General features: G+C 40.7%; 3 protein-coding genes across 3 annotated transcripts in view; 2 read left to right on the top strand and 1 right to left on the bottom strand.

Annotated features, from left to right (window-relative positions):
- Positions 1-7,740: 7,740 nt before the first annotated feature.
- On the top strand, positions 7,741-27,670 carry LOC308371247 (inter-alpha-trypsin inhibitor heavy chain H3-like; the record flags this gene model as incomplete). The annotated part of the gene is made up of 20 exons (XM_080846093.1): positions 7,741-7,812; positions 8,403-8,566; positions 8,720-8,824; positions 14,646-14,808; positions 15,082-15,192; positions 15,376-15,504; positions 15,813-15,929; positions 16,012-16,180; positions 16,371-16,481; positions 16,582-16,763; positions 18,190-18,369; positions 18,561-18,694; positions 18,781-19,004; positions 19,868-19,921; positions 21,659-21,745; positions 21,885-21,989; positions 26,278-26,455; positions 26,525-26,673; positions 27,379-27,454; positions 27,556-27,670. 20 exons carry the CDS (start codon positions 7,741-7,743, stop codon positions 27,668-27,670), a joined length of 2,625 nt encoding a protein of 874 aa, XP_080702219.1.
- An 11,241-nt stretch (positions 27,671-38,911) lies between these two features.
- creld1a (cysteine-rich with EGF-like domains 1a) lies at positions 38,912-47,660 on the top strand. The gene is made up of 6 exons (XM_080846599.1): positions 38,912-39,047; positions 45,492-45,676; positions 45,780-45,863; positions 45,979-46,074; positions 46,480-46,617; positions 46,846-47,660. Exons 2-6 carry the CDS (start codon positions 45,508-45,510, stop codon positions 47,064-47,066), a joined length of 708 nt encoding a protein of 235 aa, XP_080702725.1. The 5' UTR covers positions 38,912-39,047; positions 45,492-45,507; the 3' UTR covers positions 47,067-47,660.
- A 5,442-nt stretch (positions 47,661-53,102) lies between these two features.
- The window catches only part of erc2 (ELKS/RAB6-interacting/CAST family member 2), a gene marked incomplete at both ends in the record, with an annotated part of 35,695 nt that continues 27,849 nt past the window's right edge, over positions 53,103-60,948 (bottom strand). The window contains 7 exons of the mRNA XM_080846092.1: positions 53,103-53,129; positions 54,370-55,197; positions 55,591-55,738; positions 56,146-56,306; positions 56,994-57,093; positions 57,786-57,797; positions 59,756-59,845. Of these exons, the coding sequence (XP_080702218.1) occupies positions 53,103-53,129; positions 54,370-55,197; positions 55,591-55,738; positions 56,146-56,306; positions 56,994-57,093; positions 57,786-57,797; positions 59,756-59,845 (1,366 nt within the window). The remainder of the gene's footprint in view (positions 53,130-54,369; positions 55,198-55,590; positions 55,739-56,145; positions 56,307-56,993; positions 57,094-57,785; positions 57,798-59,755; positions 59,846-60,948) is intronic.

Here is a 60,948-nt window from a genome sequence, read left to right as displayed (position 1 = left end):
AGAAAGAAGAGTGAAGAAAGGAAAGAAGAGTGGAAGAAGAAAAGAAAGAAGAGTGAAGAAAGGAAAGAAGAGTGAAAGAATGAAATAATAGTTGAAGAAGGAAAGAAGAAAGGAAAGAAGAAAGGAGAGTGAAGAAAGGAAAGAAAAGTGAAAGAAGGAAAGAAGAGTGGAAGAAGGAAAGAAGAGTGAAAGAGAAAAAGAGAGTGAAAATATTGAAAAAAGGAGATAAAAATGGAGTGAAGAAGAGAGATTGAGTGTGAGAGAAAGTAGACTGAGAGAGATAGAGAGAAAGATGGAGAGATGGAGAGAAAAAAGTAGAGAATGGAAGGTGTCTTAATGTTCCTAGTTACAGTTAAATTGAGAGGGACAGAGAAGAGGTTCCTTTGATTTGGCGCAGCTGTCAGTGAAGCACAGGTGCAAGCCAGTTTAAAGACCCTATTATGATGTCATAATGGCCCAATGTAAGTCAATGGGAAAATTTCGATTCGTTTTTATTTAATATCTTAAAAAGTATAAAGTTTAGAAAAGTGAAAAATATATAGCATAAGTGTCCTTTACAAGACCTACGCGACAAAGTTTGAATGAAGTTTCTACGTTAAGCGGTTCGGGCTGAATTAATCGCAGAAAAAGGTGAGAAGAAGAAGAAGAAGAAGAAGAAGAAGAAGCCTAGGAATAACAATACAGGGCATTTCATGCACTGTAATTAAAGAAGCCTGACTTAATGAATGGTGTTTGTTCGTAATAAATTAGGAAGAATCTGTAAAATAACAGCATTTTCTGCTAAACTTGTAGTACTGTCACTTTATTGAAAGTGTTCGATATTAATAATAGATACAAAAATCTGTAAAATAACAGTTTTTCTCTGCTGAACTGTTAGGGCTGCCACTTTATTGAAGGTTTTTAATCTTAAATATCGAGGAAAACATTGTAAAATAACAGTGTTTCTCTGCTATACTTTAAGTACCCTAACTTAATAAAAGGTGTTTGCTCGTAATAAATTAGGAAGAATCTGTAAAAGAACAGTTTTTCTCTGCTAAACTGTTAGGGCTGTCACTTTATTAATGGTGTTTGATTGTATTAATTGAGGAAAAATCTATAAAAAAAAAACAGTTTTTCTCTGCAAATCCTTAAATGGAAATATCTGTAAATATAGGGTTTTTGCACTTTATTTGAATTAGGATGTTTTACTTAAATTTTACGGTTTTTGTTTGGCAGCCATAGCTGCCAGTAATTTACTGTTTTTTTTACAGATTTTTTTTTTTTACAGTGTAGAGTACCAGTCTGCTCAATACCAAAAATGAGTTGGCATCTGACCTTGTCCAGATCCTGGGAAGAGGTGGATGATACATTCAGAAATGCACTGATAAGATAAGATAAGATAAAACTTTTTGATGTGAGCCAATATGTGATTGATGGGTGTTACCTGAATTAAAGTGCTGAAAGGATATATTTCTGGCACAGGGAATCATTGTTCATAAGCTGTATTTTCTAAATGTACTGTATGAAGGTGTTAGGATGAACCAGATTATAGACATAAATTGCATCTTCTGGAAAAGAAGTTACATACATTTAAATCATAAGAGATTCCTGATGTAAATACATTCAATAAAACAGAAATGACACTTGCTTCACCTCATAATTTAAGATAATTTTCTATGCCACAGGCAGACATTATAAACAAAGAGTACAAAACTAGTCTTTGTCATGAATGTCTTCTAGAAGTCCTATCTTTATTATTGTACCAACTAGTACTTACTGGTTTATTGTTGTATTATGAGTACCTGACCAGTCGAGCGCTTTGGCCTTGTGATTATGCCTTATGATGCACTGTTGGACCTTCTGCCCATTGCCAGACCACTCCTTCATATATTTGTTCATCAATAGTCCTGACTCCTGACAGAGAGGGGAATAATGAAGAAGAAGCGAGTAATGCACAAACATATCAGATGCGTTAGTATGTGTTTGAATGTTTCAAAGTTAGTAAAACACATCCTAAATAAGCTACCTATGTATTTGTGTGTGGGAAGACAGTATAGAACAACCTGCTTCAGTTTAGAATATCGATATTCTGATTTTGTTGATAGAGTCAGTTTAGGGGATATTCTAATTAAACTTAATTTCAATGGAGTCGTCATGATAATTGATCAATATGTGTAATAATAAATATGTGTATAGGAATTTTAACCTATCACGCATCTCCCTATTTGACTACTTCCTGTTTCAAGAAATTGTTGACAGTATGTTCAGCTATGCAGTGTTTGCTGACTGTGTGGACTTTTGCCCATATGTATGCCTGCTATTTATCTTGTTGAACGATTTACAAACAGTGCATTGCAGGTTAAGTATTACAATGTTGTATCACTGATGAAAATCATTGTGAAAATCAGTTACAGTCCTCATCTGTTATGTTTCAGTACAGTTTATATGAGAACATCAACATGAGAGTATTGTCATTGTTTTATACTTTAATTAGCTTAACAGCTGTTTCATGTACAAATAGGTCCTTGTTAAACACATGTTTAATGTCAAAATGAGCTCATGCCTTGAAATACCACAGTATTCGTACCACAAACTGATCACTGTTCCTTTACTCCATCAAGCACACATATTTCATTAAGTGTTATAACACATTCCTAAAAACTTGTGTTTCATGGACACAAGTGTCTAGCTTTCAAGCAGTGCCCAGTCGTTATCAAGATTGCAAACTTGCATGTCATAGGCACAGGTTACTGGCAAACTGCAACAGAGTAACATTATACATGTTAACTATTCTCTGGCTTCAGAAGGCATCTTTAGTCCTACCTTTAAATAGGGAGCTGTTGATGAACAGCACAGCTGCTGTTTTGTGGATGATCGATGCAGTCCTTTCCATATGTGATTGGAGGCTTCATTGGCCATTATGACCTTGGCGTACACACCCCAAATGTAATTATTGACTACTTATGATGAATGGCATTAGTCTCTCCGCAAGATGGCAGACTTACAGACTATATGTAAGGGATTAAGTATGATGAGTCTGATATGACTTGTGTAATCTCAAAGCTGTTATACTGCTTATATCACTGTTACCACATGCAAGCCTCTTGAGCAAGGGCGTAGGTTTGCATAGGGTTGGTAGGGACTAGTCACGACCAAAGTTTGGGAAAGACAAAAAAGTCCCTACCAATATTTTGTTAATTTGAGAAAAAAATATTTTGCACAATATATTTGCAAACTCATTCGTATTATTATCAATACAATGTTTGTCGCCCAGAAGAGATAGAAATACATTTCTAAATTTTCCAATGCGCCCACGAGCCTGTGGGACAAGATGCTGTCATTTAATTGGCTGAAGTGGCAGTCAGAAACCTACGTGAATCCTGAAACTGAGAGTGCTGCTAGTAGTCTGATACGGTAAGCTACTAAATTCGCCAGGAAATAATAACGCATATCAGTATTTCGTTTGGTCTCAGCATTGATATTTTGTCCCTTTTGTGCTCTGAAAAGCCACCTAAAAAGAAAAGAGATGCCAGTAGTTTTTTCCACCCATAGAGCTATCAAAAAGCCCAGGTCGCTGTTAGTTAGCTAGTCGGAAAACTACCCACATTGCGAAGCTGCTAACCCTAAATCGCCACCCATTGTACAATGGAAACATGTTTTGAAAGTTGTTAGTGTGTAGGGCATGTAACTTTAGCTTGCATTACGTCTCGTCTTGTTGAAGCCAGAAGGATAACCCTACCCTGTTTAGACAATTTTACCCATGAATGTAATCAATCACAATGGCTATTTTGAGAATACATGTTATACTTGAAGGTAGTAAAAAGGTGCAATAGATTGGGATGCCCAAATGTATGTAGCATATAATTCATGAATACATTATTTCATAGCACTGCAATCCAGATGATGTAGGCTTAGTACAGCTCCATAAAACCTGGTGCATTTACCTACATATTACAAATGAATTTCAGAACAAACTAATGCACTGCATTGTATCACAAAATAACGTAGTGATAACCATTGTTTACAGCAGTGGTTCTCAACCTTTTTTCAGTATTGTACCCCCTGTGAAATATTTTTTCAGCCAAGTACCCCCTAACCAGCGCAAATCATTTTTGATTGAAAAAAATATGTTATACACAGCGCTATGCCATCATTGTCTGATTTATTAAACTGTCAGCACTGAAGATTGAACATTGAATATTGTTGCATTGAACTGAGTGCGTTTGCAATTACATTTTAGTAAGAAAATTGTGCTTGTGCTTCACTGAAAATCTTTGTCAGTCTTGGTGGCAAGGAGGCAACTGCTGTGATCAAGCTCTTCTCCTGGCACAGTCTGTTTCTCTGCTTTGTTTTGATCACAGTCATTGCAGAGAAGGAGGCCTCACATAAATATGTGGAGGCATAGGGTAGTAGCTGCTCCAAAGCTTTCTCTCCCAGGTCAGGGTGTTCCTGCTTCACACAAATCCAAACTGTGTGAGTGTGGATGTGGCAAACTTCATCTGGAGCCCACGGTCAGATGACACTTCCATGAGTGTTTCCTGATTAGTGACAGAGCTTCCACATGCTTCGGACAAGAGAAATGGGTTTTTCACCCAATCCAGCTGTGTAGATTTCTCCTCCATGTCAGGAAAGTAGGAAATTGAGAATTAAAATGTTGAATCAAATTGGTATAATGTCCCACGATGACCAACTGGACTGGAGCTCTGTCCACATCCTCACTAGAGAGAAAATCATCCATCTGAGGAAAGCAGGTGAAATCCCCCTGTGCAGAGGCTCTTCTCCACAGGCAGCTCTGCTTTCTTCGGGAAGCCTCCCACCTTGTCATACAGGTTTAAAATGCTGGTGTCCTTTCCCTGCAGACATATTCAGTTCGTTCAGTTTGCTGATATATATCTGCCAGATAGCACATATTTGCAAGCCAGTCTGTGTGGCATTGGGGGATCTGTGCTCAATCAGAAAGGTACTTCAGATCGTAAATCCAACAGCCGTTTGAGTATTCTCCCTCGGGAGAGCAACGCACTTCTGTGTTCAGCTCCCATGTTTTCGCGAAAAAAATCGCGCTTATTATACAGTTACTTGCCAAAACGATAGAAGACATTCCTCCAGAATACCTCTTTTGAATGAGTTTGTTGCCATTTCGTGATTTCCGCTAAGAAAAAAACAGTTCTGCACGCAAATGCTGAGCAATCCACCTTCAAGTTTCAATGACCTTCCGTTACGTTAACTAACCGGACTACTTAAGAATGATAAGAAAGATGTGAATTAGAAGCAAACAACCCGTTGCCAATGACAGCGGTGATAAACTTTCCGCAGCAGTGAATATCAAGGAATTACAAACCTGCGAACGCAGACATTTAACCCACATATGGCCCATACAAATCAACGTACATTTTGGAACATTCTGAAGAGCCGTATAATAACTATTATATTAAATGATTTTTGAATGGAGGCTTATTTTAAATATATCTTTTAAAAATCTCACGTACCCCCTGGACTACCTTCACGTACCCCCAGGGGTACGCGGACCCCCGGTTGAGAACCACTGGTTTACAGTATTGATAAATTAAACGGTTGACTAGTGGTACCTGTAGAATGTCCTAGCATATCAAAATACTGGGAGAACTGTCAGTGAATCTGTTTAAGTGGAATATTTGGACATTTTGGTTCATTTGCTATAAAAGCCAGGCCAAAAAAGTGATTTGTCTATAAATATATATGTTTTTTGGAATAGCTGTCAACTCTGCATGACCTGCCAACATGTACGCATTTTGCGTACCTGGCACGCATTTTGTCATCAAAGTACGCTGGTACGAGTCTAAAAGTACGCATAACCAAAAATATATATATATATCTTTTTTTTAAAGAACGCGCTCAATAATGCATTGCCGGTTTTCAACGGGTTCAAACTTCACAGTCTGTCTCGAGTCACCAATGCGTACGTAGGCAGCTGCAGCAGAGCAAGAAGCAGAAGAGGAGTTTGACCAATCACAGACCCCCTGCCGTTACTATCCCCTGTATGACCATCGAAATCAGAGAATACCGCTGTTTACGTGTCAGTTAGCGATTTTTCATTCATGAATACTAACCTAACTCTCCCTTCCCGACCACATCTGGCCAATTCTTCAAGTGAGGACATTAAAAAAATCACTTAAAGGTAAACTAACGAGTAATGTAGAGATAAGACGTTAAAAATGTATTTAATTTTAGCCCAACGATGAAACCATGTGGTTTTCGTGTTCGCCTTCGATTTAAAATGGCAAATAAATCTAAGTGTCTTGGCTGTGTTAGAAATGGTTTGACTTTACGCTTTTTGGGGGTTTTCAAACTACTTATTTTAGACAAACTGTAGTATGTTACCATGGCAGAACCACCGGATAAAATAAAAAGATCGCAAAAAATCATTGATAGTTACCGGGAGAGATGGCCATGCCTCCGTTCTTTTCAGACATCCCCACCATGCTTTCTGCACAGTGTGCAATGTCATTATTGACATAAGTCACCAAGGAGCAGGTAACGAACACCGTAAGATGCATATTATCAGAAAATCATAGGCCTATCTGTCAAGTTCATGCTACAGGTCCGCGGCAGCCTTCTACGTACAGTGTCCACACATGCTTACGCACAGTTGTTGTCATGTCACAGTGGAAAAGGCTATATGTTTCTAATAATAATAATAGGTTAATGATAATAGCAGACATCCAAAGTCCCGCAGATTGATAACCACTCCCTGATGCCCGCAAATGACTTAAAATCTACCGGAATCTAGAGCGAGCGACGTGCTCCAAACCGTGTTAGCATCTGTGTAGCGCGCGCACGACAGAGAGGGAGAGGGACCTAGAGACTGTGCGTGTGTGAGGCAGTGTGCGGGTGTGCCTCAGGAGCATCCTGATTGGCCTGTTTCGGCAAGTCAACCAGTCAATTTTCAGTGTGGGCAGCCTTTTATCTCTTCTCCCGAACCGAATTAATCAGTTCAGTGTATCTAGGAACAGGGGCACCATGGCACAGGGAGAGTGCCCCCAAAAAAGTTTCATTTCATGTGCATTATTTCATGCCGGCTAGAATGATATTATGCTTTTATAACTTTTAGGGACCACAACAGTAATACGTAGGCCTAGGGGGGGATACCTCCCTGAAATGACTTTTTGCAGGTTGGGATGTCTGTAATAGCCTAAAAAACTCTTCCACTGACTAGAATTTAATTAAATAATAAAGAAGCAAACACAGCGCCATCATTTGGTCTTAGAAGTTGTGTAGTCCTTGTATCACATGTAATTGGGCTTGCATTCGAACATCAGACGTGGGGAGAAAAAAGAATGATGAATCATGACACTTGATAGGTATGAGGTAGGGAAAAAATACAACATGACCATTGTGTGAGAAGTTCCTAAGGAGCCTAGAGTGAAATAACATCCCAGGCTACAAATTTGTTCAAATTTGTTCAAATTTGTTTGTGGTTCAGAACTGCATTATTTATTAGCTCAGAATGTCGTCGATTGGTTCAATCATGCAACAACAGCATTATAACTAATAAAATGAAGGCCACAAAATCTTGCCGCGCCGCACCGGGGTGGTACTCAAACACATTTTCCAATGTAGGCAGGTCTGTGCATCAGTAAGTATCTGTGGCTTCCATTAGTCTAGCTTACCACATACAGTCAATAGTTAAAAGAACAGCACACCCACTCAGCTTGCAGCGGCCAATAGAAGCCTCTGCTCTCTTGTGAAAAAGCCAGTGTGAGAGACCTGGACTGCATTGCCATAATGGATCAAGCAGCAGTCGTGATTATCTTCAGCATTCTACTAATTGGCTTGGATTCCGCCCCCTCTGTGGAGGTAGGACTTATGGTTCACTATGTTGTAAAATAATAATGGCAAACTCATGTTCTTAATCCAAGTCTTTAATTTTGTACTATGGGAGTGCTGCTGTAAATTCCTAGAAGTTGAAATAATTCCAACTGCCCATGCACTGATAGTGATGAATAGCAGAGAGGTGAAGGGGAGAGGAAGCTTTCATAATGCATTTAAGTTGTCTGCTTTTGTTGTGAATGCATTTATTAAACATGTATTGTGCACGCATGTCAACTGTCATCGAAAAGCATTATAAGGGAATGCTATTGAAAAAAGCTCCCCTTGTAGAACAACCATTTCAAGTGTTCCAAGGTCGGGCCTGGGTCTTAAAACATGTAGAGTACCATCACTGCAATTCAGTGAAAGACATTAGTTCCTTATAAAAACATGGTTTTCTATTAAGTAAAAATACATTTTCTTTTTAATTTTATACATTTAATGCCAGGTATTCGTTCATACCTAATGGTTTTGCAAGCAACAGCCCACAAAAAAGTGGTGTTTTGGGGTCAACAATTTCAGTGTGTAAGTCATTATGCACTTCTTTCTAACCTTGAAATATTGTGTTATCTGTACAGTCAAACAACTGGGATATTTACAGCTTTCACATCAACACCACAGTAACCAGTCGCTATGCCATCACAGTTGTCACAAGTCGTGTGGCTAACAGCCGTGACAACGCAACTGAGATTGACTTCCATGTTAAAATACCCAAAACTGCCTTCATCAGCAAATTCAGAATGTTCGTACTCCAGTTCACTCTTTCTACAAGCAAGCGTTTTATTTAAAGTGCTGGTCATTAAAGACCTAGACATTCATATTACACTAAGACAAACTGGTACAATATAATCTAACTCCGTGATTGTTCACGTCTCTTCCCTGCATTTTACTACAGGACTATTGGTGAGCAAACATACGATGGGGTTGTGAAAGAGAAGGAGAAGGCCCAGCAACAGTACACTCAGGCCGTCTCACAAGGCCAAAGTGCTGGACTGGTCAGGTACCCAATCAAACAACAAAATATATTTGCTGTTTCAGTGACACTGGCATAAATAGTGTCTACTGTTTGCACATATTTAGTTTGTTTCATGCTGGCCAACCTCAAAACCTCAATACTCTCAGGGCAAAGTACACTAAACAGTTGTAAATGTTTGACACGTACATCCAAAAAAATTCTATTTTCAGGTGCTCTACCAAGGATAGTCACTAGAAAAGAACATAAAATCTGTCTGATGTTAGTACCAAAGTACATTTAATTTAATGTTCACAAATACGGTATATATCATGATGAATTATTATGTAATGATAAAGAGCATATGAATGCGAATGCAATGATAAAGAGGAAGGTAGCCTACTAACAAGACCAAAATGTGGGTATCAATTCCCAGGAAGTATGGCTGTTTATCCGGTTTGGATCAAAGTGTCTACTAAATTATTAAAACATGGATTACATCATGGCCTGGTTGAATTCTGTGTTCTGTTGAGCTACAGAAAAACATGTTCTGATTGCTTAAAAAAACGGAAATGGGTTTACTTATCAAGTGATAAGTCAGATGTGTCCTGGATGTTTGGGTGTCATATCTGTTCATAGGTGAAATCCAAAGCTTACAGGGTTCAGGGGCAAACATAAAGTCACAACTAGAATAGAAAGGTTTATATGTATTTATTTATCTAATTGTAGCATGGTTTGGTTAGTTTAGCTAAGCTAACCAGCTAGCTTCACACACATGCAGCCATGCAGGCTGTTCATTTGGTCATTGGGGTGGCTCTTAATAGGGCCATTGTGTTGCTCATAGAACTAATTTGAGGTGGCCAGTGATGTTTGTCATGAGCCCGGTGTTGCCCGCCGAGTTTAGATGGTTTTCATCCCTCCAGTAAACAGGCTGAGGTTATAGCGTTAGCGTTAGCGACACACTACTCATCACCACTTCTTTCACTTGCTCTGGAGGTCCAACTATCAGTGGAGAGAGTTAGATAGGGTGTCTGTGTCATTTTGTTTTTAATTTCTTCCTGTGATGGTACTGTGATTGTAACTCGGAGACAGTAACCACCGAATAGAGCTGCAGAGCTTTGGCTATTAATATTCACACTGCTTTCGTTATTACCTCCACCAAGGAGGTTATGTTTTCAGTGCAATTAGTGTGTTGGGTGTTGTTTAAGACAGGTGAGGCATGGGCCTTAACTCGTTGAGCGGACTTGACTCACAAATGTAGTTTTTTAGTTGCTAAAAATTCAACATTAGGCCTTGGCGGAGGTCTAGCTCTCCGAGTTACCTTCCAGTTTCATTTTTCCATTTTTTTTTTTTTTACAATTTTCACAAATGTTTCACAAGTTCAGATCATACAGGTTCTGATCACTGAGAATCCTCTTCTTCAAGTGATAACAGAATTCCGTAACTATTATAGGGCTACAGAATTAACATATTAACACAATGCATAAAAGATTATCCACAGGTGTTTGTCAGGGGCAATGCTTTTGGGGGATATACAAGGTGTGGCCTACTCTGGACCTTTTGGCAGGAAAGAATAACTTGGGTGAGGGGAAACTAAATGCGTCCCTTTCTAGTGTTGTAAGTAATATATGAAGTTTGCCTATTTCAAGGAGCCTCCGATTAAAGCCACTGTTTTCTGGCCAGTAGGTTATGTAGGGGGTGTGTAGCGTTGTCCATTATGTTGAGCAGCTTATGCAACATGCTTCTCTCGATGACCAGCTCTGCATAGTGCTAGCCTTCTTTAAGAGTTGGCGGCTGTGATGCTACTACTCCAACAGCCATAACAAACTGGTATTATGCAACTCCTTGCTGCACACATTAAAAGACCTAAGAGTCTGCTCTGTCCCTTCCTATAGACAGTCTCAGTGTTACATTTCCAGTCCGGTGTATTGTCCAGGTGAACGCCCAGGTATTTGCAGCCCTCCACCTCTTCTCCCAAGATGGAAATAGTGTTCAGCTTTCAGCCTCAGATTTAAACCTCCACTCTCCATGGTTAGGCTACTGGATACTGTCATGATGAAGCTGTCAGTGGTATGGTATTGCTTTTAAAGACTACGCAACAATTTGCCATTTTTGAAGGTGTTTTATATGCAGCTATAGGGAAAATGTGGATGCTATATGGTCATGTGATGGACAGATAAAAACATGTGTCGCTAACGCTGGCCTATTAGGATATACAGTGCCCTCCTCAATTATTGGCACCCTAAGTGAATGTGCCCAAAACAGGCTATGAAAAAATATTTGTTTGCTGTTTATCCTCTTGGTCTTTCACTCAAAATATTTACAAAAATCTTACCTTTTCATTGAAAGAAAATTATTGAAAGAAAACTTAGATTTTTTCATTAAATAAATACTATTCTCCTAAACAGGTGTGCCACACTTATTGGCACCCCTTAATTTAATGTTTTGAGCAGCCTCCCTTTACCAAGATAACAGCTCCAAGTCTTCTCCTATAATGTGTGATGAGGTTGGTGAACACATGGTACAGACCTGAGACAATTCCTACATACAGTATCTCTGCAGATCCTTCAGATTCTGAGGTCAACACATTTGCAGATTCGGTTTCAGCTCTTCCCACAGATTTTCTATGGGGTTTAGGTCTGGGGACTTTGATGGCCATGGCAAAACCTTTATTCTGCTGTCGGTGAACCATTTTTGTGTTGATTTTGAGGTGTGCTTCGGATCATTGTCCTGCTGGGAGGTCCAACCATGGCCCATTTTAAGCTTCCTAGAGGGGGGCTGTTAGGTTTTTATTTAATATCTGCTGGTATTTGATTGAGTACATGATACCATGTATCCTAACAAGATGTCCAGGGCCTTTGGAAGAAAAACAGCCCAACAACATCAGAGATCCGCCACCATACTTCAATGTGGGTATGGGGTGCTCTTCTGTATGGCTATCTTTCTGTCTACGCCAAACCCACCTTTGATGTTTGTTGCCAAGAAGCCTTATTTTGGTCTCATCTGACCATATAACACTAATATAAAAGTCTGACTTACATTTGGGAAACTGTAGGCACTTTAGTTTGTTGTTGATTGACAGCAGAGGCTTTTTTCTGATAACCCTCAAAAACAACTTGTGGTGATGTAGGTGCAGTCTGATGGTAGTTTGGAGACTTTCTGACCCCAGGACTTAACTAACCTCTGCAATTATATAGCTGTGATCCTTGGAGATTCTTTTACCAGTCGAACCATCCTCCTCACGGTGCGTGGGGTTAATGGTCCTCTTCCAGGCTGATTCCTGACATCTCCTGTCGCTTTTAACTTCTTAACTATTGCCCTGATTGTGGAAGTGGGTATTTCCAACTGTTTAGATATTTTCTTATTTCCCTAAATCCGGATTTCAGCAGCTCAACAACTTTTTGTCGCACTTTGACACTGAGTTCTTTTGTCTTTCCCATCTTGATGAATGACTAAGGGTATTTGGCATGTGTCACCTCATATTTATACCTCAGTGAAGCAGGAAGCCATGGTTGACCACTTAAGAGTTCCTAATGAAACAGGTGAACTCAAAAATGTAAAACATGACTGGTAATATACTTCAGTTAGATTTTAATTATAGGATTTTCTAGGGATGCCAATAATTGTGGCATCCATGTTTTGGAGAAAAATATTTTATGTAATGTCAAAAAAATTATTTCTTTCAAGAATTTTACTTCGATGAAAAGGTAAGATTTTTGTGAATATTTTGAGGGAAAGACCAAGATGATAAACAGCAAAGATATATTTTTTCATAGCCTGTTTTGGTCACATTCACTAAGGGTGCCAATAATTGCGGAGGGCACTGTACACTATGTAGTTCTGTGTTCCGGGCCAGAGCCCCCTGCAGAAATGTGGAAGTTTCACAGCATGCCATCCTGCCAAAAGATACCAGTTAGCAAGCTCTTATAAGTGCCAACTGAGAGCTATTGTAAAAAAAGGACACATGACTAGTATGACATGCTGGCCAAATTTAAGCCATTGGCCTTTTGTAATTTGTAAGTAGGATAGTGAGGCAGACATACAAGGTCTGAACAGCATTGTTGGTTTTATTCTTTTCCACACATAAATCATTATATCAAAGATTTTCCCCAAATGACTGCATAGCAGTTTTTATTTGGCCTGTACTCTAGCTCAATCGAATGTTTTTCGTGATTCTCTTGTATTGTCTTTCCTGGGTGAGGCACTAGCCAACCCTATTTGCATTACTTTGTTAAAGTAACACTATGCAATAATAATACTTCATGATTAGGGTTAGGATACGCAGTTTTACCTTAAAAAAAAAACGTTGAAAAAAATTGAGGCGCTACAATGACTTTTAATATGGAGAATCGCCTCCGTGCCATTGCCATACCAGGGTCCATAGGCATATAACTTCGTTCTGTAGTTTTGCAGGTGGCAGCCCGACTTGTCTGCTGATCTAGCAAGTAGCTTATTTGCCGTCTTGCTTTGTCTTGTGTTGTACTTGCTTGATGTTTGACTGTGTAAGGACAGTCATTGAGTAACTAGATTGTCATAGTGTCAAAGTCAGCACATTTCAAGAGATTTCGTTAGTTTTAGCTGCTAGCATACCGTTAGCGAATAGCTATTGATCTGTTGTGCTGCTTTAAGATGAAGTAATGCAGCTAGCTCACTGATGAACTGATGAAGAGCCCTGGCTAGCTTTGATTTCCTGTGCTACCAGGCAGTAACACCCTGCATACTCTGATACCAAGCAAGCAATTGGAGGAAGGGGTCACTATGACCAGCTCTCATGGATGGCCCCTTAATGGTCAAACAGACAGAGAAATACAGAAATAAATATGAAAACAATAAATAAATGTTTGTATAATTCAATGTGAAAACTTCTAAACTATTTTGTAATTCTGAGAATAGATATATTGAGGGAAATGAATGTGTCTATAATACTTTTACCCATTCCCGATTAAATATTGTTTGTGTGGATTGCTTTATTTGTCCATTTTCAGTCAATAGTCATTTATTAATACATTTGTATATTCAGTATTTCAGGATTAATGTCCTGTACCACTAGCCTGGATACCAGGATTGAACTTAGCTCCGCCCACAATATTTGAGGTCTGGAAGTTCGGTATGGCATCGCTCCGTTGGGGAGAAATTATGCCCTACCAAAAACACGACAGCCAATCAAATTGTCAGGGCGGGCTTTATACCATGATGGACAGATGATCAACAGTAACGTAATCAACTATGTCACTAACGCTTGGGTTGAATTCTTTTCAACAAATATGGCTGCCGCATGAAAGTTGAAATGTGGAGATTTGTGTCTGTTTTAGAAGACATTGACAGCGCATTAAGTTCGGTTAAAGGAACAGAGAAACGCAAACAAGGCATTTGGCGATCGAAAATATGTTTTTGCCGTCCTTCCTACGGGATCCGGTAAAAGTTTAATGTATCAGTTTACCCCGATGGTCATAATACATTGATGTCATTGGTTCTAGGTTTATCCAATTGAGCGAAGAGGCATTTATTTTCCTGGTCGGTTGAAACACGCCCCATAATCACAGCCCAATGGAGCAGTATCAGACTCATATTCTGACTAGAATTATGAGTATGACATCGTCAGGCTACTGTACCACAGCTTGCACGAAAACTAATTTCACCAATAATTTAAACAAACAAGGGTAAATCTTGTGGTACTTCTGGCTGGAGCATGTCAATCTGCCACACAAGATAAGATGTATCAACTCTTAATGCTGTACACTGTGGTAAATTCAAATGCGATTTCAATGAATTTCAATGAATGTTGCAAATGCGGATCTGGTGTCAAAATATACAGCCTAACCCTGAGCTGTCTTCATACAAGCTTTGCTTTTTCATTGTATTCTCTTAGTTCAGTGGGAAGGACGTTAGAGGATTTCAAAACATCAGTGACGGTTGCTGCTCACAGCAAGGTGACCTTTGAACTCACCTATGAGGAACTGCTCCAACGTCGTCTTGGAAAATATGAGCTGCTGATCAATGCCCAACCTGGTCAAATTGTCAAAGACTTCAAGGTGAGAGAGAGTCCATTTTTATTGGTAACTTGATTACTGGGGGATACATTTTGTGCAATACATTACAAAGACATAACTAAAGATGTGACTCCCCCAATATATACTGTATATAAGTGCTTATACCAATATCATCCCTAAAAGATGTGTGTCTCCTCTAATATATCTATTACTGCTGGTACCAATATCATCCCTAAAATTGGTGTGTCTCCTCCAATAAATATATTAGTGCTATAACCAATATCATCCATAAAAGATGTGTGGCTCCCCCAACAGATTGATGTAAACATTTATGAGAAGACTGGAATAAACTTCCATGAAGTTAAAGGCTCCTTGGGTGAGAAAGACTTGGCCAATGCTGTCACAACTACACGTGCTGACAAACAGGTATTGCACAGAACTTTTCAATGAACATCCTTTTATTTTACTTTAATGGAGTGGTTTAATTTACATGGTCATGTCAATAGAGAAATGTCTATAAATGTAAAAAAAACAACAACAAAAAAAAACGTATTGGCATTGCAATACTGCTCTATTACCCCAGCAGTTTAGAGTTTTTTCCCATTTTAGGTATGGGTACATTTTTACCCTACACGTGACCAGCAAATGCAATGTGATGGTTGTGGAGAGACTGGACTTAAGGGGAATCTGAAAATCCATTATGATGTTAATAGGCCGCAGTCCCAAGGTGATGTAACGGTATGTAGTGGACTTAGTGATTGAGTCTGCAACGTCAATAAAGTATTTCTAATATATTTCAAATTAGATTCCAAAATCTGTAGAAAAATAAGTACTGTAGAAAAATAAATCTGGAAATGAAATCTCTTGCAGTACTTATCTTGTTTTCTATTTAATTTGTTGTTAATGGGAGCAATAATGCGTGTATACTGTAAATGCCTTTTGTTCTCTATTTGTGTTTTTATTTGTTTAAATGTGTCTGCATCATTTCATTCAGAGGTTACAATATTTTTCAAGTTGCTTCTTTTTGCACTTTTTGTACTCACAAGGAACATGGTGGCTACTTTGTTCATTTCTTTGCACCAGTCGACCTTCCACGTATCCCCAAAAATGTGGTCTTCCTCATTGATCAGAGCGGCTCTATGCACGGCAGGAAAATAGAACAGGTACATTAACACCCAGTAGAATGACAAAGGCATCGGAGTTGTGTATCTTAACAAAGATGTCAAACCTTTTTGTCAAACCCAGACTCGAGAGGCCTTACTGAAGATTCTGGATGACCTAGCTGACGATGATTATTTTGGCCTCATCCTATTTGATAGCAAAGTTTCTCCATGGAAACATGAACTTCTCCAGGCCAACCCCAATAACCTGAAGAGGGCAAAGGAGTTTGTAAGAGGGATTGTAGATCGTGGTGGTAAGATAGGACATAATTGTCTACATTGCAGAATAATAAGAGTATTTAATTTAATTTTTAACTTTTACTGAAATGTGTGAGTAAAACATTGTTATAAGTATTGCTAGTAAAACTAGTAGTGGTGGTATCTATACATTTTTAATGAAGAATTTGTACTGATGTCTATGTTGTACGTAATTGCTCTCTTCAGCCACAGACATAAATGCTGCAGTGTTGAAAGGTGTAGACATGATCAATAAACACCCCAGACAAAGTTCAGCCTCCATTCTCATACTTCTAACTGATGGAGATCCCACTTCAGGTGTGAATATTCTTCAATCCACCCTCAAACTCTGCTTTTACCATTAACAGCAATATTTACAAGATGAGTTCATATATTGTAACCCTTTGGCCTCTTGAAGGAGAGACTAATCAATCGAAGATCCAGTCCAATGTGAGAGAGGCCATTGGGAAGAAGTTTCCTCTGTACTGCCTTGGTTTTGGCCTTGATGTGAACTTTGAGTTCCTGCAGAAGATGGCCCAGGAGAACAGTGGTGTGGGTCGCAGGATCTATGAGGAGTCTGACGCAGCTCTTCAGCTAAAGGTACAGAGTTTCACCACAAATGTTAGACTGATGAACCAATAAAGGTAGGCTACACTAATGTGCAAGGGACTTCTGTCTTAAGTTAAGATGTGAGCCAAGAAATGGATCTCAGTTTGTACTTAAGCCTTACTCGCAAAGAAAACATTGTGTGAAGATACAATAATCATTTTTAGGAGACACCTCATAGCAGGCTGCATATAGGCTAAGGTCATTGGGCCTCATTCTAGAAAGCAGTTAAGACGAAGGATTTAAGAAGGAATTTCTTCTTAACTCCACTTCCGGTGGATTTGGGAGCAAATTTGGCATTCATGGAAGTTTTCTTATCTGGGAAGAAGTTCAGAACGCGAAATAGCAGTCGTAAATCGGCCAGAGTTTCCTTTAATGCGATTCCTCATAAAACCAAAAGATGCCGCTCGGTGTTAGAAGTGTTAAGGGCTAAATTTGTAATAAATCGTTGGTGATTGCGTTCACATCAACTCTACAGACATCCTCGGATTAAAATAATTATAATAAAAAAATAAATACGAGAATATTTGTATCATTAACAATTACGTTTCACATTTATAGTCATGATTCAACGAGGCATCGTGATGTCATAAAATAAATAAAAGGACTACACGAACTGTAAATGTAAGTGAATAAATAAATAAGCACTAAACTCAATCGTGTTGATATAACCATGGTGGAATAGAATGGACACATCTACATCCTGCAACAGTACCTTCATCTCTGCACCAGTGAAGTAACATCTGCGTTTACTCAACCGGTGCTTGCTTTAGAGTTTCTTTCATGTGGATTTGGTGAATTCCGACTTCACGCGTCACTATGGTTGAGTGCTGGCGGGGCGTGTATGTATGCAAATTCAGGTGCACGAGAACGCGTGTTGTATTTAAGAAACCTCATTTGGGGGAGCACAGCTGAGAAAACTTTGGCTGCATAAGAACAGTTTTTTAGGCGTTCATGAATTTGGTGGAGATGTTTTTCTTACGTTGGTTTTCCGAAACTTCAGAAAATGTTCGATAATGAGGCCCATTGTCTTCATGCTAGTCCTGAAATCATAATGGTCTGTTTAGTTATTATGTATTTAACACTATTTATCACTATTTTGGCTTATCCTCTCAACATATAAAGTTGATTCTTGTTTGCTTTGGTTTGACTTTCCTTCTAGCTGATTTGTATTTTAGTCCACACGCCCGGCAACAGTAGCTGGTTATGTAGTAACATGAGCATTAATGATGTTCAAAGGGATGGTAGGAAAGATTCTGAATTATTTAATGCAATACGAAACAGTTACAACAGAGGTGACTTCGCTACAAGTCATTCCAATATCAATTACCTCAGTTTTAACAAAACATAAAAGGTTCACTTCACATGCTGTGTGAAACAGTGTTGACACTTTATCAGCTATTTTGTATTTTTTCAACAGGGTTTCTATGAAGAGGTGGCAACTCCTCTCTTAACCAGTGTGCAGATGAATTACACCGGTGCCACAAACCTGACCCAAACCACCTTTAGCCATTACTACAATGGCTCTGAGATTGTAGTGGCTGGAAGGATCACGGACAACAACATAGATGACTTCAGTACAGAAGTTATAGCAATATCGGTGAGGGTTAATTCATTAATAACTAAAGTCTTGCCTTAACTAATTTCATGAAATGCATTTTTAATACTGTTTATACCAACATTCCTCCTTATGACTATAATCCTTGTCATGCTGTGATATTGATGCAGGTTCAAAATAGGATAGAATAGTACTTTAGGTCAATGTGCTAATTTGTGATATGTCCATGACAGAAACATAACAAAGTGATGTATCGTGACACCACACCCACTAAAGATGAAAAACTCCCTGCAGACTTGAGCGGCATTGAGAACTTCGCCCAGAGAATGTGGGCCTGCCTCACAGTTAAACAGCTTCTGGAGAAGGAGTGAGTGTATGGTGCAGATGTGGTGGTATGCATCTGTGTCTGTCTGTAGTTTGTGAGAATTTGAGTTCACACTGTACATGTTTTAGGTTGATGCTGACTGGTGAGGAAAAGGAGGCAGTGAGGAAGATGGCTCTTGATCTCTCTCTCAAGTACAGTTTTGTAACCCCACTCACCTCTATGGTGGTCACCAAACCTGAGGGCGAGGACACTCAGGTGGCTAACAAACCCAAAGAGGGAGAGAAGCCTCCAATTTCATCCAGAAGGACTAATTTCAAATTTCAGCTCCATTCATCTCCAGGCATACGCAAAAGTGAGTGTGGGGAAGAAGCATCTAATATTTACAAGAAATGAAACCTTGCTATAAGCGTTGCACAGTGGAAATATCACTGGTGATAGAAAATTGTTATCCATATAAAAGTCCAATCAGCATTATATATGTTTAGTTCTTACCATTATATTGCAATAATCATGAATAAAGTAAACAATAATAACATTTTACTGAGGCTTTGCAGAGGTTTTACACAAAATATACATTTTAAAGAAGGAAAAGTAGTACCATACCGTAGAGCATAGTAAGAGTACTGCATGTCACGAGTAGGTATTTTGATCCACAGCCTGGGGTTAAAACATTTAAAAGGTAATAGATAATTTGCCAACATTTATACTTAGGTGGCACGAAACGCAGTTTGCTCTGCACTATATTAATTCCATGCCACAGAATGTTCATTTTGTCCGCGGTTCACTGAAGGTTTGGTGTGCAATGTATCTGTTCACATATAAATCTTCTATTTGCCAAGTCCTCAGGCAGTTCCAAAGCGTCCATACAAAACCTTACAAAACAAACAGTAGATTGGTGGATAGGTGTTTTGGGCAAACGCGAATGTAAGTGTTTAAGCATAGCCTTCTCATTCCTAATACCTTAGATATGTCAGTGGTGATGATACATTTTTAAAATTGCAGCCAGAGGCAGTGCAATAACGGATTTTAGCAATCAGAGCAGTTAGTGTGGGAAAGGCTATCTGGAGTCAGTCACATATAAGGTCCTTCCGGATTCTCACAGGTGATACAAGTTTGTTTCTTGTCAGTTTTTTCCCCAAGTTGTGGTCATTCCGATACTTTCTCATGATTTGCAATTCTATTTGACAGTGATTCAATTTTATTCTTCTTTTTTAGCACAAAGTGTGCGTGGACAGGCCCGCACCCAGAACTGGGGATTAAGTTTTCAAGGTAAGGCAGTAAGACACTACGTAGTTCACATTTGGCAATTATCAGACTTTATGGTCTACATGCAGTAAGATAGTGGCTCAGGCTCAAGTGAGTAAACAGACCTACATATAGCCATAAACAACCTATATTGCACTGGTAGGTTGCGTTGTGGTGGAATGTGACTATAATGGAACCATTACATTCTGTAATTTTGGATGCTGATGTTTCTGGATCAGCAAAACTACCATCCCTATCCACAATTTCAACACAATTTCTTCACCAGCTCTCAGAATGCTGGTATTTCATGTTAATTGCCATTTAGCTCAATTTCACACTGTGACCCCTCCTGTGCACCATAGTAATAGGGACACACATATTTTGAATAAAGTAAATTCTAAAAATGCTATGTCCTTCTTCATCTCCTATCCTGTAACAGTTGTTCTTAATCCTGGTCCTGGGAACCTCAGCCCTGCATAATTTGTATCTATAGCCCTCCTCTAAGCACACCTGCTTATTTAAACATTAGATGAACTGCACTCTGTGACCCCCTCTTGACACCATGTCAGTGTGCCCCTCTCAGCAGTGGCCTTATTGAATGGATACAGTCAGTCTGCATTGCGGTAATAGTTTGTATTTCTCCCACTGCACACTTTTGATGTGGAGCTAGCATCAGTGTTTTGGGCTGTATTGGAAGTTGGATATCAGGTCTATACTACCTTGGAATTCATTGTATACTTAAAGATATTTTCCAGTTTGAGATGGTGAATTTCAGAACTTTAGAAATGCTTGCACTAAAACCTCTGTAAATCCCCGAAGGTAAAATGTAATATTTTTCTAAATAGAAGGGTTTAATGTGTTTTAAAGGAACACTATGTAGTGCCGACACCAAGCGTTTGAAATCGGTACTGCATTCCAAATTTAAAATATAGAAGCGCTTTGTCTCCCCCCTCCCCCTCCACCCCAGAATCGAAGCTCATGCGAGTTGCCAGGTTGAGGACAGTGAACCTACACCAATGACGAAGGCAAGCAACAACAAGTCCTTCACTATAAGTAGCTCAGCTAAAGTATACGTTTGAAGTGTTTCTATTGTTTTCAAATTATAAATCAGCTCATGTGGATTTGTTTTACTCTGTCAGTGTTAGCTGAATTTTAAATTGAATTTGAATCTCGAATTTGTATTTCAATAGATGCATGGCTGGCTATGTACGTTTGCCAAAGTTAAGCGTGTTATCCCGAAAACCCACAGCTCCAAAAAGACTGTCACTGACAAGTTCAGTCTGTGATGTTGAGAAGGGGGAGACTGTAGTGCAGAGGCACTCCGGTAGCAGGATAAAGAACCACTGTTACAGCACAGGAGATAGAAAAGAAGAGATGAACAGATGGAGATGCAGATAAAACACCACAGTTAATGCCTAAATCATGCATATCATGTCATAGAGTCATATCATAGGGTCATTTTTGTGAATTCTTCATAGGTGGAGCAGGAAGGAGTTTTTATGGTCCACCAAGGTTGTCTATGGATCACTATTCGATTCCTGCTTCACCTGGTGTGGGTTCTCGTAGTCGACCTGCCTACCCTGGGACAGGTTGGTTTAAAACTTTAATTTTAATTAAGTTCATACCCATAATGTCCATACAGCATTTTTTTTTATTTCCCTACACCCACTTACTTAGCTGGATAGCAAACAGTAGACCCTAGATAGTAAAGCAATATAATGGCAAAGAATATAAGTCTTTCACCATCTGGTGTCTATCAAGGTGTCTATCATTTGTTCGATGATGTCCCTCAATCTGCACACCTTCCATTAGCAACAGCAGTATCAGCACCAACAACTCTAACACCAGGTACCCAACTACCTCAATCAGTCAAATGAGATATACAGCCCTGAATTTGCATAATTGTATGTCTTACTGCCTCCTGTTGTGCCCACTGCTTTGCTGTACCTTACTCCTTCACTAATGTTGTCTCTTTCTCTCTGTGTAGGGACCCCTGTGAGGTTCTTGATGACTGCTGAGGGTCAATCTCTCCCTCTCTGCTTTGACATCCCAGCAGGCCATTCTGTCCGACTGCTGCAGGACCCTACATCTGGTAGGACGGCACCATGCTCACTTATTCCACCTTCTCAACCTTCTTACATCAAATTTGAGTATCAGTAGGCCTACAGGATACACTGTCAAACATTTCCTGCGAAAACTACAGCTATTAGCCAGTAACAGAGTGTAGTAAGGCTATCAGTTGATTTGGGGGAAAATTACTTCATTTGAGCCCCATTCAGCTATCTGTCATACCTGTCAGAACTTGGAGCCTGGTTGTGAGCTAGCTAAATGGGCTAAGATAACTTTTTAATGCAAAAGTGTTGTTTCTATGAAATGATTACTAGCTAGCTAACATAACTGATGTTAGTTTAATTTGTTAAAGTTTACTTTAATTACAACACAAGACAGAGTGTAGTTCTTTTGTAGTATTTTATCAGCATGGTATTCATTGTAATGAGATGCCTGCTGTAAATAAATGGTTGACATTATCTCCAGTAAATTACTGAAAGTCAACAGTGACATTGTAATCCATTTTTCAGTACTTTACTGTTTTTGAAGGTACATTAGGCATAAGTCTTATGTAAAAACAAACAGCAATATCTATCAGGCCAAAGTGAGGAGTTCAACCAGCGCAGCTGGATTGATTACCTAATGTGATACCACTGTTAAATCAGAGACAGGACTCAAGTGTCACAACCAAGCAATAAAAAGCTAAATCCAGCAAAACTGTAACTAAGCAAAAAGTATAAAAATCCAGCAAACAATAAGGGGAACAGGGCAGTCATTTCCAGTGCAAGATCCAACAGAACAAGTGAAACAACAGTCCGAGGTCCCAAATGCCACTACTAGAGACAATATAACGCGACAATAGATAGATACAACGCGACAATATTTCACGTATATTTGCGTTACTTCAGGTTAATACTCAACTTCAAGAAGTCCTGCCAGTACCTCAGCCACAACCACTTGCTCACTTTTTCAGCAGCCTCAGACAACTCCTTTAAAGCTCCTTACAGTAACCGTTCTCAAAACCAAAGTCCAACAAAACTGCTATTGTTGATTTATAGCCTTTCGTAATGACAATTAAAAGAGAGATAAATAATTGCCTATAGAAAATAAGTTCCTGTGTATGATACTGGCTGCAATATATGCTCCAGACAGATGTTTTTTGTATTGACTGACAAGAACAGCTACCATAGTTAACAAGGCGCCAAGGGCGTAGGTTTGCATAGGGTTGGTAGGGACTAGTCACGACCAAAGTTTGGGAAAGACAAAAAAGTCCCTACCAATATTTTGTTAATTTGAGAAAAAAATATTTTGCACAATATATTTGCAAACTCATTCGTATTATTATCAATACAATGTTTGTCGCCCAGAAGAGATAGAAATACATTTCTAAGTTTTCCAATGCGCCCACGAGCCTGTGGGACAAGATGTTGTCATTTAATTGGCTGAAGTGGCAGTCAGAAACCTACGTGAATCCTGAAACTGAGAGTGCTGCTAGTAGTCTGATACGGTAAGCTACTAAATTCGCCAGGAAATAATAACGCATATCAGTATTTCGTTTGGTCTCAGCATTGATATTTTGTCCCTTTTGTGCTCTGAAAAGCCACCTAAAAAGAAAAGAGATGCCAGTAGTTTTTTCCACCCATAGAGCTATCAAAAAGCCCAGGTCGCTGTTAGTTAGCTAGTCGGAAAACTATCCACATTGCGAAGCTGCTAACCCTAAATCGCCACCCATTGTACAGTGAAAACATGTTTTGAAAGTTGCTAGTGTGTAGGACATGTAACTTTAGCTTGCATTACGGCATTACGTCTCGTCTGGTTGAAGCCAGAAGGATAAGCTACCCTACCCTGTTTAGACAATTTTACCCATGAATGTAATCAATCACAATGGCTATTTTGAGAATACATGTTATACTTGAAGGTAGTAAAAAGGTGCAATAGATTGGGATGCCCAAATGTATGTAGCATATAATTCATGAATACATTATTTCATTACACTGCAATCCAGATGATGTAGGCTTAGTACAGCTCCATAAAACCTGGTGCATTTACCTACATATTACAAATGAATTTCAGAACAAACTAATGCACTGGATGTACTTCTCATTAGGTACTTTTGTTCATTAAGGCAATATTTTGAAATGCATTCAGGGAACTAAGAAATCCAGTGCAGATGTAGTGCAGGTTGAAGAAGAAGCAGCTGGACCATCAGGGCTTCAGATGAGGTCTTACTCATGTTTGGGATATCCAAAAAGGACAATAAAAACATGTGATGTGGAAATGCGGAGAACTTTTAGTTTTTAATTTAAACTAAGGGTTTATTATTCTTATTATGTTTAAATCAGTTCCAAGTTACACACGTTAGAACACAAACGTTAATATATTCTAATAAAGTTTGCCTGTTAAATATAACATCAACTACATTTTTTAATTTATGGTGGGGGTGGGGGTGGGGGGGGGGGTCTGCCGGGCAGTGTCCCTACCAATGCTGAGACCAAACCTACGCCCTTGCAAGGCGCCATTCTGTAGCCTATGAAGTTGACCATGCTAAAATAATCCAGAGTCTACTCAAAACATATTTCAAGTCAATCAATTAACTACTGACCTACTATTTGATCAGTCAGTAGTTCATGGGGCTGATCGTGCACCACCTGGGCCTTCTTTAGATTCAGTGGGATGAGACACTCTGTCCCAGACATTGTGGCAGTGTTTATGCAGTATTTTGGAAAAGAGGAGAACGTCATCTAGAAAATATTTAATCATATCTCTTAGAACATCATTGAGAAGAGCCTGAAAGCCTGTTGGAATGTTAGTAAGACAAGGCAAAGTAATTGCCTGGCACTTATAATACCCAAATGAAGGCTGTTTTCTGTAAGTCACCCTCCTGTATACAATTCAGGTGGTAAGCATTATGTAAATCCAGTTAAATAAAAAAATGTTGGCACTCTAAAGTTGTCATGGAACGGACCGACTCAGAGATGGTAATCTTGAGAAACAGAGTTTATTGCAAAACGGAGACAGCCAGGAACAGACAAGACAGACCACAGGTTGTAGAAACACAGATGACAAGGAAACAGATCCTCTTGCACGCAAGCAAAACCCACAGAGGGGCGCAGGCTCAAAGCACTGGCAGAAACTGGCACTAAATGCGCAGAAAGAAACAAAACAGAGTCTTACTCTTTAACTTAACTAAACTATCTAACTCAACGCCGCAGCAGAAAACAAAACAAGAGTCACACTCAGCTAGAACAGAACTATAACACAGACTATGAACGAAACTTTAACAGACTTGGTAACAAAAAAAAGCCCCTCTATGGACTAATGGATGCAATTTTGTGTACATGTAGGTTGTGCAAAGTGGTGTTGAAAAGTCATAGAAATGTTTTGGAATATTTTCAGTAAAAATGGGTGGGAACCCTGCCATAGGTTTGATTCCTGAGTTCAATTTTTAAATAAAGTATACTGCTAAGTTCATAAAACGGACATGTGTGTATTGTGGCTTCTTTAGGATGTTTATTTTACGTATCCTTCAACCGACCAGCTTAATCTCTCCATGTTCTGTGCCTAGAAATAAAAGCTCATTTTAAAGACATATGGCATTAAAAAACACTGCATCTTAATAACAACATACAGGTTGACATGCATTGTGCATGCATTTATATTTTCACACTTTTGAGTGCTATGCTACTGACACCTTTGCAGAAATGAAACAGTTCTGACTTCTGACCTGATTTATTAACCTAAATTGCTTAAGTGACATATTTGCTCTTTTGCACTCGTTTATATAGCGCTGACAGTGTCCAAAAGCACTTTATAGAGTCCTAAACCCCCTTAAGAAATGTTGTATTTTTCCACAATGCAATTGTACACAGTACTATGCAGAATATCCGCTCTACCATTTTCCTTAATGCATTGCATTGATTTACAGTAATACACTTAATAGCAGTTAGCCTACACAATAACATACCAAACAAATTGCAGAAAAAAGTACAGATTTCACACAAATGTCTGTGTAGGCCTATGTTTGATCATCTCTACCATGCACTTGCATTTGCTTTCAACTCCCCAGTGCCTGTACCATTCAACCTCTAAAAAAAACAATTTTTTACCTTCAAATTCCATAACTTCAAATGTTCTAGGCCTGTTGAAGTAAAGTGTTAAGCAATTTATTTCTGAACTGGTAAAATATAAATGATCTTTCAATATTTCAGTGTTTGCATGAAGCGTTCACATTGTCCAGCAAAAATTACTTTATTATTGACTTGTTTAACATATTTTATAATCTATGATTGGAATTAAGTGCAATTTAAGTCTTCTCTCTTTAACCCTTTCAGGAGTATCAATGAATGGAGAGCTGACATCTGAGGGGGGAAATGGTTTCCAGAGGATCATAATTTGTGTTAATGCTAGTATGACTATTGAGTTTGACACAGTTAAGATCACCGTCAAAGATGGACAGGACACTGTTTCATTCATGTGGACAGACAAAGATGCTGATCATACTACAGATAGGTACTGTGCTTTTACTTTGAAAGAGTGTTGATATGCTAGTGTATAGTTCTAACATGAGAATTTCTGCAGCCTGTCACTGATCATACGGGACAACGAAGCAGATATTACCATGACAACTATTCGTGCCGTCATTCTGCTTCATTGGCAACATGGAAAAAGCTTCCTTTGGCCAGCAATCCGAAAACGCCCATCAGAAAATGCAGTTCCGGGCATCATGGGTAATCAGGCACTTCTCATTGCTGTTTCTCGAGCAAAAATAATAATAATAGTTATTATTATTACTATTACAATGCATGCAAAGTAATGCACTGCACTGTTATCAGGTGGCTTTTTATTATTATTGGTACCTTTTTCGGGAATTAATTCAGATCGACATTGTGACATGATAATAGGCTGACTAAATTTGCATTTCCTGAGGCAATAGCAGTGATTGCAACGGAAAAGTAAAAAAAAAAAAATTAGGTAAAAGATAAGGACATCTAAGGTAATTCAAGACAGGTAGAGGGAGAGAGAGGCACACAAAGGAGAAGCAGGGGAAAAAAGAAAAGAAAAGGTAATTAAAGACTGATAGATTGAAAGATCTATCATCTATCAGTCTTTAAATACTGTACCTCTCCTTTAACTCTCTCTCTGCATGCCTTGATACTTAATATGTATTTTGAATTTTTTACTTTTGCTTTGCACGCACTGGTATTTGCTTCAGGAAATGCAAATCTAGTTCTTCTTCTTCTTCTTCTTCTTCTTCTTCTTCTTCTTCTTCTTCTTATTATTATTATTATTGTTATCATTGTTATTGTTATTATTAATACAGCATGCTGTACTTTGCACTGATACAATCATGATTTACACCTCATAATAAAAATATTATAATGCATAATATTTACTTCATGTAAGTCAAGTACACTTTTGGCTGTTGGTATCAGGTAAACTATCAGTTGCATATGAGGAGATCCAACCAACAAAGCTGAGAATTCAGGGTCAGGAGGTGGATGCTTCTAGGTGAGGTTAAATTCCCTGATTTTTTCTATTACTTAACTGAGAGTGAAATACTTTTTTATTGTTGATTAATACAAATGACTCCCCATTACATCGTTCTCTAGGGATTCTGCTAAGGACTACAGTATCAAGGCCGCACCCAAAGTGAGATGCCAGCTTGTGGAGCTGAAGTTTGCCCTGCAGGGGGAGCTCTCTGAGTTTACTCTCCTGCAACTGTAAAAGACAAAATACAGAACATGTATAGACCAGTAAGGTCCAGGATATTGCAGTTGTGTGAACATATGGTAGTAGCATTTATTCATTTTAAACTCTACATATAATCATGTCAGTTTAATCATATGTGCATATTCATGGAAAGATGCCGTTTTCTATTCTACACCAAGGTTAACTCCTTTGGTAGTGATATTATGAAATAATACACAAGCATACAAACTCAAACCTGAGTGAAATGTAATTTTGTGATATGGACACTTTAGGTTTATACACACAGTTTCCATTTGTCTACTATGGTTGCAGTCAATTTAATAATAACTAAATGCAGTGGAAATATTGTGTCCTTTCAATTGTGACTACAAAATTCCCAAAGGTGTGTTGACAATGGGGCTTTCAGCTCAGTTCATGTTTAAAGGCCTTTTATGGAAGATGATACTTGATTAAAAGAGCAAGGTACAATTTCTACCATGCAAGATGAAAATGCAGTGTTTTATTACCTAAATTAAAATTGCAAATACACAAACTGTTTACTGCCCCCCTCAATGTAGAATAGCTCTGACATTTGAATGTACTTACTTGTACTGTAGTTGGAGACAATGGGCTTGTGTTGAAGTGTTAGGATTTCTACACTCTCGCTGATACTGACTCAAATTACTCATTAACCCGGATCTGTTCAGTGACAGAAACACTTGGGTCTGTTAACTGAGTCAAATTTGCTGTCACTAGTGATAAGCACAGAAGGCAGAAGCTTTTTTTTTTATTTGCTTGCACAAACACAATAAACAGCATTAAGCAAAGGCGAGTTCACGAATATATCAGGACAGGTTTGTTATTATTTTATCTGGCTGATTGTGTACAGAAGCTACTGCATGCATGGTGTTCTGTACCTGTTCAACAACATTCCAACTACTTGCCTCCAACTTTTTTCTTTTCCTGATCAACAACATTCCAAACCTGGAATGACATTTCATTATGCCTCTGAATAAAACACCATCTCCCCAACAATGCCACAGAGCTGCCCTTAAGATATTCCCAGTAAGGCTAATTGCATGTGAAGGACTGTAAAGTCGTGTTCTGTGGCATTTTCATATTCCTCCGGCTCGAGCAGAAGAGTGCTTTTAGTTTGCTCTGTGGCCATTTGATTTTAATGTCTTGTTTTGACTGACTTTGAATGGTCCCTTCTACTGCAGTATGAAATCCTTACACCGTAGTAATCTTTTATAATCTGAGGTAAAAGAACTATAAATGTTTCTACCACTTCTGAATATATTAACAACAGTTAACACCACTAAGGCAATGGCAACAGACCAAATGCATGCCACTATGTTGTATCCATGGTGATGATCACTGCACCAGGCACAAACACAACACACACTGTTGTCTGATGCTGTGATTTTGTAACAGTATGGACATTGACCCACTAGACTCCTGGTTAAAGTGACAGCAATATTTTTTTAATCTTTAAATAAAAGTAAGCCTACAGTGCTCTTATCTGGAGTGTAGGCTACCTTCAGGCTAGAGTCAACTGCGTGAATGACAAGGGGTGGAGCTCCACATATTCAGCCCACTGAATCATCTACCTGTCCAGTTTCATTAGCTGGAGCCATCTAAAATTTGGAGTTAGGTTACTGTATCATTACCTACTTTACAACAGGTAGGCTACCTACTGCTAAGCTTAACAGGTGGTTAAAATGGACAGTCTAGCTCTACAATCAGCAGACTAGACTAGGCTACTTAAGGAGCTCCATTACCGGTGAACTACCTTCGTGAGTAGTCTTTACTCTACCCGTTGAAATGTACGGTTTTATTATTATTTGTTTTCCAACATTTTTAATAGAAACGACTTCATTTCAAAGTTTATAAGGATGTGCTAAGTTATGTTCATGCGTACTACGTGAAGACTGTTTTCTGGTTTGTGTGTTCAGCATGTCCCATTACGAGATTTTCCAAGAGATTTCCACACCTCCTGAGAGCTTAGCGGATGTGTCACACCTGTCGTTGACTGTTCGCACATGCCCTTACAGGTAGGCTTCACGAACCTTCTGTTCTGACCAGGCGTGTGAAGACACTATATAGCCTAACCATAAATGCCGCAATTAATGTAATACGCCTTAATACGGAACTAAGTTCTTTCATGATTTCGGCAAACTGTCACCTGCCTGGTTACTGGTAGTAGCCTATCGGTAGAGTGACCTAAGGAGCCGACAGAATTTCCCTTTCTAAAATCCAGGCTATCTAAGTGTTAAACTAATGTCATCGTTTTCTTCCGGTTTTGTCTAACAGGTTTGATTTGGGATTCATGAATTAGTCGACATGTAAGTCACTTAAGAGGACAGGTTGCTGTTATGTGGTAAGTGATACCAACACAGTGAACCATACGCTTGGGGAAATGAGGCAATTCTTTGGAATAAGCCTACGTCGTAACTGATTTCCGGTAGGAGCAAACGGACTTTGAAACTGTCGATGGCTTTGAGGCAGCTGGATTTGTTGGGCTACCTGCTGGTCATCCTCCTGTCTAGTGTAAACACTTCTGCTCACCTGAACAAGTTGGACTACGACTCGCACAACCTCTTCAACCTATCCCAGGTAGGATATACGAGAACATTACACCTCCTCTCGAAGAGAGTGACTTTTCGGACAATACATTACGTTTTAATAATGTCAATGCCGTTTCGTGGCTTCCGCTGAGAAAAACAGAATTAAGTGACTTATGGCACTGAAATCCGTGGCAATATGATTATCACTATTTTTACATATCCTGTATTGGTAGTGCAGTGGTTCGATGCATTACAAGCAGGAGCATTTCTTGCAGAATTCTGAAGAGCAGTAGCCTATAATAAGTGATTTTAGATATGTGGAAAACAAAAGTAGCCTAGCCTACTGTTGCCATTAGATTCATTATTAGCTATCAATAGTTTTAAACGGTCAAAAATAATACAAATAGATTTAGCCTGTCTTAATGCAAGTTACAGTTATTTTTTATTTGACACCTCAGCCCTCTCCAGGTGTTGACCACAATGTTTATACTGCTTGTCATAGATAAATAAAAATTAATTAGCAATCGGTTATCTGAATGGGTTTACCTTTTTCACTTGGTTTGACTGACAGGCAATTCCACACCCAATCCCAACTAGTGCGACTGATAGGCCTATAGCCAGTGAAGAAATTGTGCAAAAACACCTGTTCTATTACTGAGGCATGATTTTGCCAAAGCCTTGAGATTTTCTAGCAAATGTTGCAAACCTTGCAATGAGTGCAGACATCTGTCTACTACTACTAAGGGTACTGTGTGTCTCTAAAGGGACTCTATGACTGCACCCTGGAGGATACATTCCCTCTTCTGCTGGAGCGCCGACGCTCTGCTGTGGATGTGCGCAGCATTGAAGCCAAAGTCTACCTCTGCTGTGCAAAAGGCAGTGGGTGTGAGCACTGTCTTCAAGTCCTGCTCAATCTCGCTGTCACAGATGAGGAAGACTTGGATGATGGTGAAGTAGATGATCCAGAGCAGGAGACCTCAGCAGAGGGTGAAGAGGCGGAACGTACAACTTATATAGCAACTAGTCAAAAACGTAGGTTGTGTGTGTGTGTGTGTGTGTGTGTGTGTGTGTGTGTGTGTGTGTGTGTGTGTGTGTGTGTGTGTGTGTGTGTGTGTGTGTGTGTGTGTCTGGTGTGTTTGTGTGTGTGTGTGAGAAAGAGATAGAGAAAAAGCTTGTGAGTGTTAAGACGTAATAGGCAAATTGGGACTAATAAAGCTTTTCAAGTGTGTGATAAATTCTGCAGTAAAGCCTGATTAATAATTTTTTGTAATTCAGTCCAGATTACACAGATGGAAATGGATGGAGGCAGATGGTTTAATCAGTGAGATCTGCATCTGCACCTGTGTAAATTCAGATTTTCTTGGGGCGGGCGCAAAGTACTACGAACATTCAATCTCTGAATGAATGTTTGCTCGCTATGTTTCTTGGGGTGGGCGCAAAGTACGAGGTTCATTCAATCTCTGAATTTATGTTTGTTCCATATGTGTCTTGACTGATTGACCTATCAATTCCATTAATGTTCTTGCAGCTGCCATCTTGAATTTGTGTTACACCATCGCACAACACGTTACTCGTTGTCACATGGTGGAATGTGCTGTACATTTTAAGCGGGAGAGTCCTTATCAATCTGAGGTAGGGAGCTGATATTCTTCCACAGACTTCACGTGAACCCCTGGGACATGGAAACTTTCTGAGTAATCTTGTCTTCTCTGTGGTTGTGCTTCCGTACAGTGGTTTGGTGTGGTGTTGAAACCGCTGGGTTTGACACCTGGCAGCACCGTGTATGTGACTGTTGACGCAACCAGTAAAGTCAATACCACCATCATGATACCCACAGAAGCCACAGGTAAGGGTTTGGTCCAGTGGTGTGTTTGTGTTTGTTTCCTCAGTTTCATGGTCAGTCAATAAAATATTAATGGAATATTGTTTTTCTGTCGCTTCTCCCAGTTTGCACAGGTCCCAGGCTCTCAAATGTAAAAGGTTGTGTTGGTAAGTAAATAAAAAGCAAGTTCCCCTTTCTTCACTATCTTGCCTTGAGGCTCAGGCTCTCAAACAGAACAAACATGCTCATTCTCAGATTTAACAGATAATGGTGGTCAGAAGACAGTGTTGAAATGTTTACAGACAGTCCATCATAGCAGTGCACCTGTGAACATCCACTGAAGATTTGCATCAAACCTGTTGAACTAGATTATTAGCCTCATAGAATATTATTGTAGTGTTAAACCAGTTTCATACACATGTCAAATACTTGTGCCATACTTTTACTTGAAGACTGAGATGTATTGAAGTGTCCTAATAAACACACTGAATACATTAATCAAATTCAATACATAACTATCTTTTTTAGACCCACCAAAACTGTCAACTGTAGTGGACCTGGAGAAGAAGGAAATTAGAATTCTGGCTAATGAAGGCAGAACACGCCAGGTGTCCATGTGTTTGAAGTCAGAAAGGGCGGGGATCTGCAAGGTGAGGCTCCTTGTTTTTAGTAACTCATTCTGTTGATGTCAGAATAAGGTCCTATAAAGCAGAGCTTTGTTTCCTTTCTGACATACTTTGCATATCTCAACAGCCTTTTCCTGGAACCATTCCACTGCATGCTGTCAGCCCCTGCCTGTGCATTCAGGTACAAACATCACTACACACAAAACATTTGTAAGCTAAAAAGGGAACTATGATATCCAACCATTAAAGGTATCTCTGCTACAAACTTAAATTGAAAACCTGAAACCTTTAAACTATTGATTGCTTCCAGATCAGCAGTGTTTCTTCAGTGTTTCTTCTGTTCAAAACAATGAAATGCATTGAAACATAATTGGGGCTTGTCGAACCCTTTTAAAAAGGCCTAGCCACATCCCTTTGAACTGACTTATATTGTTAATCAGGGTACGAAATAGTGTTTTGCTCACTTAAATTCTATGACAAGCTAACATTATTTTTGTCAAGATCAATAAAGCCCGTCTCACATCCATTTTAGAGAAAGTTGATTAATATTATTAATACGGAAGTTAAAATAGATCTATTTTCAAAGATTCGTTTTTGTCACGTCTTAGTCATGGGAAAAAGGTTGTTAACGTGTGAAGTGCCTCAATTGGCAAAAGGTTGAATGATTTGAACATTTCAACAGCGAATGAGGATAATTGGAAATGTTACGTAAGGCAGGCAAAATTAATCGTGAAGTTGGACCAAAGCATGGGGAATAGAGCAAAACGTGTTGTAGCAACATCATATGGCTGATTTGCTTGGAATTTGGTAAATAGCTTCTATATGCCGTAATGAATGATCCTATACATTTATTTAAGATTGGCCATTCACACAGGCTTAAATTTCCTGCTGAAATTTGAAGTTTTGTTAAGATTCAAATGGTTAATGCCATGAGCCAAACTATTAATATGCCCATTACAGCACCCTCTTGTGGACAATTTCTTTCATATTTGGCAAAGAGCTCATACTGTATGTCTTATAATGAATAGGTCTATAAAGTTTCATGAAAAATAACCATTCACACTGGCCAATGTTGGCTGCTGATATTTTATCCATTTGGTGGCCCTTTTGGTGAACAAGCCAATTGGCGCTTTAGGAAATAAGTTAGGACAAGAGTGTGTGTGCAAGTAATTTTTTTTTTGTGCTGCCCATCGCGTTTTGTGGGAGAGGGAAAATACGGAACAAGAATAAATACAAATACAATTATCAATCATGAGTCTAAGAATCATTTTTTCTGTCAATGTAACTTTTGTTTAATGCAACTATTTTAATATATTGTACTATTGAAATATACAGTACATTACTACTACTATGTAACTCAACATCAATGTGATTTAATTAGGTTGGGTCGGATAACGAAGGTATTCGATTTGAAACGTGTCTCTTCAACAACACCCAGAATTGGAACATCATCCCAGCAAAAAAAACTGCTTTGGACTTCATGAAAGGTAGAAGATTTGTGTAAAGTCATAAAAGTTGCACGTCAATGCTTAAGCATATGTAATGCTAAAAGTGGCCTCTGTGACACAAGATGCCTCTTGACTCTGTTTATCTCTTAGAGCTGCGGCAGAATGTTTTGGCTAACATCTCCACATCTGTGGTGCTCAGCCAAACCCACAGTGACCTGCTAGCACTGAGCTGGAACGTGAGCGTGCCCTGCCAGGTAAAGGTTGACGTGAGGCTTTGCCGCATGGGGGCTGGTGGAGGCTGTGAGGATGTGAAGGATGAAAGGCACCTCATCCAGGAAGGGAACGACGCTTGGATAAGCAATAAGAATGGTTCATGGGTATGTAATATGAGCTCTGGTGATCATAGATGATCACTACATTTTATGATGAACGATTGCAGTGATTAGATGCACAGCAAACATGCACTTTAATGACTGCTGTTGAATTTTCTAGAGAATATCTGGGGCTTTTGTGAATGTCAGCGCTCACGTGCCTCATTGCATAAAGGTAAGCCTAATTTCAGTCAATAAGGTATAAGGTTGAAAGGACTTTAGTTTCTACTAGCTCCAGTGTGCCAAAAACAATGCACAATTTAAATAAATTAAATTGATCAAAAAAATGAACTGCACGATAAAACTGTGTGATGGTTAAATGAATTAGCCCTAATGCACACATATCTAGAAGTCTTCAAATAGATCATATCTGTTGTCTCCATTCCAGATGGAGGTGATGGGAAGAGAGATTCATCCATGGTGGTGTCAAAAAAACAGTGAGTCTAAAATACATGTTTTCTCAAATATTTATCTTGTGGATTTCGCTAAATGCCTTTCTTCATAAAGTTTGATGTATGTTGAATATATCCTCATTGATGATGGCATACTGAACTTGTGTGAGTCTTGGTGGGCTGTTCTCTAACATTCTGTAAATGTTTTTCTAGCCAGAAGATGGCACTGGAGTATTCCTATCTTTGCGGTGGTGCTGCTGTTCAGCCTGGTCATCTTTAGTATTTATCTAAAGAGGACAACTCTGGAGAGTAAGTGCTGCTTATATCCCTCCCATGTTGTCTGTTCAGATGTTTTATCTCATTGTTTCACTCATTCACTGTTTACTGCTGATTTGTGTAGTTTGCATGATTCTGAGATTTTGCATCATTACTATTAAGCCTGCCCACTGAAAACAAATGCTACTTTTCCTGATTTCTTTCTGTTAATCTTGGTTAATCCACAACATGTGGACTGGATAAACAGATTCTGGTCTCTAGTTGGAATGTTACATTCAAAGCTAAAGGCTGCAGGTGAAAGGTCAATGTGATAATGGCCGGCTCTTACTGGTGGAGCCTTTGTTGAACTGTATCTTTAATCAAAGGATTTATTCATGGGGTCCTTTTTCCGTTCGTCATCTAAACAACTTGTACAGTGAAGAATGTGTGGGACACATGCACATGGACACCCACAAATGCGCATGTGAAAACAAAAAGCATGGGAATGTGGAGACATAGCTTTTTACATTGGTTTTATAGAGCAGTTTCCCAGTCTGTATCTAAATAGAGTGTGGTTCTGTGGAGCAGGAAGATTCATATTCATTTGTGTTTCTTGAACAGAGTGGCTACAGAAGTCACAGAGAAGTCTTCTTCAAGGTATTTCCCAGAAGTATTTGCACATCCATTGTTCTTTCTCACCTGCATGGACTATATATTCATATTATATTAATTCATCATGTTTACAATTACTATTTTAAGACACACTTTCTCTCCCTCCCTTCCCCCCCCCCCACACACACACACACACACATGCAGGAGGAAGAGGCCATGTGCTATTGCTGCACCCACCATGTGAGGACCCCTCCCTGTCAGAGCTGGTGTGCCTGCTGGGCTCGACTCTCAAGTCTTTGGGCTTCAGTGTGTCCCTGGACCTGTGGAGTCACACAGAGCTAGGCGCTGTGGGCCCCGTGCCTTGGCTGCATTCCCAGATGGAGCTGCTGCAGACCAGGGGAGGACGTGCCTTGGTGGTGCTGAGCCACACGGCTTTGAAGCGGGCAGAGGAGTGGAGCTGGCTGGGCTGGAGAGGTGTTCAAGGTGGAAGGCTTGTCGGTACAGACCTAGATGGAGATCAAGGTCCCCCATCACCCTCCTCACCCCCCACAGATGTCTTCAGTGCTGGTCTGAGCTGCCTGCTGGAGGACCACCAGAGGGGTTGTGCGCTGAGACGCTTTTCCTTGGTGCAGTTTGACTCTCACAGACCTTTTACCCCTGGAAAAATAGATACTGGCCTTCCACTCCTGTTTCAAGGGCTGAGTATGTACTGCCTGCCCACAGAAAGTCAGGCTTTTCTGGATGCTATAATGCAGCATGGTGGAGTACTTGTAAGGTCCTGGCAGTTTAAGTGGCAGTCTAGGTGGTTGTCCAGGGCACTGATGAGAAGGCTGCAGAGCACTAATGACATCACTAGGGAATGTTTCTCTCAAATATTGGAGAACTCTGGAGAGACCGCACCTCTCCAGCCCCGCGTTTGATGGAAACAATTAATCACAAAACTAATTCCTTCCTCAACACCAGGAGATTTTGTATATTTTGGAACCATTCGAAAATTCTGTAATTGTATTTAACTGTTGGTATGAAGGTTTAGTGAACCTGTGAATAGGGAATTACTTTTGCTGATCCTTTGTTTCCTTTGTAAAAGGAAATTAGCATGTTTCCATTGTAAAATGAACTTACTGATGAAGTATAAAGGTTGGAAACAACATTCACTGGTATGACCAGCTATACCATCAAAGGTAATGCGAAAACATACCTTAAACCGCTCAAACTAGCAGGTCAATTGGCTTAACTGCGTTCAGCCCTGATAAAACTTAGCAAAACCTCTAATAAAATGAAGACCGTGGTTTGTTGAACCCCTTAGGTACATCCCATATCATTATTTACTTGCTTTGCTCTGTCCTGGTTCCTCTGTCATCCAGCTTGTGCCCCGTAAATCATTCTAACATCATGTGACGTCATGAAGGATGTCTCATTTCTGAAATTGCTGCCACAGGAGACAAGGAGGGAGGACAGACAAGAGCGTCCTATGCGGAAGTCTTATTTCTGTGGTTACAAGGCGTGGCCAGTGCTATTAGAGCCTATAGGCCAAGATTTTGTAATGTGCAAGGTATAGCCCACCTTGGGTTATAATAATAATAATAATAATAATACATTTTATTTATAAGACGCCTTTCAAGAAACCCAAGGTCGCCTTACAACAGTGAATAATACAGTTAAAAAAAAATATATATTTTTAAAATGCACAAAGCAGAGCAGCAGCAGAGCAACAACTTCAGTTCAGAACTTTACAGGTTATAGGCCTGCCTAATCAGGTGTGTTTTGATGTGTGTTTTAAAAAGAGCGATTGAGGGTCAATGTTCCTGATGTCAGTGGGGAGGGAGTTCCAAAGGTGAAGGGCAGAGCTTCTGAAGGCTCTGGATCCCATGGTGGACAGATGGGCTCGGGGGACGGTCAGGGTGATGGAGGAGGCAGACCTGAGAGACCGGGTAGGGACATTGATGTGGAAGAGGTCAGAGAGGTATGGAGGAGCGAGGTTATGGATTGCCTTGAATGTGTGGAGGAGGATTTTGTAGTTAATGCAGTGTTTAAAGGGAAGCCAGTGGAGTTGATGTAGAACGGGGGTGATGTGACTGATGGATGGTGTCCTAGTGACGATACGGGCAGCAGCATTTTTTACCAGTTGAAGTTTATGGAGGAGTTTGTGTGGGAGACCAAAGAGAAGGGAATTGCAGTAATCCAGGCGGGAAGTGACAAGGGAGTGAACCAGGATTGCTTACATTGGTCAAACTTTGTTTTCGATTTTGGAAATGGAATAAACGCGACACTATCCACCCGGTCATGGTATCTGGTTTTGATTTTACAGGTTCCCCATACACATAGTAAACCATATTTATAAATTTCCTTTTTTATGTTTAATATAGACGAGTTTGCCGAGCACATAGCTGAAGTAACACTATGCAACAATTTGACACTTTTTGAGATATGGTTTTATAGCAACTAGTTTTGGGACCATCCTCAAATTCATTTTGATAGCATTTGGTCATGTGAAGGACAGATAAACACCTGTGTCTTCCCCACTTGCCACCCAGGATATGCCCTATATGTAGTACTGTGTAACGGGCTGGTACACCCTGCAAAATTGAAAGAAAAGCTTTCACACGCATGACATTGCCAGATTAACTGCCAAAAGACACCAGTAAGTGTGTTGGCAAGCTTCTATCAGTGCCAGCTGGGCTTTTGGTGGTGTTTGCAAGCTTTTACATGCCTGTAAGGTAGTTAGCTTACTAGTAATAGAACAGAACTCCGTATTGCAGCTTTAACAGGAAAGAGGAAAATTGACCCTGGCCCCATGGAGACCAAGCTTGGCCTAGTAAGGATCAATTAGAAAAAGGTGACATCCTTCATGACGTCACACTTCAAACGGTTTCCGGGGCACAATCTGGAGAAGCGAGGACAGAAAGCATGTAAATCAACCATATGGGATGCACTAACCATCGCACACAGTTTCGAGGAAAACATGTTGTTCAACGCGGAAACCGTTGCAAAACGGTGCACACCATTTTCTGATTGAACACGCCCCAGTTTAAGATGGTCAAGCTGTCTCTTCCGGCAGGGTTATCTATGTTTAGAAAAAAAAAAAAAGCTGTTGGTACAGTATGCACTCAACATAGAAGGCTATGTCATTTGCTGAAGCAGCACTCCAGGGGGGGTGGGGCGGAAGAGAAAAACCAATCCGAACGCTTGTCTGAGGCGGACGAGAGACAGCGGACACTCGGCCGCCAAGTTGTTTCTTTGTTGTAGCACCAAACGGAACCGCGAGATAATCATCGTGGACAGTACAACCTATGCCTACTGTGAGATCCTAATGGATAGAGGTAAAAACAAACGATTTAATATATTTAAGTTATTGTTTGAAGAAATAATGCTGAGGCCCTTATGCTGTTCCTATTCTATTCGCATGTACACCTGAAAGAAAAGTGCTACTTTGCTTAGTGAATAAGATCATATTCAAATGTAATGTATGTTTTGGGGGGATACAAAACAATTACTTCCTGAAGTTACCCGGTTTGGTGAAGGCTTTGTGTAAGAACGTCATGCATAATGTCAAAATACCCTTCTGAAAAAAGCTCTGTTTTTAGCTGGTTGACCAGCTTAACGTTTTGAAAATGATTTTTGAAAACTATCTACCAGCATGCTGGGTTTCAGCAGTTTTCTTCAGCAGGGCATGTTACATCAAACATTTCCATGAAGAAGGGATAATGTCAAATGGTAGTGGGAAGGTGAACAAAGTGTAACTGAATGTGTTGGTGAGAGTTTGATACAAATAAATGTGTGGTAAAACAAGTGCACAGTCAACCTTTTTCTCTCTCAGCCGTTTTTTTGTTGTCATGCACCCACCCTACAACAGTTCTTCTTACCTGATTAATGTTGTAAGTTCTAACTACACCGAGTCTGATAGATTCAAGTTGATACTTGACCAGAGCTTATATGTGTGTTTTAAAATACCCAGGACTTTTCTGGCAACATCTTTTTTTTTTTTTTTTTTTACATTTACAGACATAGGCCCTATATCAGGGCTGCCCAATTTGGGGCCCGCGGGCGCTGGATTTTTTTTTGGCCCGCACTCTGATCAGAATAAGAGTCAGAACGCCATTCATTAGACAGCATTTTAACCCATTTTGAACAGGTTCTCTGTTTCAACGTCATATTTAACCCAGACTGGTTGCAGTTCACTGCTTGGCCACAGTTTTAACATTGTTTTAGATGGGTCAAGGGGGGGCGCTATTGTCCTTTTGTTAATACAGATCCATATCTATGGTTATCTAGTTGCTATGCTATTTAACTAACTAGCTAAGGAAACTTTTAATAACAATTTAAATGGAAGAGCTCCGTTTCCATGAAATGATAGCTCGTTATCTAGCTGTTGTTATAGTCTCCTCGATTTAACTTATACATTATAATGGGAAAAATTAGAAACCCTCAGGGTGCCTGTTCGTATGAACTAGTTCATATTCATGAGTTCAAAATCACTTATCTCAACAAGAGTTCATAGCTAGCAGTTGCCAACTGTAAGTACCTTACTTATGTGTGGGTAAAGAGTGTTGATATGAAATATGAAAACAACCAGTAGTTACTGTGCAAGCTTCAAATTGAATGGTGATTTAAGATACTCTGAAGTGAGGTCAAGGCATGACGCTCTCTCGCTAAAAGTTTCACCTGTTTGTGTTCGCGTAACAAATGTTTGTTGTGGAGGTAGCTTTTGTGGAGTCAAGTGCAGTAGAGAGGCGCTTGTCTCCAGGGCACAGCTTACACGTAACTGTTATATTTTTCTCTTTTACGGATACAAATAGAAAATAACGGGAGTATTTCCATCTATCGAAACATCAGTAGTCACTCTTGTTGCCTGCCATCATGTTTATGAGGCTTTTGTAAATGGCTGTTTGTTGATTGGCCATATACCTACGGCACAGGGATTTTAACATCTTCCCTGTGTATGTCCTAAATCGATTATATTAACTAGAAAATGCATTTCCTGAAGGAAATACCAGTGCATGAAATGCAAAGGTTAAGAAAGGAAGAAGAAAAGAAAGAAGAGTGAAAGAAGGAAAGAAGAAAGGAAAGAAGAGTGTAAGAAGGAAAGAAGAGTGAAGAAAGGAAAGAAAAGTGGAAGAAGGAAAGAAGAGTGGATGAAGGAAAAAAGAAAGGCAAGAAGAGTGGAAGAAGGAAAGACAAAAGGAAAGAAGAGTGAAGAAAGGAGAGAAGAGTGGAAGAGGGAAAGAAGAAAGGAAAGAAGAGTGAAAGAAGGAAAGAAGAAAAGAAAGAAGAGTGAAGAAAGGAAAGAAGAGTGGAAGAAGGAAAGAAGAAAAGAAAGAAGAGTGAAATAATGAAAGAAGAAAGGAAAGAAGAGTGAAGGAAGGAAAGAAGAGTGGAAGAAGGAAATAAGGAAAGAAAGAAGAGTGAAAGAAGGAAAGAAGAAAGGAAAGAAGAGTGTAAGAAGGAAAGAAGAGTGAAGAAAGGAAAGAAGGAAAGAAAGAAGAGTGAAAGAAGGAAAGAAGAAAGGAAAGAAGAGTGTAAGAAGGAAAGAAGAGTGAAGAAAGGAAAGAAGAGTGGATGAAGGAAAAAAGAAAGGCAAGAAGAGTGGAAGAAGGAAAGAAAAATGGAAGAAGAAAATAAGAAAGGAAAGAAGAGTGGAAGAAGGAAAGAAGAGTGAACAAGAGTGGCTCTGGATGAAGAGATAAAGAGAGAGTGAAAATATTGAAAAAAGGAGATAAAAATGGAGTGAAGAAGAGAGATTGAGTGTGAGAGAAAGTTGACAGAGAGAAAGAGGGAGAGATGGAGAGAAAAAAAAATAGAGAATGGATGGTGTCTTAATGTTCCTAGTTACAGTTAAATTGAGAGGGACAGAGAGAGAAGAGGTTCTTTGGATTTGGCACAGGTGTCAGTGAAGCATACTAAGGCAGAAGGCAGTAACTTCTATGTTAAAGCTCAGTGGTATGATAACAATGGAATAATGACCCTATTAATTAATCAGTAGTAATACTATTTCATTTATCACAATTACCAATACAATGATTATCACACACACACACACACACACACACACACACACACACACACACCATTGAATTATCACATTAAGCACATAAAACAATGAACTTGAATTGTCACATGAAACACATAAAACATCTATGTCAGTCCATTGGGGTGTGTGTGTGTGTGTGTGTGTGTGTGTGTGTGTGTGTGTGTGTGTGTGTGTGTGTGTGTGTGTGTGTGTGTGTGTGTGTGTGTGTGTGTGTGTGTGTGTGTGTGTGTGTGTGTGTGTGTGTGTGTGTGTGTGTGTGTGTGAGAGAGAGAGAGAGAGAGAGAACGATAGAGAATGAGGCCCATTTTCCCCCTCCACATGCCCCCGCTCGCCAAGCGAAGTTACCCGATTTAGATGCACCTTTTTCGGACTAGCCACAGGCACTGGGTGGGGGAATAGCCCGATAGCTTAGCATATCTGCCATGCAATTCTAATGGTAATGCTACCTAGCTTGGTATGCTAACTGTCGGTAGCCTATACATCGTGAAATCAACCAAAATACTGATGTCACTGGCTTTAATTACAGTGCATGAAATGCCCTGTATTGTTATTCCTAGGCTTCTTCTTCTTCTTCTTCTTCTTCTTCTTCTTCTTCTTCTTCTTCTTATTCTTGTTACCTTTTTCTGCGATTAATTCAGCCCGAACCGCTTAACGTAGAAACTTCATTCAAACTTTGTCGCGTAGGTCTTGTAAAGGACACTTATGCTATGTATTTTTCACTTTTCCAAACTTTATACTTTTTAAGATATTAAATAAAAACGAATCGAAATTTTCCCATTGACTTACATTGGGCCATTATGACATCATAATAGGGTCTTTAAACTGGCTTGCACCTGTGCTTCACTGACAGCTGCGCCAAATCAAAGGAGCTCTTCTCTGTCCCTCTCAATTTAACTGTAACTAGGAACATTAAGACACCTTCCATTCTCTACTTTTTTTCTCTCCATCTCTCCATCTTTCTCTCTATCCCTCTCAGTCTACTTTCTCTCACACTCAATCTCTCTTCTTCACTCCATTTTTATCTCCTTTTTTCAATATTTTCACTCTTTTTTCTCTTTCACTCTTCTTTCCTTCTTCCACTCATCTTTCCTTCTTCCACTCTTCTTTCCTTCTTTCACTTTTCTTTCCTTTCTTCACTCTCCTTTCTTCTTTCCTTCTTTCACTCTTCTTTCCTTTTCTTCTTCCCTTCTTCAACTAATATTTCCTTCTTTCACTCTTCTTTCCTTTCTTCACTCTTCTTTCTTTTCTTCTTCCACTCTTCTTTCCTTTCTTCACTCTTCTTTCTTTTCTTCTTTCACTCTTCTTTCCTTCATCCTCTCTTCTCTCCTTTCTTCACTCTTCTATCCTTTCTTCTTTCCTTCTTCCACTCTTCTTTCCTTTGTTCTTTCCTTCTTTCACTCTTCTTTCTTTTCTTCTTCCTTTCCTAACTTTTGCATTTCATGCACTGGTATTTCCTTCAGGAAATGCATTTTCTAGTTTGATAATGGCATGTTAGTAGTACATTTAATATCAGTACATTTGTTTAATTACTGCTGATATTTTACAAATACGTCAAAAACTCATTTTTGACCAAACTTGAAGTTACGGTCTTTTGCCTTAGCACGGCAGAGTAAAGCACAGGTGCACGCCAGTTTAAAGACCCTATTATGATGTCATAATGGCCCAATGTAAGTCAATGGGAGAAATTTATATTCGTTTTTCTTTAATATCTTAAAAAGTATAAAGTTTAGAAAAGTGAAAAATACATAGCATAAGTGTCGTTTACAAGACCTACGCGACAAAGTTTGAATGAAGTTTCTACGTTAAGTGGTTCGGGCTGAATTAATCGCAGAAAAAGGTAACAAGAATAAGAAGAAGAAGAAGCCTAGGAATAACAATACAGGAATAACAATACAGGGCCCAATGTAAGTCAATGGGAGAAATTTGTATTCGTTTTTCTTTAATATCTTAAAAAGTATAAAGTTTAGAAAAGTGAAAAATACATAGCATAAGTGTCGTTTACAAGACCTACGCGACAAAGTTTGAATGAAGTTTCTACGTTAAGCGGTTCGGGCTGAATTAATCGCAGAAAAAGGTAACAAGAATAAGAAGAAGAAGAAGCCTAGGAATAACAATACAGGGCATTTCATGCACTGTAATTACAGTGCACAAGAATAAGAAGAAGAAGAAGCCTAGGAATAACAATACAGGGCATTTCATGCACTGTAATTACAGTGCATGAAATGCCCTGTATTGTTATTCCTAGGCTTCTTCTTCTTCTTCTTATTCTTGTTACCTTTTTCTGCGATTAATTCAGCCCGAACCGCTTAACGTAGAAACTTCATTCAAACTTTGTCGCGTAGGTCTTGTAAACGACACTTATGCTATGTATTTTTTACTTTTCTAAACTTTATACTTTTTAAGATATTAAAGAAAAACGAATACAAATTTCTCCCATTGACTTACATTGGGCCATTATGACATCATAATAGGGTCTTTAAACTGGCTTGCACCTGTGCTTTACTGACACCTGTGCCAAATCCAAAGAACGTCTTCTCTCTCTGTCCCTCTCAAGTTAACTGTAACTAGGAACATTAAGACACCATCCATTCTCTATTTTTTTTCTCTACAACTCTCCATCTTTCTCTCTCAGTCAACTTTCTCTCACACTCAATCTCTCTTCTTCACTCCATTTTTATCTCCTTTTTTCAATATTTTCACTCTCTCTTTATCTCTTCATCCAGAGCCACTCTTGTTCACTCTTCTTTCCTTCTTCCACTCTTCTTTCCTTTCTTATTTTCTTCTTCCATTTTTCTTTCCTTCTTCCACTCTTCTTGCCTTTCTTTTTTCCTTCATCCACTCTTCTTTCCTTCTTCCACTTTTCTTTCCTTTCTTCAGTCTTCTTTCCTTCTTCCACTTTTCTTTCCTTTCTTCACTCTTCTTTCCTTCTTACACTCTTCTTTTCTTTCTTCTTTCCTTCTTTCACTCTTTCCTTCCTTCACTCTTCTTTCCTTTCTTCTTTCATTATTTCACTCTTCTTTCTTTTCTTCTTTCCTTCTTCCACTCTTCTTTCCTTTCTTCACTCTTCTTTCTTTTCTTCTTTCCTTCTTTCACTCTTCTTTCCTTCTTCCACTCTTCTCTTCTTTCCTTTTGTCTTTCCTTCTTACACTCTTCTTTCCTTTCTTCTTTCCTTCTTTCACTCTTTCTTTTCTTCTTCCTTTCTTAACCTTTGCATTTCATGCACTGGTATTTCCTTCAGGAAATGCATTTTCTAGTTTAGTATGATATGCTTATAAAAGTTAATTTTTTTACCTGAAGCAAATGTTTTCTTTCCCCATTATTTTCTTCTTGGAGTATACCAGAATGCTTAATTGTCATGTTAAAAATCACAAAAAAATCTTGGGGAGGATACCCCCAGACCCCCCTACAGGGGTTTGGTTTGTCACCTCATTCTGAGTTTGCAGGTATGTATATTAGTGTTAATGTTAATTGGGTACACATTGAATACATTTCAATGTAATGGGGCTTGACCTCACATGAAAAATTGAGTTTTGGCCCTCGGCCCTCCACTCCGATTAATATTTGGCCCCTGACAAGAAAGAATTTGGGCACCCCTGCCCTATATCAAAGTCGTTGCACTGGTAAATAATTGTATTTGCTGCAACAGGGTACAAAAGGAGGGATAGGGACCGAACTCTTCATCCATAACTGAATTTGAAATTTGTGAATATTTGTGACTTGTGACTGTGGTTTTCAGTGTAGCCTTCAGAGTGATGCCACCACTTTGGAACTCCGTCCTGTCAGCGATCCTGTGCCTGTCCTTCCCCTGGCTTGCCTTGGCCCAGCAATGTTCAGACTCATGCAGAGCCTGCAGTGGGGTAGAGAACAACACGTGTCTTGCATGTAAAGATGGCTGGACTCTCCATGGCCATCATTGCGTGGGTGAGTAGGGCTTTTCTGAGCTGAAGAGTAAACAGGAAGTGGGTTTATGTTACTGCGGACATGTTTCACAATCTCTGGTGTTCCTCCTCATTGGCCTTCGCAGATGTTGATGAGTGTGACAGCAAGCCGGCTGGGTGCCCCTCGAACACCTACTGCTTTAACACAGAAGGATCATACGAGTGCAGAGGTGAGAGCAAAGGGGTCAGGGGTCATCTGAGATGGCTGTGTGCAAAGACAACAGCAGACATAGTGACCTAAAGGCTCTTACCTCTGTGCCTTGCTTAACTTCTGTATCTCTGCAGGATGTGACCCTGCATGTGTGGCTTGTATGGGCAGTGGACCAGCTCGCTGTAAGAAATGTACAAGTGGATACGGGATGACTGGTGCAAAATGTGTAGGTATGAGCTCCAACTTCAACAGCGCTATGTTAGCCTCAGTGTGATAAAAGATATGGTCTTGTTTTCTCTTGTCCCTGTTTTTTTCTTTTCATGTTTCTGTCTCTCCAGGTCTCTTGATTTCTCCTCTTTCTTGCAGTATATGCTCACTCCAAGCCTGTGCTTCCCCTGTCTCATTATGTTATCTCTTGTCTGTCAGTATTTGTTGCATGGACGATTTCCTGAGGTAAACTTCCTATGTAGTTATGATTGTGAAGTACAAGGCTGAGCAGTTTGCAAACGTCACTCTTTAACATGTAAACTGATGTGCCATGAATTACAATAATACCCATTAAACCCATGGGTTTTAGCTTCCTTGCTGAACCAATTTGGTGTATGCTTAAATAGGCTAAATTACTGCCCCTTTAGATATCGACGAGTGCGGTGAGAACGAACTGGTGTGCCCAGGTCTGGATGAGTTCTGTGTAAACATGGAGGGGTCGTTCTACTGCCAGTGTGCTAAAGGTTTCCATCGGGAAGACGGTGTCTGTAAAGCCATTCAGACAGGTGAGGAACATGCCTTTTGCATCACACACACACACACACACACACTTGTCTTTTCATCTGCTGTTCCTCACATTCTAACGTGAGCTGTGGGTGGAGTGTGGGGCGACGTGGCTGATGTGACACTTTCTTACCGTCTTATTTCTTCCAGCTGTACATTTATACATACACACTCTCACAGACAAATACATTTGCTAAACCAGACTTCTGGTCTTTCTGGTGTGATTGCAGCTGCCCATGACAAGGGCTTGTTTGATGACATCCAGGAAGAGGAGGTAGAGGTCCTCCAGCAGATGTTCTTCGGGGTGATCCTCTGTGCTCTGGCCACACTGGCTGCAAAGGGTGACATGGTCTTCACCTCCATTTTCATGGGGGCGGTGGCGGCCATGGCTGGGTACTGGTTCTCTGACAGAGGGGATCGACTGCTGGAAAGCATGATGAGAGGACGCTAATGTTTCCTGCACATACACACATGCACACAAACACACAAAGGTTGCACACATACACACAAACACACAGGATACTCACATATGCACACATACACACAGAGGATACACACATTCACACAGAGGATACACACATATGCACACATACACACAGGATACACACATATGCACCCAATCACGCAAAGGATACTATTTATTGGAATTTACTTGCACTGTGTATCACCTATCCTTAAGTTATGTTAGCCTCCCTAATGTCCATTGTTCTCCCTAAAGCTTGATAAGGATCTCCAATAACCTTTTTTTAGACAGTTTTTAGCAGGACAGGTAGGACAGTTAGCAATGGAAATCAATCCAGTACTGAGTTACAGAGATATAAACAGAAACAGCAAAATGGCTATGCAATGTAATCCCATTGGACAATCAAGAGAATTGCTTCTAGAGCCTATCTTTTCAGCTACCACACCCACACCACCTGGTACAATTACCTTTGTGTAGACGCTTTTAAGATTGGCAACTTCTGTCTTGTTGGGGAAGCGTGTTGCATCATACTGACCTGTTGCTAGTATAAGCCAACTTTAATAAAAGCAAACTGTTTATTAAGGCTCAAATTGTGCATTTACTCAAATATTTAGAAATGTTAATGTTAATTTATAACCTGTCCAAAAGTAGAGGAAATATTTACACTCATATATGGAGTATAACTTTCTAGTCCCCCAGATATGTCTGATGCTATCAGCATATTCTGTCTGCTTGTTCTGTGGCAGCTGCCTCCCTGGCAGTTGTCAGACCAGTCAAACAGGTGTGCACAGACAGGTGGCTTGTCAATAATGTTTCTCTGATATAACACCATCAGAGAAACATCACAGGTTCACAGAGAAAGTGCACAACTCGGTTTGGCCGCACAGACTTGATTAAGCTGTTTCTAAATGGTGTTCTGGAAAGGATAACCGAGTGAATTCACAACAGGTTCACTCACCCCAAGTTCAGGGTTTATGTCTTGCTAGGTTAATCACGCTTTCTCAAATAAAACACAGGACTTTTTCAGTAGTTACTACTGAATTTACACAACGATAGACACTTCCTTCAGAAAGAAATTCACCTTTATTGAATGGATATAAACAAGCTGGCCAACACTCAGCAATATTCTGATAGAACACACAATAGCAAACACCAAGGGTGGATTGGGGCTAGGTGTCCCTGAAGACAGCCTCTTTGAATTTAAAAACACCAAACATGACACACAGTACCCATGCTGAATAATATCAGTCAAACTCTCCCCCTCTGTTTCCTCTGATGGAGAGTTTCAGCTCCTCCTTTATATTCACCCACACACAAATACACCCACCCGACCACACACACACCCTCACAAACTCATGCACCGTCGGCTCATTTTTCCAGCTCACGGAACAACACCCCAGAGACATGCAAACTTACTTTCATTGGAAAAAAACGCACAAGCTGTCCACCTATGGGGATACAACAGGAGAGAGGACACCCCACTCTCAAACACATCACACCAGCACAATGCAGATGCATTTATTGTATGAGGACTGATGCACCATGGGAATTGACCCCCACGTTCACACAAGTAATCATTCAGCATGCTGGACACTCACATTAAACTTGGATTGAAATCATTACTGTACAACGCAAAAACATTTACATATACAAATATTACAATTTCAAACGTACATATTCAAATGCTTAAACCATAGAAATAACAAAATAGAAAAACAAATATATAAACCAATTTTCTTTTAAAAAAGTGAAAACAAAAAACATGTTTCTGGCATTGGTCACAGTGTTTTGCTTCAACCAGAGGTTTGCATTTTTGACATCATTAAAGAAAACAAAAAAGCAACTGGCCAAGAAAATCAAACATATACAGGAAGTGTCACAAGTTTCTTTGATATATGTTTTCCTACCCCCAGGCCTTTTGTACGACATGAAGTCTATCATCCCATGGCTAAGAATGTGTAGTTTTATTTTACCGCCCCCATCTTTTTCCACACATGGTGCACTGAGATACCGTACTGTGCATAGAGGCCAAGACAGTATTCCTAAATAGTTGCTCACATTAGTTGGCACATTAAGTTCAAATTATCATGCAACAGCACAATTTTGTGATTTTCTTTCTTCTACCATGTACACTATATAATTATCTTAGGGTAGGAGAATGCCCCTACTTCAAGTATTCAGTGGTAGGACCTGAACAAGGAGGAGAGAGAAAAACATACCTATCCTCCTTAAGTTAAAGTGAAAGGTTTGGACGTTCCTCTGTCTTCTTGCATTGCCTAATTTGCAGACATGCTACTAACTTTAATAACTGACCAACACAGAATCACAAAAAAAGAAAACAAATGACACTACTCAAAGGTGCAACCTGCAGTGCTCTTTGACAGTCACTTTGACAGACATATTCTGAATAACATACATCCACCCAACAGAGAACAAGGGTCTTTCACAGTGAACAGAGAACTCTGGTACGACGGCCACAACACCAGTCAACATGGAAGAGCAAACAACCCTTTGGAAAGGGCTTCAGAGAAGAAGAATTAACAGTCTAATAATCTGCTATTTTATTTATTGTTTTACATGGAATTAAATTTATGGTGTCCTATTCTAAAAACACCCAGACAGACATGGTCCACATAAGACCTCACGACAGCTGAGAGGAACAGCAGAGGGACAACAACAAACAAACAAACAAACAAACACAAAGACGAAGTGAAACAGAAAAAAAAGTAGGCAATGCCTCAGTGACTGAGGTGTTTAAACTTCCACTTTAACAGTATTGGTGACAATCCTCACTCCCCAGTGCACGATTGGGTTCACTGTTCTGCTGGATTTGTCTCATTGCTACTGCTGCATCACAGATTTCTAAACAAATATTGGCAATGACTCCTTGCATTGCAACCCAAGTGATACTGCTTTGTGGACACCAAGAAACAGTGAGTTTTTAGTTAACTTAACCATTAATAAATGTTCTGTGGCAGGACTAAGACACATCCTTCTGGAAGCAGACATTATCAACTAACTCTTTGTTTGGGATGGACATTACATGCTCATGTGACCTCAGTGATATGATGGTACCTGTTAATATCACCAGTACAGCAAGATACTTGTACAAAATGAAGATAAAGAGGAAATCCAATCAAATCCAATTTCTACTCTGCAACCAGCACGATAATATGACATTTGGCCCTATGTATGAGATCAAGAACATCTCAGGGAACAGCAGCTAAGGCCCATGAGCAAAACTCTGACAAGTCTCTGCTGCCAGACCAGGGAACTTTCTCCTAAAAGCCACTTCATGCTCAGAAAGATATCTCTGAGGCTTAATGATAAATAAATAAAACACTCACTCACTCTCTGACAAACACCAGTCTCAACAGAAGGGGGGATTAGAATACTGAGGGCCACACTAAAAACAATAAAAGTTCTGTTCTCATTCTAATTCTTTTTAAAGTCACTATTTTATGAGCACGTAAAGACACATTTTATATATATCTATTTTTATATATATATATATATTTATCTATGTATATTTATATATGTGTACATATAATGTCTTGAGGCACAAGCCACCAAGGTCAAAGGGACACTAAGAAGTCACAGAGATAGGGTTGGGTTCAGTGCAACAGCTCTATGATGAGCTGAACAAAATGAATGGGAGGCCGAGGGACTTGGTCATACTGTTGTGGGGACTGACCCGCACTAGCAACTAAAGGGGCACCAACCCTACAGGCTACAGATTCCCACGCACACACTATCAGAACAGATAGGTCTTCTGAGGAGAGCTGACCCTGAACAATTAAAAACAATTACCCAAATCTAAGGACGTGTCATTCAGCAAGGTGACCTGTGCTGTAGATGAGAAACCAGTAGATGTTTGTAGGAGCTGAAAGCAAACAATCATTCTTTTTGTTTGTTTAGATTCTTTTTATCTATTAGTATACTTCTACTGCCCTGGAATCCTGAAACACTGAAGATCCATGACGAAGGCTGCTTTTATGTTAAAAAAAAAAATTATTTGACCAGAGGGCTGGGCTTGAGAGGCTAAAGCAACAAGCTGACTGAACAAACAGCTCGACTGTTGCCTGCAAGTATGCGGGATCACCTGGTGTTTTAGTTTGTGGTTCAGATTACATTAGATTTGTCATCATGACTGCTGGGGCTGGTGCCTTCATGTGTTGGAGCACCAGTTGAAGCACCATTTGAAATATACCCTGGAAGAGGTGCATAGGTGCAGGATCTTGGAGAGCCACAAGAACACACTCTGAAAAGGAGAATGCTCAAAACTCCCAGAGTCCCAAACTGACCAGTGTGATTCAATACTATTTTGTTTGAGTGGTAAATGTGACACACACACATACACACACAAATAAAACTTTTCTGACTTGTACTCAAAACCTGTACTCAAACTGAAAGCAACAGCACAAACTCCTCTGAAGACTGCATAGAGGTTGACTGCTTCAGAATGCTGAACTGAGGTAATAACATGTACTGTATGGGACAGACCAGAGTGGCCCTTTACTTCTCCCATGCCTGGGAGGCTGTGCTGCTTGTAAGGCCTTACTGATGGGAGGCTTACTGGAGGAAGCCACTAGGGGGCAGAACTGCTCTGATTTCTGCTTCCCTGATATGTAACAAAAAATGTGCAGTGTGGCGAGAGAGTTATAAAGGCAAGGCAAACTAATGTTTCCATGTAAAGTTGGCAGGCTACCGCATTTCACCGAAATGTAAATTACGATATAAACCAAAACTAAAAAAGTAAATGAATGAATACATAAGTAAATCTTGACAACGGAATCGTGAAGAAGGAAGGAGAGGACCAGTGGCAGTGGAACCAGACAAGAACTGTCTGTGGGACATGGATGGGGTCATGTGACTGTGTTAGTGGGGAAATCATTAGCTTGGCAGATCAGAGTCAGTAAGAGGGAGGGAGCCAGGCAGATATGAACAGGATGATAGGCAAATCGAGTGAGCTGGGCAGAACCAGGCAGATGTTGGAAGGGCGCAGGAGCAGCTGGTAGTCTATTGGTTAGCTGACCACTGATACATCATCAACTGGAAGGATAAGACTTTCATGGAGCTGATTGCCGATCCTGCACAATGGTTGTATAGGTGGAAGAAGAAATTCCTTCCACCGGCATAAAATGTCAGGAAGTGATATGTATCCATGTGTCAAGGTCCGCGCTCTAGTCCTGCCCCAGTCTTTAGCCCAATCATCTGTGAACAACACAAGAGCATAAAAGTCGAATGTTAGGAAACTCTGATCATGTGTGACTGAAACAAAGTTGTTGGCTGTAGAGAAACTGCATGCCACAATAATCAGTAAATGTAAACGGCAGTAAACATTTAAATACCCTTTTTCTAGGTACTTGGTTAACTACAACAAAGCTATATGCACATTTTAAGGTAACTTTCCACATGGAGAGTAAATATTTGTCTGAACGTTGTGTGGAAATTATCTTATCTTGTGTTGGCTTCATGTTTAAGAACTTGTTGCACTTTTCAAACCTTATTCTTACAACACTGATATATCAACTTTCTAACTCCCAAAGTATGTATGCTATGTAAGTTTTAGATGTCCAATGCGTATCGTCTTTAACTGGTTTGATTTGATGTCCTCTGTAATTAGTATTGACTTTACCTGCTCAGCCATCAATCTCTTCGCCTGGCCCTCCCAGTCACATGTCTCCACCCCTGCCACTGAACTGAGACAAAATGGCAGCCCACTCCAGCAAAGGCAACAGATTGAAGGTAAGGTCTGGTCAGATGGACAGTGCGTCGTTTCAGCATCATGGCATGCCTGTGCTCCTCCAGTAGTGACTGAATCATCTGTATGGGTTGTGCGTGTATCTAAGTTAGACACAGGGAACTGACAGATAAAGAACTGAACAAACTTCCACATCAAATTTTGTTTGGTATACTAATTGTGTTTGCCTCATGCCGGAGAACCATTTCTCACATGAAGGTTAATTCATGCAAATCACTCACCCCAACAAAACAACATAAGAGCTTTGGTTTTGGAAATGGTTATGCCCAAATGCCTTCCTCATCATCCTGTGGTTGTTAGAGTAGCAGGCCAATGCATAGTTAAGTGGACAGAGCAGGAGTGACGAGAGGGGACAGTAGAAAAAAGCAGGGTTAGACCAGAGATCACAGAGGGAACAAAGGACTTGCAAGCACGAGGATGTCAGAGAGATGAGATCAGAGTCTAATTCAGAGCCCATCATAAAGTGGTTTCCTACTTCTGGTGACAAGATCATCCTGTTGTCCTTCATTCTAATCCCCATAGCTTCCAACCCAACCCACCAGACACACCCTTAGGCTGTTCACGATCTCCTTGGCCTAATTAAGTGACGGCTGGAATGAGAGTATTCTGGCTGAGAAGTCTTGAGGAATCAGGTTAAAAACCTTTGATCAATCATCCAACCCTTCAGCACACAGATCACACTGAACCTTCAGAATGAATCAGAAATGCAGCGTGAAATGCATGCAGAGGAGAGTGAACGCTGCAGTAAAGGAGGAGATACATGGACGTGTACTTTATATACACACACACATTGTGTTTTTAAAATGTGCCAACATATGCTTTAAAAAGTTCCATATTAGCATACAATTAAGTTATACCTATATTCCACTTTTACAAAATCTAAATATACTTGCTGAAACAAGTTACCTTAGTGCAATTTACCACAGTACTCTTTAAAACCATCAGTGTAACTTCACTGACCTTAAACTATGGATGACTATTAATTAAGTAAACAAGGTAAAGGTCAGAAATGTAAAAAGGCAGATGATGTCCACTGGTAGACAGACAGTGAGTTAGCAAGTTAGATTCATGGTAGTCTCACTGGTCCATCCATGATTTTGGCACACATCTGAAGACAATTTGAATACATTTGGGTACTGAATAGCTGTGAGTGCTAACATTGACAAGGCCAGCTTTCCTCCTAAAGCCCACCAAACTTGACAAAACTCATCTTAGCTGTGCTTTGTTTTTAATCTGCACATCTATCCTCCGCAAGGCATCAGGTTGGTTTTGAGTATTTGGAACACCAGACAAGCTAATCCTGCCCACATTTAGGTCAAATTCCCCCATGGTTGCGCCCAGGGTCTATTATAATAGATGTTTCTCTGCAAGAACCACAGCCATGGCAATAAGCCTCCTTATTAGCACAGCCCAGATAGATAATAGAGATGAGAGATTTCAGACAAATGTCACTGACACACAATACAGGTGGAAAATGCACAGGAAAGGAGTATCACTGTGTAGTTAAAGACAGGGGAGAGAGCCTACCTGGTCTTGGGAGGGGCGGTGTCCAGCATGAGGGGGTCCACGAGCCGGACCTCGGTGGTGTGGTGGTGGCTGACGGGGGTGTTGCCCGTGGGGAGGCACACCATGGGGTGGGTGGTGGGGGTGCTGTTGTGGGTGCTGCTGTGGGTGCTGTTGTGGGTGCTGCTGTGGGTGCTGCTGTGGGTGCTGCTGTGGGTGCTGTTGTGGATGCTGCTGTGGGTGCTGCTGGGGGTGCTGCTGTGGGTGCTGTTGTGGATGCTGCTGTGGGTGCTGCTGGGGGTGTGGGTGGCCAGGGTGAGGCGGTTGCTGCTGGGGAGGTGGAGCGTGGGGGTGCTGGGGGTGAGAGGGATGCTGCTGCTGCTGCTGCTGCTGCTGCTGCGGGGGCAGGGAGCCATGTTGGTGCGGCTGCTGGGGGTGGGGCTGCTGGGGGTGGGGCTGTGGGGGGTGGGGCTGCTGTGGGTGGGGCTGCTGGGCCCGGGGGCCATGCTGCTGGTGCTGGGGAGGCGACTGGGTGTGTTGGGGATGCTGTGGATGTTGGGGGTGTTGTGGATGTTGAGGGTGCTGTGGATGTTGAGGATGTTGGGGATGGGTAGGGTACTGGGGCTGTGGCCCCTGAGGGTGCGTGTGCTGGGGTGGGGGCTGAGGGTGTTGGGGGTGTGGGGCGTGGGGATAGGGAGGCTGTGGTGCATGCTGTTGGTGCTGGGGATGGGGGTACCCTTGCTGGGGTTGTGGCTGTGGATGAGGCGGCTGAGGCTGCATGTGGTGTGGAGGATGGGGGTGGTAGGGGTCGTCCTCATAGTTATCAGATATCAGCTTCATTCTGCTCTGGGTCTTAAAACAGAGAAAAGATTAAGTTGTCACTGAGTGCAAAAAGGCATTGCGGAGTCCAGAATCAGTCAGGCTAATTATGTAAGCCATTAGACCCACTTTGTAAGCACCAATAACAACAACACAGGTGGCAACACAGCTATCTTTCTAACTGATACATTTTGTCAAAGTTCTCATATTTTCTTGGGGTTTCTGACCTACATAATTTCACTTTATATCAGGAAAAAAAATGTAATATTGCATATTGTCTAAAGCCACAGTAGGTTAAACAGGTGCAAACGTGGCTAATTAAAATCCTGGGTCCTCAGACATGCTCTTTTACCCTACATAAGTCCAGGACCTGCCCTACATGCGTCCAGGACCTGCCTTCTCCTAGGGAGAAGGGGGATCTAGTACCTGCTGTTTAAGCTGATGCATCAGCTTGTCCTTCTCTCTTTTCAGAGACAGCACCTCATCCTGCGTCTTCTTCTTGTTTGAAGCGGAGAGTTCCAGAAGGGCGATGTTGGCGTCCTTCTCGCTGATGGCTGCCAGCAGAGATTGTTGCCTGCAGGGAAGGAGCACATGTTCTCACAGCAGCTAAAACATGCCCATTTGGACCTCAGCCAGCATCACATGACAACACACAAAGAATCCATGAAAACAAATGTTCAAGATACTGACAGCATACTATGGAGATATGAATCCATTGAGCATTCAGTGTCATGAAAATAGATAAACATGTGTTTGTATCATAACATGTTTTGCATAGAGCCAGTGTCTTCGCTGGAATTAAGAGGAATTTGATCATAACAATTTCCAAATGACTCACTTAGATTGGTTTATCATCTTAAGATGCAGTTTGGTTATCAAAGAGACAATGCAGATGCAAATGCAGTGTGTGACTTAGCATTCTCAAATGTCCATGTCTCATGAACAGAGCGAAGAAAAGAGATGAGAGAAAGAGGTCCTCACTTCATTTCCAGGATCTCCTCAAGGTGTTTGCGGCGTTCCTGCCGCATGTTGGTCAGGTGACCGTCTCGCTCAGTCAGGGACTGCGTGGTGGAAGACAGGCGCTGCTTGGTGGCGTCCAGCTCCTGCCTGGTCTTTTCCAGAACATTCATCAGTTCCTCCATCTTATAAAAAAAAGCGCAGAGATTTGCGAAGCAAAGAGTTCAATGTTCAGATAGATAGTTTACTACAGCTACATTTCCTCTTGATGCAACCCTGTAGGAACTTCAACCACTCTCAAGTAAACTGAATAAGCATATGGCCATGTTTACACCAATCCCAGCGGTGGACTGAAATTTAACAGACTGAGACTAAGCACATCCCTGAAACTAAGCTCAAAAAAGACTGGAGGTTGCCTTATCAAACACTTCTGAGCTGATCTTAATACATGTGCGCAAAAACCTGTTTTATAAACCAGATGGACAATGTGTGACCAGAATGCATTAGCAGTAATTATCACTTCCTGAGAATAACACTGCTAGCTTTGTGTGTTTAACACAAAGAATATAAAACGGACCACGTCTTCATCCCAAAATCTGTGCCACCATCACCATCACACACACACAAAAACAAACACAAACATAACACACACACACACACACACACACACACACACACACACACACACACACACACACACACACACACACACACACACACACACACTCGCACACACACACACACACACACACACACTCGCACACACACACACACACACACACACACACACACACACACACACACACACACACACACACACACACACACACACACACACACACACACACACACACACACACACACACACACACCTTTGGGTTGTCCATGGGGTTGTCCTTCCTTGCATCCTTCTTGTCTCCCAAAGGGCCCAGTTTGATGTTCGGGCCCTTTTTGATTTGGTCCTTGGTTTGCCTTTACCAAGAGCAACAAGAGGACAAGTTGATGTTTGTTCCATTCCACTGCACTTACCACTCACATTAATGTAAGTTTACACTACTTAGCTACATTTCATAGTCGGTACAATCATAAAATATGGAAGTAAAGTGGTATTCACTGTAAAAGTAACACAAACTAGACACATGGTAATCTTTTTTGTTTATTAATAACTTAACTTAATGTTTAGCTTTTACTCTACACTACTGTTCTAACTACTCATGAAAGACATTTACTAATGAGACAAACACAACACAGCACTGACACTATATTTATGACACGCATGAGTCACAAAACCAAAAACACGTGAAGTTGATGAGACTCAAACAGGACTTACAAGAGACAGTCAGAGAAATGCACAAAAACAAGCACAAAAATTAAAAACATGAAGAAACATTTTCACATGATCCAATTCATCAACATCCTACACACAAGATCCCAATGAGACACATGCTTGAATGAGACTCCAGACACTCTGTGAGACATGAGCCTGGCAGTTATGAGACAATTTTGAGCTTGTCTTCATCAGAGGCTCAGGATCACCTGCTCTGAGTAACTCACTCGGACAGCAGGCAGCAGGGGGACAGCAGGGGGGAAATGGAGGAGAGAGAGGGGGGCTTGGGACTGCCAACCGGGCAGGTGAAGGGTGCCCCTGCTGAGCCTCAACTTACCTTGGAGTGAGGCTGCAGGCAGAGAACAGAAACGAGGAAGAGGAGGAAGAGGAAGGGACGGGGCAGGGAGGAGCAGCCGCGGAAACATGAAGAGAAGAGGAGAGTCGAAAACCACAGGAACACACATTAGAGACCACCAACCACATAACCAGGAAAGACAGAGTGGAGAAAACAGTTAATCTCAAATACCCCCACCCCTCCAAATAAGGAATACAAAACCCCCTACCACCACCCCGCTTCAACCCTACTGAGGAACAGCAGCTGGTGCAGGATGCAACTGCTCAACTCAAGAGGACAGCATTGGATCGTTCAACCACTGCCGAGTCTGTGAGGGGCAGGGGTGCCAACATGCAGTACCAGGGACCAGCTGAGCCAGGCCGACTTTGCCAGGGAGCGGGGAAAGCAGGGACACATCTGGGAGCTCAGGGGGCATGGCAACAAGAGGTGTGGGGGGTTGGAGGATGAGGGAATTACAGAGGTCCACAACCAAACAAACGAGGGGAGACATAAGACTCGCTCTTGGTTCTGTAACACATCCAGTTAGGGGGATGGAGCCCTACCTAAGGACCAAACACCTTAATCACTGATCACCTCAGGACCTGATCACCTCAGGTACTGCAGCGTGGACCATGCAGGTTACAGGGGGCGGGGAGCATTGGGAGGTTAACTCTGCAGGCCAGGGGGAGTAGGAGCATGGCACACATGGAGCAACCAGGCATTTTGGTGGAGGTGGTAGGAGATTGGGGGTTGAAGAGAGGGAAGGAGAAAACTGAAAGAGACAGTTAAGGAGAGCAGGGGAAATGGCTAGAGCCAAATGTGGGGCGTCATTGGTGGGTGGACAGGTGGATCATGGGAGTAATGGGGGATAAGAGCAGATGAGCAGGTGGAATGGGAGGAGCTGACGCCATGACGTCAGAATGAGGGCTCTGCCCTAAAGACAGAGGTCCTATGCAAGACAAAAGCTTACATCAAGCATTACAAAACTAAACAAACACACAAAGAAAGAAAAGAACAATGTACACTGAGAATAAACTGTGTATACGTGTGCGTGTCTGTATCTCTGAGTGTACCTGCATGGGTTTGTGAGATAGTGAGTGTGTTTATGTGAACAGATGAGAACAAAGGTATGAAAATTATGTCTGTGAAAACACACCAAAACAGTCCCCTACACCAGTGCGATGTTTGCGACAGAACATAACCATAAATTGACCACCTCAATAATTTCACTGAGATTCACTGTGATCTAGTTTATGAGCATGGTATTCCTTGACCTTGGTGTGCTTTCACAATGGCACAATATACAGACCAGTGATGAGGGTCAGAGATGACAACATCTTGAAGGTTTTGATTTGAAAATATTAGGAATGTACCTCTCACATGTCTGTACAGCTCTTTCATATCCTGTATTTAAACAATACATGATGTTACTAGTATTACAGTAAAGACTGACAGATCAAGATGGATTCCTCATTTTCAAATGCCCGACTTGATATAAATGCATAAAAAAACTGGAAAACAGGATGCATGCCCACTCTTTACAGACACATGCACACACATGCTCACCAAAAGGCTCATGATTTCAATTCATGAACCCACATCGTCATCGCCTACTACCCCTTCTGGGGCTTAGGCCGCAGACAAGAGTTCTCCATGCATCCCGGTGAACACACACATGCATCCCCATGAACACACATCAACAAAATGACATGCGCTTACACATACACAGCACGGGAACAAACACACACATTTGAACAGATCTGTATGTGAAGGTCCTTGTGTTTCAAGAAAAAGCTAAACAAGAATTCAAGTGAGCATTGTTTAAAGCTAGCCCAGCCACATAAAGATCTGTGGGGTCAGAAAGAAGCAGACGACAGACAGTTTGGCAGACACAGTAGACACTTTTCCGAACGACACACAACTGAAAGGCAGAAACACAAGACAGCCGAATTGTGCCAGGGCAGAGCACTCACTTTCCCAGGAAATCCCACACCATGCCCCCAATCTGCTGGGGGGCAGCGGACACAGAGGGGGTCGGGTCAGGGGGGGCTCTGCCACCGGGACGAGGGGAGGGACGAGAGGCAGGGTTGGGGCCGAGGCCGAGGCCGGGGCCAGGGCCGGGGCCAGGGCCAGGGCCAGGGCGAGGGCCAGGGCCAGGGCCAGAGCCAGAGGCGGAGACAGGAAGATGGGCATGGGTATGGGCATGGGCATGGGAATGGGTATGGGCGGGATTTGCAGGGCTGTAGAAGGGGATGGGATATAGGGAGACCGATGAAGAAAAAATAGGATGATAAACAGTTTGAGGAAGAGAGAGAGAGAGTGAGATAGAGAGGTTGAGTATGTGTAGGGGTGGACAGGAGAAGAAGGAAAGTAGAGAGTGAGATATAGGGGAAGAAAATGATGGCGATAATAAAAGTGACAAAAGTGACGACGTATGAGGAAGGAAGGAAGAAAGGGGTTTGAGAGAGTGAAATTATGGTTGAGTTTCCATGAAAGAAGGGAGCCAACGGGAAATAAGAGAGGAGGAAAAAGGGGCCAAGAGAAATGGACAGCAAGAGAAGTAAGAAAGGAAAAAGAGAGAAGAGAAAAAGTGGGCACAATGGCATAGAAAAACAAAAATATACACTGTTATTCAAGAGAACCACCAACTGTCACAACATGGGAATGATAAACAAAGAGAGACGCAATGGCAGTCTATCAGGGCTAGGGGCACTCTCTTTTCTCATGGGGGGCAGGTTTAATGTCTTGCATACTGCTGTGCAATCAATGAATTTAAGAGTTTAACCATCATTAAAAAATAAGATGAGTTTAAAGTGGCTAGCTGTCCACACTTCAAAAAAATCACTAGGTTTGTCCACCCCTTACGGTCGCAGAAGTAACCAAAGTTTAGTTTGGCTTAAGTATGTAGCATACAAAAATTTAACAACACTGATTCATGTTAAAGAGGACCTATTTTGCTTTTCAGTTTTTTTCCCCTTTCCTTACTGGGTTATATAGCATTTCCGGCATGTAAACAGTCTGCAAAATGACAAAGCCCAAAGTACAGGCCAGGGGGAGTAACTCTCTCCAACAGAAAACACTTTTCTTAGCAGCCTGAAACGCCTCGTTGTAATTCCAGCTGGGCAATTTGGGAGGGAGGCTTAAAGACACAGGAGCTCTAACAGAG

This window comes from Sprattus sprattus, assembly GCF_963457725.1.
Source record: "Sprattus sprattus genome assembly, chromosome: 10".
NCBI lineage: Eukaryota > Metazoa > Chordata > Actinopteri > Clupeiformes > Clupeidae > Sprattus > Sprattus sprattus.
This window is presented reverse-complemented; position numbering and strand designations above follow the sequence as displayed.

Bases quoted from the DNA above. Each gene is read 5' to 3' on its own strand.
- creld1a (XM_080846599.1), top strand. From the start codon at position 45,508: ATGCCACCACTTTGGAACTCCGTCCTGTCAGCGATCCTGTGCCTGTCC. The intron at 45,677-45,779 runs GTGAGTAGGGCT...TGGCCTTCGCAG, and splicing joins CCATGGCCATCATTGCGTGG to ATGTTGATGAGTGTGACAGC. The intron at 45,864-45,978 runs GTGAGAGCAAAG...GTATCTCTGCAG, and splicing joins AGGATCATACGAGTGCAGAG to GATGTGACCCTGCATGTGTG.